This window comes from Bos indicus, chromosome 5, assembly GCF_029378745.1.
Source record: "Bos indicus isolate NIAB-ARS_2022 breed Sahiwal x Tharparkar chromosome 5, NIAB-ARS_B.indTharparkar_mat_pri_1.0, whole genome shotgun sequence".
Lineage (NCBI taxonomy): Eukaryota > Metazoa > Chordata > Mammalia > Artiodactyla > Bovidae > Bos > Bos indicus.
In genome coordinates, this window is record NC_091764.1 from 81,799,814 (window position 1) to 81,871,902 (window position 72,089).

The following is a 72,089-nucleotide window of genomic DNA, read 5'->3' on the forward strand; positions in this document are numbered from 1 at the left end:
TCCTGACTCAGAGATCGAACTCACATTTCCTACATTGACAAGTGGGTTCTTTACCACTGAGCCACCAGGGAAACCCACATAGTTAATAATACTGTACTGTATATTTGAAAGTTGCTGAGAGAGTAGATCAAAAAAGTTCTCATCACAAGAAAAGGTTTGTAATTCTATGAAGTGACAAGGATGTTAGCTAGACTAATAGTGGTAGTCAGTTCTCAATGTATACAAATAGCAAGGGCTTCCCAGGTGGCGCTAGTGGTAAAGAACCCGCATGCTAATGTAGGAGACATAAAAGACATGGGCTTAACCCCTGGATTGGGAAGGTCTCCTGGAGGAGGGCATGGCAACCTCTCTAGTATTCTTGCCTGGAGGAGCCCATGGACAGAGGTGCCTGATAGGCTACAGTCCATAGGATCGCATAGTCCATAGGTCAGACATGACTGAGGCGACTTAGCATGCACAAATGGCAAGTCATGATGCTGTACACCTGAAACTAATATAATATATATGTCAATTATATCTCAATTTTTTAAAGAGACTTTGGAAGTGAAAATCAGTCACTTGGTGAAAATTCTCTAGGCAAAGAAAAAGGTAACTCTAGGAGAGCATGGATTGAATGGAGCAGGAAAGGCTAGAAGTCTCCCTTTAGACATCATCTTGGGCTGAATTGTGTTTCCACAACAGGCATATGGGGCAAATGCTATTCCCTGGCTCCTTAAATACCATTCTCCATCCCCTTCTCACTGCTCACCTCCCTCCCACTATGGTTTGGAAAGCTTGCTACTCACATCCCCAGCCTTCTTTGCAGCTAGAGTAGAATGCAAAGTTCTGGCCAAGGAAAGATAAGATGCCTTCTGAGGGAGCTCCTGGGAGAGCCTTCTCTTTCTTTCTTGCCTTGAACATGAACGTGACTCCTGAAGCTGTTTGGGCTTTATGCAAAGTTACAAATATGAGGAAGAAGGCAAGCATATGAGGACGGTGGATGATAAAGATGGAAACAATCTGAATCCTTAAGCAGAATGACTGAACCAATGCCAGTGAACACCTAATTTCAGATTTCTTGTTATGAAAGAGGAAAAAAGCATCCATTGTTTAATCTACTGTTAATCAGATTTTTTGTCGTTGCTTGCCCCGAAAGCATTTCTATCAGATACAGCATGTTATTCAGAGGCTTTATGTATGTGCCTTTGGAGAATTAACATCAATGTTTGCTTCATGTCCAATCAGTTCTAATAATGAGTCCCTCACACTCCATGCATACGTGCATGCTAAGTCCCTTCAGTCGTGCCTGACTCTCTGTGACCCTATGGATTGTAGCCCACCAGGAGTTCGCCGGGCTCCTCTGTCCATAGGATTCTCCAGGGAAGAATACTGGAGTGGGTTGTCATGCCCTCCTCCAGGGGATCTTGTGCCTCTTATGTCTCCTGCGTTGACAGGAGGGTTCTTTACCACTAGTGCCAACTGGGAAGCCCTCACACTCCAGTGCTGCACAAAACTGAATACTTAGCAGAATCACCTGGAGATGTTTTAAGAAAAAAAATCACTAGAACCAATACCCAGAAATATAGCTTCAGTAGATCAGAAGTGTGGTCTGATGTAGTGCTTGTATAATATCTACACTAGCTCATAAGGCAAGAGAAATACATCCTATTTTTATGATACATTCCTTTTCTAAAAGAAGTCAGGAATTTGAATATCCACAGCTATTGTCCAAGAACATTCAGTCAATCAAGAAAGGAACACACTCTTTGGGACTTTGTTTCCCAACCTAGGGTGTTTGGAGCCCATTCAAGAGCTACTGAAACAGATATTCAGAGGCTGGGAACTACGGATTGGTACTATAGACAGACACACAACAGATGATGTCACAGACTATCATTCATTCCTTCAAAAACATTTATTGATCAATCACCAGATATCAAGCATTATTCCAGGCACTTGGCTAGTTGTGAACAAGGTAGACCAGACCTGAATTTTTGTGTGGCCTCCACTGAGGTGGGAATAGAAGAGGGAGATATACAAATTTAAAAGGAAAGGAATAAATTAACAGGAATTTCAGGTAGTAAGTTGTATAAAGAAAACAAAACATGAGCTGTAATAGCAAATATATATTTGGAGTGGGATGGAGGAAAACAGTCAGGGACATTCCCACTAAAGAAATGACATTGAAATTTAATCCTGAAAGGACAGATAGGGCCAGCCTTGCTATTAACTAGGAGAAGTGCTTGCCTGGAAATCACAAGACAAAGGCCTTGAGTAGGAATGAGCTGGTTTATGTGAGGAATATAAAGAAAGCCAGTTTAGAGGGAGAGGTGAGAAAAGAGGTCAAAAGTAGAGATGCAGGGTTTATTGGCCCATATATGAAGTCTGGAAGAAATACTATTTTTATGGGAAGCTGGAAAAACGATTCTTTGGAACAGAGATTTCACTGTGCCATAAATCAGTTTATATGGAATTAAGTTTGATCAAATATAATTCATGCAGAAGATTGTGCCAATGAAGAATGGGGCAATTAAACAATTAAATGTATTTTTCTCTAAGCCCTAGGTACTCCAATCAGGTCCATGTACCAGCAGCATCTACATCATCTGGGAACTTATTAGAAATGCAGAATTTAAGGCCTTTCTCCAGACTTTCTAAATCAGAGTCACATTTTAATAAAACCCCCAGGTGGCTCATGTACACATTAAAGCTTGAAAAGCACTGCTGTAAGCCAGTGGTCTTCAGTTGTGGCTGCACATTGGAACTGTCTCGAAGGTTTAAAAACGCTGATGCCTATGTCCCTGCATCAGAGATCTGATTTGATCGGGGTGTAGAGTTAGGAAGTGGACAGGACATTGGGATGTTTATATGTTCAATGAGCATTAAGGCATGACTGTTAAACATCGATGTGCAAAAGATCATCTGGAAAGCTCACACCAATGTGGATTCTTGGGTTCTCCCCAAAGATTCTGATTCAGTAGGCCTGGGTTTCAGAAACCTGAATTTTTAATTACCACGTCCAGTGGATTCTGGTGTAGGTGGCCCACAGACCACACTTTGAGAAGCAATGCATTATGGAACTGTTGAAAGAAAAAGAAAGAAACATATGAAATGAGAATACCAATTAATTTGCCTGCTGATTGATGTGTATCTCCGGAAGAATCTACTTAGTAACTGCACATCCTCTGAAAGCATAATAATACATGTAAATTTCTGATGATTATCATCAAGATCAGAGATATCCTCCTGTCAGAAATGATGCTAGCTGTGAAGATTCTACAAAAACTTTCTGTAATCTAAAAAGGGCCAAGGTCATACACAAGCCCGATCAAGAGAACCTGACATGCGAGCCAAAATTTCTTTCCAGGCTAGAGAAGGAGCTCTGCTTTTAAACCACATACTGTCTAATGATTGATGAGTGAATCAAGAAGGCCCTCATGGTTTTAGAGACTATAAAAAGCAAGATGGTGCCAAAAGAGCAGCCATAGCAATTGCAATTGTCTCTCTCCTAACTCTCTGAGGTCTAACATTTGGCCAGAAGATGCCGCAGAGCACTCATAACTCCAGGATCTTCCTCTTGTCTGAACTTCAACTGGGCTCAAGTAATCAATTATTACTTGATTCGGTACTATTTCATTCCTTGCTAACTGCCTTGTGATAGCATCATTTTCCTAACTGATCATTAAACTGCTTAAAAAACAAGAATGATGTCTGTCTTATTTCCCGAAGTGCCTACAATATTGCTAAATAATAATAGAAGCTTAGCAAATAGCTTTTTGGTTGGATAATGACAATCAACACTTTATACTGTCTTCCTGGATAGTTTCATTGATCATGATGAGTGATCCTCTAAATGGCAAAGGCACAGTTATCACTAGAAGATTCTAAAATATAAGTCATCCATCAATATTAAATGTTATTAAAATATAGATTTTAATTACTTAAAATATTGATGGGCTTTCCTTGTGGCTCAGATGGTAAAGAATCCACCTGCAATGCAGGAGACCTGGGTTCAATCCCTGGGTTGAAAAGATCCCTTGAAGAATGGAAAGGCTACCCGCTCCAGTATTCTGGCCTAGAGAATTCCATGAATTGTATAGTCCATGGGTTTGCAAAGAGTCAGACACAACTGAGCGACTTTTACTTTCAAAATATCCATAAGAATAGCAACCAACTACTTTTACTGCACTTTATAGTTTTTAGAGATTCCATAGGAATTATATCACTGAATTTCCAGAACAATCTTATGACAGTGGTTGAAGGAGTTTTGGTTTTTGTTTTTTATTAGAGTAAGAACACTTAATATGAGATCCACACTCTTGACAAATACTTAAGTGCACAACACAGTAGTATTAACTACAAGCATGAAGCTGAACGACAGACCTCTGGGTTATTCATCTTGCATCACTGAAACTATATACCTTTGACTGCAACTCCCCACCACCCCTGACCCCTGGCCCTGGCAACCGCCACTGTACTTTCTGCTTCTTTGAGTTTGACTGTTTTAGATACCTTGTATGAACAGAATCATGCAGTATTTGTCTTTCTATAACCGGCTTATTTCACTTAGCGTAATGTCCTCTAGGTTCATCCATATTGTTGCATGTGGCAGGATTTACTTCTTTTTTTAAGCCTGAATAATATTCCATTTTATGTACATACCATGTTTTCTTTACCCATTCTCCTGTAGATGGAAATTTAGGTTGTTTCCAAGTCTTGGCTATTATGAATAAGACTGCAATGAACATCAGAATGCAGTTATTTCTTCAAGATATTTATTTCAATTATTTTGGGTATATGTCCAGAAGTAGGATTGCTGCTTTATATGATAATTCTATTTTTTATCTTTTTAAGGGAACTCCATGCTGTTTTCCATACTGGCTGCACTCTATTTTACATTTTCATTAACAGTGTACAAAACTTTCAATTTCTCACATCTTCGCCAACACTTGTTATATATATATTTTTTATAATAACCATCCCAATAGGTGTGAGGTGATATCTCATTGTGGTTTTGCTTTCCATTTCCCTGATGATTAGTTATCTTTAACATCTTGTCATATATCTGTTGGCCATTTGTATATATTCTTTGGAGAAATGTCTACTCAAGTCCTTTACTCACTTTTAATGAATATTTATTAAACATTCATTTATTTATTTATATGTTGAATTTAGGTGTTCCTTGTGTATTTTGAATACTAACCCCTTATCAGATATTGCATTTGCTAATATTTCCTTTCATTCTATAGATTCCTTTTTTACTCCATTGTTTCCTGTTTTGCTGATATTTTTAATTTAATATAATCTCACTTGTCTATTTTTGCTTGTATTGCCTCTACTTTTGGTGTCATATCCCAAAATTTGCTAAAAAGACCTATAACATGAAGCTCTTTATGTTTTCATCTAGGAGCTTTATAGTTTCCAGTCTTTATTTAAATATTTAATATATTTTGAGTTAATTTTTTTGTATGCCTTAAGACAAGGATCCAGCTTCATTTTGTGCATGTGGATATCCAGTTTTCCATCACCATTTGTTGAAGAGATTACCCTTTCCCTACTGTGTAATCTTGGGATCTTTGTCAAAGATCAGTTGGCTATATTTGCTTGGCTTATTTCTAGGATCTCTGTTCTGTTTCATTGGTCTATTTGTCTATCTTTAAGCCAATGCCACACTGTTATAATTACTGAAGACGTGTAATAAAATTTAAAATCAGCAAGTGTTGTATCTCCAGCTTTGTACTTCTTTCTCAAGACTGCTTTGGCTACTCAGGATCTTTCATACTTCTATATGATTTATTTTTCATTTCTGTGGAAAATATAATTTGGATTTTAATAAAGGATTGAATCTATAGATCACTTTGGGTGGTGTGGACATTTTAACAATACTGTCTTTCAGTTGATGAGTACATAATATCTTTCTACTTATTTGTGTCTTCTTTATCAATGTTTTGTACTTTTCAGTATATAAGCCTTTCACCTCCTTGGTTTTTTTTATTCCTAAATATTTTATTCTTTTTGATGCTATGGGATTGTTTCCTTGATTTCCTCTTCAGATAGTTTGTTCTTAGTACAGAGAAATTATTTTTGCAGGTTTCTTTCCCGTCCAGCAATTTTACTGAATTCGTTTATTAGGTCTAATAATTTTGTTTGTGAAGTTTTTAGGGTTTTATACCTCTGAGATCATATCATCTTCAAGCAAAGATTATTTTACTTCTTCCTTTCCAATTTAGATGAGTTTTATTTCTTTTTCTTGCCTAATTGCTCTAGCCAGGACTTCTAGTACTATGTTTAAAAACAAAAGTGACAGCAGACACACTTGCCTCATTCCTGATCTTAGAGGAAAAGGTTTCAGCTTTTCACCATTGAGTATGATGTTATTAATGGCGGTGGACTATTCATATGTGGCCATTATTATATTGAGATAAATTCCTTCCACATCTAACTTATTGAAAGTTTTTGTCATAAAAGGGTATTGAATTGAAAGCCCCCCCTTGCTAAATTTTCAGTTGATGAAATTAGGACTCAGAAAGCTTTTAATTAGGATGCCACTGGCGTATAAGGTACCTTTGTATGAATTAGAGAAAGACAAGCCTTCCTCTGTGGGGAAAAACAGCTGGGATGCTGATCTGCTGATTTGAGTGCCCATTCCATCTCAACTAGGTAACCTTATGCAGAGTACAGTTTCTAAAATTGTACCAGAGACTTTACATGCATGATCTCTCCCACTGCCTGTTGATACATCAAAATGAAAGCAAAGATTTAGTGCTCTTTGCCCTACCTACACTGGTTGGGTCAGGGTATATTCACTTGAGTCTTTAAGGAGAAGGAAAGAGAGCAAAATTTCTGATCTATAACCAGAGATAAATAATAAGCAAAGTAAATAGAAGGAAAACAAGTTTTCATAGTGTAGGTTTTTGCAACCAGAATACTATAAAGGAAGATGTACCACCCAGTCACTCTATCTTGAAAGTGATTGTGATAGATTACAAAAATACCCACTATACTTTGTAGTTCTCCAGTCAAGCAATGAAGTGTATTTCCCCACCCCTTGAATGTGGGCTGGCCTTATGACTTATCATGATTGATAGAATGTGGAGGAAGTTAAAACCTAATAGTTGTACACCTAAGCCTTCACAAACCTAACAGCTTTCAGATTGCTAGACAGTGAGAGGTTTGTGATTGAATCACCCCATTTTTCTCACTAATAGTGAGACAACCACCAGATAGTTCAGTGAGGTCATTTTCACTCACACAGTTCCTAGCCAAGTCACCAGGGGAACACAGATTTTAGTGAGCTTAGCTGCTCACCTGTCTGCCTCAGATCTGCAGAAGCACCCAAATGACTTGTCGCTCACAAATAACAATAAATGGTTGTTGTTTTGAGCCACTAGATTTTAGGTGGTTTGTCTATAGCAAAAGCTAAGTGATACAATGAGCAAGCCTTGAAGCAGAAGAATTGGACAGATCATGAAGCTAAAGTTCCATTTGCAAATAGCAGCAGCTGTTGCAATCAGCAGCAAAACTAAAAAACAAAAAGATTCTGCATGGCATAGAGATTGCCTATCATGTCAGCTTTCCATGTGATAGTCTCAGAGTTGGTAGTTGCCATTAGCGGTATATTTCTAAAAAGAAGATAATGTACATAATAAATTTTATGCATAGTGGCTTGTTTTTGAAAGCATTAATAGAAAGATCACAAATAGCTATAGAGGCATCAACCACTTGATTTATTGATAACAAAACCCTTGTGATTCACTACCTCTTCCAGTGCACTCTTCATAGAGAGCTAAGCTGGTAATGAGAATAATTGAGGCAGTTATTCTTGTGATGGCTGGATTCAGTTCTTTCAAGTTTGAATATAGCCCTTTACTTATATTAATTTCCCATTTACAATGGAACCTCAAAGTTTTCATAACATGAAATAAGAACCATGCTTTGAAGTCCAAGAGGAGAAAAAAAAACAAAGTAAAAAGGAAGAAAATGTTACGTCAACGCTCATTCAATATTGAAGATTGGCTTGCTGGAGCTTGTGTCGTCCAACCTTTCTTCCCAACCTCAAACCATTTCAAAATCTCTTGCTAAAGGGAGGACAAAAAAATAGGAAAATACATAAAGGACACAACCCATATCCATACTGCATCCCACAATGACTGTTTTAGAAAATAATAATATAATCTGCACATTTCGTAAAGAAAGTTACCCAAATTAAATTTGAACACGGATCGCTTGTAATACCTAGAGGTATCCTTGAACCAATGGTTTTTCTGCTAGTCATGTACAGATGTGAGAGTTGGACCATAAAGAAGGCTGAGTGCCAAAGAATTGAAGCTTTTGAATTGTCATCTGGAGAAGACTCTTGAGAGTCTGTTGAACAGCAAGGAGGTCAAAGTAGTCAATCCTAAAGGAAATCAAGCCTGTTCAATGGAAAGACTGATGCTGAAGCTCCAATACTTTGCCTACCTGATGCACAGAGCCAACTCATGGAAAAGACCCTGATGCTGGGAAAAATTGAGGGCAGAAGGGGTGACAGAGGATAAGATGATCGAGTGGCATCACCACTCAATGGACATGAACTTAAGCAAACTCCAAGATAGTTTGGAGATAGTGGTGGACAGGAAAGCCTGGCATGCTGCTGTCCATAGGGTCACAGTGCGTCGGACATGACCTAGTGACCGAACAACAACAAATCCTTGAACAAATCTTGTCCTTCTGGGAGTACGCTGGAGTCCATGGGTTATTTAAGATCAAAGAAACACATCTTCCACTTCCCATGCTAACAGTTCCATAAGGCCCCTGAAATATACATAAACTCCTAAGCCTGAAACTCAAGATCTTCCACTATCTAGCTCTTGTGTACCTTTCCTATTATCTCTGCAAATGTGCAATACCTTTCCCCCAAACATAGGCAATACCTTCCTGCTTCCACACTAGTTGTTCTGCTAAGAACATCTTCCCTACTCTTCTCTACTCATTACAAACAGCACTTAACCATTGATGTCCACCTCAAATGCCATTTCTTTATTGAGGCATGACTACTTTTCTACAATCTGGGATATTCTCATGTCCTGAGTCTCATCTTCCCAATTGAGAAATTAGAATTCACATACCTAGATTCCTTTATAGTTAGGAAGAAGCCATGTGACTGAGTCTAACCAATCAAGAATACCCACTTGTTGCATTGATTCAAAAAAGAGCAACAAGAGAGGAGACTGTGCTCAGAGGAAGAAATCTTCAGACAAATGTAGTAAAAGAAGCATGTGGTTCTTCAGTGACAGTGCAATCTGACTGTCCAGTAACCATCTTTCACTGAATCTGAGATGTTATCCACTAAAAATTTATCATTATTTCACACGCTTCTAAAGCAATTTTTAATACTTCCAATAAAGCTGGGATACAATGTGTTCTTATAACTTATGGTTTTTATTTTGTATTTATTTAAAAATGTGTTAGACATGAAGATATATAGATATAGCTTTTCATAAAAAACATTAGTTAAGTTATTGGAAAGTCAGTAACTGAACCAATATATTTTAAGAATGACTTCCTGAATAACTTTCAGACTCACAGTCAACCATGTCCACTTCTTGGCACAAAATGTCATCCCTTCTGCCATCTGGACTGTTCATGATGTAGCATTTCTTAAGCGAGTGCTCCACTATTGTCTCTAGGAATTTCTTCTCATTCACTAAAGCCAACTGTAAGGGTGTTGATGTGTGTGAACAGGCAATGACAGGCTGCATCATGACTAACACTTGGTTAACAGCAATTGTGAAATTCAGTATAATTTCAGAGATATAAATATGCTAGGGGAAAAAAACTGTCTTAGAAAAAGTGAAGCATGTTCAGGCTCCACCGGTGATTCTAAGGTTGTTTGTCAGTGTCCAATCAAGGACACTGTTATAGTCCATCAAATAAAAAACTGGTTCATAGTACCAAAAAAAAAAAAAAAAACATAAAGCAAATACCTCTATCCCTGGCCACCTGTTCTACAGTTTCCACCAGCCTAACACATAAGACTATGACACACATTCAAATTAATTTACTGAGAGGTTGAAATAAGTAGTCTCAGAGAGAGGGAAAAAGATGTAATTTTAGCTGATTTGGACTTTCAAACAAAAAGTATGAAACTGAGGACTTTCTTTCCTAGTGATACACTAAGGAAGGCACCTTGAAACTTACGTTTTCATGTCTCTCATGCCTCTCAAGTTTCCCAGACCAAAAAACTCCTTCAGGAAAGTGTCAATATTTCCATAGGATAAAATCTGGTATTTGGTTGCTTTCTGAGTTCTCCATGTCAAGGCGTATACTGGGCTTCCAACTAGATGAACTCTGCTCAGTCTCATGATGTAAAAGATGGGCTTCGAGTATGGACAACGATGAAAATAATTCTTCCAGACTATATTTCTCTCAAACCACTTAGTGAAAGCTCTGATTCCCTCAAATGGTAACTATATTTGTTAGAAATTTCTCAGTTATTTTAACATTTATTATCTCTCCTACACAAAGTTCTCTCCTACACAAAGAACTCTAGGTGTCACATAAATGATCTTGACTGTGCTCCTCAAAGACCCTCCTGGGTCTGTCTTCCTAAGTGAGTTAGCTTCATCCTCAGACTGAAAATAAAAGCATTGACAGAGATCTAGGTACATATCCGGATGCAACTGTGTCTATAGAAAGTAGAGGTGATCTCCCTGCTTCTCTTAGAAGCAAAGAAAACTTTCCCCAGAATTCCCCAATGTTCTTCTACTCTAGTCTTTATTAAACAGAACTGGATCACATGCTTATAACTAAACAATTACTGGCAAAGGGATAGACCCACCATGACTGGTTTAGACCCACCAGGACATATCCTTAGGGCACGCCTACTCTAAAGAATGTGGTCACACAGAGAGGGTAAAAAGCCTGAACAAAATCAGGGCCCTAATAGGAAAGAGGAAGGGTGTGTGAGAAAAGACATTAGGTAACCAATGGTATCTACCAAATCAGTAGTCTCTCCAAGATATTAATTTTTCTTAGAAATGTGGCACTAGAGGTAAAGAACCCACCTGCCAATGCAAGAGACATAAGGGACATGAGTTTAATCCCTGTATTGGGAAGATCCCCTGGAGGAGGGCATGACAATCCACTCCAGTATTCTTGCTTGGACAATCCCATGGACAGAGGAGCCTGGTGGGCTGCAGTCCATAAGGTCATAAAGAATCTGACATGCCTGAAGTGACTTAGCACATTAGTGTAATCATTATTGATGAAAGAAGATTTGTGCACAGGACTCTGTGTTCCTCTTAAGCTTTATTGTGCTATAGTACACTGGGCTTTTTTTCTGGTCCATCAGAAACCTGGCACCCTCAGAAGGAGGTAGAGGTTTTTGTATGTCTTTTCTTTCTTACTGGAGAAATGATACTGCATATGATTGAATTGTTTTTATTCAAGTTATTCCTCTGATAGAAAAGAAGTAAAAATGGAGGGCTTAATGATTTCATGTAGGCCTAATCCCTACATATACAAGTCTGTAAACTCTTCAGTGGAATAGATGGTGTCTTTTTCATATTTATATCTCCTATGGAGTTAGCCTCATATGGTAAAAACTCAATTCAATAAATAAATGATGAATTGAATTGTTAATCTCATTAATTCTTTCCAAGATTAACATAAACCTTTATGAGAGCTTAGAGTTAAGGCTCTAAGATAGGTGTGGTCCACATTCATCCTGTGTGCATTAGCAGGATAATTTGGCTTTAAGATGCTTTCTTCCCCGTGACCACAAATATGACCCAGAAGCAGGGACTTTCAAGCTGGAATTCTAATGCTCTTCCTGATTATGGAATGGGCTTAGGTGGGGGAAAAAATTTATAGATCCTAAATAAAGGCAAAGAACTATCTGGAGAAATTTAGACTTTGATCAGATCTTTCCAATTCATTTCCTTTCAGCTTTGCCCATCAGCTGGATCTTCCTTACTAAAACTAGTGGTTGAAAATCCCTGAGGAGGGAATATCAAAACTTCAACAAGTTCAGACAGATTTAAGTTCAAACAAAATTCTCTACACCATTTGAGATTTTTCCCTTTTTCTCCTTACCATCCGGTTCCCTCATTTAAAATAAATAAATTTATATTAAAAAAATAAAATAAAAGGTTTGGGTTTTCCCCCTTTTCTTGTTCAGTTCAGTTTAGTCACTCAATCATATCTGACACTTTGCGACCCCATGAACCGCAGCATGCCAGGCTTCCTTGTCCATTACCAACTCCCAGAGCCTACTCAAACTCACGTCCATTGAGTTGGTGATGCCGTCCAACCATCTCATCCTCTGTCGTCCCCTTCTCCTCCCACCTTCAATCTTTCCCAGCATCAGGGTCTTTTCAAATGAGTCAGCTCTTCGCACTAGGTGGCCAAAGCGTTGGGAGTTTCAGCTTCAGCATCAGTCCTTCCAATGAATATTCAGGACTGATTTCCTTTAAGATGGACTGATAGGATCTTCTTGCAGTCGAAGAGACTCTCAAGAGTCTTCTCCAGCACCACAGTTCAAAAGCATCAATTCTTTGGCACTCAGTTTTTTTATAGTCCAACTTTCATATCCATACATGACCACTGGAAAAACCATAGCTTTGACTTGGTGACCTTTGTTGGCAAAGTCCTTTTCTTGTAGAACGGTGTATTTGCTGAATACACTGATTTCTGCCCTTTGGTTTCTATTCCTTGACTTCCAATTCTTATCTCTCTATTCTAACCCCAACCTCAAGGTTTGTTGTTATGTCTGAGCAGTCCTTAGATACCATGGTTACCCAAAGGGTCAAACTGACTCCCCAAAACTGAACATTGCTGATTCATGGGATGCCATGGGGATTACACTGCAGCTGAAATAGCTGTCCTAACAAAGATCCTCAGATAACAGCAACTGTTGAAAAAGACCAGCTCCTGTTACAAATCAATTAGCTACCCTTTATTTAAAAGATATTCAGTATGGTATTCATGCTGGGAATCAAGGAGACTGGTATTTCCTGAACTGATTTACACAATGCTAATATTTATCAGGTAAAGGAAGGAAAATATTGAAAGAGTAAAAAGCCAAACAAAAATTCTCAATCTTAAAGTCATTTTCACTGTCTAATTGTCCCAATGTATTATCAAATACTCATCTGAATGGCTGAGGAGGGAATAATTTAGATTAAGATCTATGTATTTCTATGTAGAATAATGGTCAAATGTAATATATGTATTTAATTAAATATCTCAATGAGGATTTAACTTTACCTGCATTATTTCATTTAATCATTATGACAGCTTTATGAAGTATGTGCCAAGGCTATCCACATTTCAGAGGTGAATAAACTAACTCTGAGAGGTTCTGTGCCTTTTTTAAGTTTACAAAACTAGCTGGTGAAAGGAAGAGCCAGGGCTAAATTCTAAGGCTTTGAGTCACTTTTTCCACCGCCCACGCTGCCAATATACAATCATGACAAAATATATATGAATATAGCCCTCATTGCCTAAACACAAGTAGCAAAAATTGAAAGCCAACAGATTGCAGTTGAGGAGCTCCTTCCTTCAAGTGGAGCCTGTGGCTTTGCCTTCCTGTCTATTTCCCTTAGATTTAATGTTAGATAGCAATGATGTTTCTTTGAGGAGCATTTAGGAGAACCTAATGAATGAGCAATATTCCCAGGGAGACTTGGAAAGTACAGCATGCTGAAGGCTGGCTGTGACACCAAGGAACTTTTGCCCCCTGAAATTGCCATAGCACTCAACTTTCCCCCTGATTTTCAAATATTTATATTTCAATGATGTTCAGATTATTTGAGCTTGATCCTTTAAATCAAGAATAGGACACCTTATTAAACATAGGGTGGTCTGATGTCTCTTAAAAGCAACACTTAAGGTCATGCTGCTCTATAATCTCCAGTTTGTAATATGAAAAATAGTTTCCACTACCCTTGGTTCTCTGCCGAAAATGTTGCCAACTTTTACTCTTTCTACAGCTTCTATTAGAGCTTGAGATAGGCCCCATTCAAACACTGTCCCTGCCAAGAACTCTAGCCCAAGATCTATGAAGACTGAGCAAGACAGCAACTATGATTTTCAAGTCCTATCCAATGAGGTATCTTTAACAGGCAATGTTGCTTGCATTTTAGGTTTTAACCGATCGGACTATGCAATAGCCTTTCTTGACGGGGCTGAAAAAGAACTCAACAATAAGGTTTCAGGCATTTACAGATGTCTGAAACTCCAGTGAGAGGTAGGGTTATAAGAGATAGGATTTGTAGATCAGATTTACTTTAGCTTTTTAACATAATTCTTCATTCTATTGAATTAACGTAGCAAATATATTAAGCCCAAAACTCCATGATAAAGTGGAAGGCTACTGCTCAGAGCTATTGTAAGGAAAATGTAGCACTTAAACCATAGCCACAACAGGTCATTTGAGGAGAAAATGTGGTTTTTTAAAACAACTGAAAAACGCATTCATAGACATTATGATACAATTGGATGCGGTAGCCCTTGAAAGGAGGTATGAAAGGAACTGACTCAGGTATGATTCTATTCTGCCCAGCTCAGCTGCCATGACAATAAAATGTATTTACTTGCTGTAGGAAAAAAAGACAAATTCAACATCCTTAAGGCTTTGGTTGGTTAATGATTCAGCTATGATGGAAGCACCTAAAGGAGAGTAGCGAGTCTTTTCCCATTAGCAGGAATCCTTACTGGGGTGTGGTGAAATAACATTCTCCATTTTGGCTGCATGATCTGATAATGGAGACTATTCTAATTGTATTATAGTTTGGAGGGCAAAATGAATGTACACAGGAATGAAAATAGGACCACCTTTGGTGATAAAACTAATTCATTTCTGGGCAAGTCTAACTTATTATTACATAGGATATTTTAAAAGATTATTTAAATGTGTGTTTAAACTGACATTACTACCAAAGGATTATCAGTAATCCTTTAGTTTATTGATGTAAGATACTAAGAAGTGTGTGGCAATTGTGAAGAAAATTTCCAACTCAGGGTAGAAATCTGTCTTATCAAAGAAATATGCCTACATGTTGTATACCAGGATGTGTATTTAAAGGGAAAGTATTTTCACCATTGAATCTCCATTTATCCTTTCATTCTTTGACATATTTATTGACTGCCTACCATGTGCAAGCCCTGGTCTAGGTTCTGGAGGTACAACAGAAACAGACAAAGATCCTGGATTTCACAGAGTTTGCATTTATTACAGCGGAAGCAGACAGACAATAAACAATGGGAGTAAAACATTTCCTTTGTCAAAATTCAAAGATTTATAATAAAAATATCAAATATTTAGCAAACAAGAAGGAAGAGATTCACAGTTCTGACGAGACTGCAAATTCCATGTTATCAGTGTAACCCCAGGACCTACAGGTGCCTGGCCTAGTAGACATTCAAGAAATATTTGTTGAATGGCTGAATGAACAAGTGAACAGACTTCATGTTCTCTGAAAATAGCCCTGACACTACATCTCAACCTTGTACAAGATTACTAGATTTTGTTTTCTACTACTTTTCCAAAAAAAAAAAAAGATTTAAAGTAACTTTCAACAAAAAGAGAGAAAATTTAAGCAATAAAGGAAGAAATGTAGTCATAGTGTGTGGCTTCCAAAAAAAATACACAGCTCAGACATAATAGGTGATAAATAGCTTAAATTAAAGTATATTTCATAGCAATTTCCAAAAAAAAATACATACATATTTTTCACATGACTTTAAAATATATGTATATTATGTCCCTCAACAGAAGTTGAAATGGACAGGTCCCAACATGAGGCTGAAAAGAAAGGGAAAGAAATTATCTTGAATAAGGCACTTCTATGGACATCAGAGCAACAATGCTGTGCGTGTGGCTTTTTTAACATTCTAAGAATAGAACTTAGCATAAAGCAGAACCTCAATACATGTTGATATGAGACCATCAGATAAGACTGATTCTTGAGCTATTTCTATAGTGTATAATAAGATCATGTAATCAGGGGAGAAAGAATGCTCATCTTTTCATTTTGGCCTGTTGAGTTACAGCATCCTACAGTTTGCTTTCAAGTGAAGATGCTCAGAGTCTCAAAGCCCTTGATGGAAAAATGGTCCTTCTCAACCTCTTCAATTAAGTGCATAGCTTTCAGGAACCCACATAAATGGGTGAGAGAAGGTAACAGTTGCCTTAGTCAGCCACATCAGCCAAATCAACCTTTATAGATCAGGGGATATAAGATATGCAAGTCAGATCCTGTATCATACTAGAGAGTCCCATAGAATTTGGTCCCATAGAATTTGGTCAGACAAAACCAAATTCAAATCTCAGTTCTAGTAATTATTTACCCCAGTCAGGAAAGACAATGCGGCAGTCCGTTGTGAATGAAATGATGCTGTTTGAAGTCTTCACAGTCATAGGGTATAGGAGTTCAACAATATTTGTAATTACTATTATTGAACATAGATAGCATCTAGGATATTTTGGAGACCTATGTTCTGAGATATCAGCAGGAAAGAAACTTAGGATAATCCTATGGTGAGGTGAAAAGAATAGGCTTCATTAAACTTTGGAATATAAACTAGACAGGATTTTTAGATAAACCAGCCATCTCAAAAAGGAGGTGCTTTTTACTTACACAGAGGAGAAACACTGGGAAGTTTTAGATGGTGAAAAAAGATATTGGATAGGATAGCTTATAAACTAAAGTCAAAGCAGTCTACCCAAGTTCAGATCAGCAGGGAATAAAGTCCCTATGGTATCTTGCTATTCCCACCCTAAGTGTGTCCAAGAGATTGGACACACTAAGGAGTCCAAGAGATTGTTTTTAACCAGCACACAATACACCTCATTCTGTTCTTTGAAAAAGTCCTGAAAGTTAACATGGAAAGAAAGACAAAGGTATTACCATATCTTATGGGCAATGGGAATTTAATGGGCCAGGCATGGGTGTTCTTATTGACAAAGAAGCCTTTCCTTTCCTTTAACTTCATTCTTTCTCCCCTCTCCTTCCATCTTCTCTTTTCTTTCCTTCTATTTTCTCTTTTCTTCTCTACCTGATTCTGCAAGGGTCTAAAAGGGAATGATTTCCTCATTGTTATTTGCCACTGGATTCAGGATAAGTCAGGTGTTAAAATATGCTGTCCAGATTTTAGTTTGCTTAAATTAGACCTGATGCCTTTTTCATTCTTCTTTTCCATGTTTCCTAATATAAAGAAGTGTAGCATTCAGATGAAAAATAGATGGGTCATCAAGACAAGTTCTCCCATTGGAGAATAGGAAACTAAACCCGTGATGACTGTGAATGAACTCTCTGAGAACCAAATGAAACTCACAGAAATAGAAACCAGATGTAAGCAATCATGAATCCAGGGCACTACACTGCCTCTAGTTTATTTTTAGCTGAAATGTTATTAGAGTATTTTTCAGTACCATAATTAATTTTCAAGGATTGCCATTAATTAACCTCACAGTACAAAATGGAGCAAGAAAATTTTTACATATAAGGCTTAGTAGAAAATGTTGATTTTTAAAGTAGTTTGCTGTGTGTTTGGTGGTACTGGTGGGTTGTTCTATGGTTTTTAGTTTTCCCACTTTGACCTAGAAATAATGAATCTCTAACCAGAATGTAATTCATCTTTAGATAATAGTGACTGTTTATATATTTAGGATATGTCAACCTCCTCAAGGCTAGGAAGTATCATAGCCTAATATAATATTTGGCTTTCGAGTTCTGGGTATGTAACAAGAGGACCAACAGTCTTGTTAGCTAAAATCAACCCAAAATATTAGAGTTTGGACATGAACTTGGCCTGCTCATGCCAGAGGGAATACAAGTACCTTCTTTCAGGCTCTGAATGAAATCATTAATTATGTCAGCAGCTCCAGCGATAGACCTGGAGACACTTTGCCCTACTTAGCAAACAAGCTACCTTCTCAACTGTTTAAAAGTCTGGGGAAGATCTTAAAGATTCATACTCACTGTACTTACACAGCCCTTTCCCCACAAATCCTCAGACTCTCCTTGATCTGGAATCTCTTTGGTTTCACCACACCGGGGTTGGAATGAGATGAGGGAACTCTGTGGTCGTGGTGCCCAGACTGTGTATTATAGACCTAAAAGTACATCCTGGCGTACCTCGACAATGAATCCCTTTTAACATGAGGGGTTTTGGGAATCATATCAACTACACTTGAGTTGCTGCTTCATTTAAGGACATGCTAGACCTTTTAAAGGGCAATTTTAGCTGCTAAAGACATGTACATTTTTGCCATTTAAAATACAGCTTTACAAAGAATGTGACCTGTGTTTACAGGACAAAAGAAAAAAAAATTATCCTTGCCACAAAGAACAGCTTCCTTTTTTAACCATTAAAAGTGCCTTGGCAGTTCTATATACAATTAACGACTTAGCAGAATTAGCAGAATAAGAAGTAAAGGAGCAAAGCGCAACAAAATTCTGCTAAGGTCAGTAAATTTTCTTAACAAGTACTTCCACACAATAATTGATCTCAATGTATTTTGGTGAATTATGAATCCGCATTTCCCCCACATTTACCAGTCTTTGGGAAGTGAAGCACAGATGAAATGAAGAGAGAAATATCTTCAGGAAAGCAATACCATGCACCAAGCATTAAGGAAAGACAGACTTTTAAGACTGTCCAACAGACAGGATGGGCTTCCCTGATGGCTCAAACTATAAAGAATTCACCTGTAATGTGGGAGACCTGGGTTCAATCCCCAGGTTGGGAAGATCCCCTGGAGAAGGGCATGGCAACCTACTCTAGTATTCTTGCCTGGAGAATCCCATGGACATGGGAGCCTGGCAGGTTGCAGTCCATATGGTTACAAAGAGCTGGACATGACTGGGCGACTAAGCACAGCACAACAGATGGGATGCCCTCATCCCTGATCCACTATGAGTTTTAAAAGAATATGCCTTACATAAGGTTTTCAGCTGCTGAGAAATGAGCTTCATATATGAATTTGAGGAAGTAGATCTAAAATAATTAAAAACATACTTTCATTTCTCAAAAGTGCAGGTAGAGAGAAATGCAATCCAATTCGATTCCACAGATACCTTCTGAAGACCTTCTCTGGGCTCACAGCAGTGCTAAGCACATTGGGAAGATAAGCAGAACACAAACAAGAGATCGATAGACTTTATTTTCCTTTTTTAGCTGATAGACAATTATACTAATTAAATGCTTTCCTCTTGGGAGCGGAAAAAATGTCTGGCAGTTTTAACAGAGCTGCTGATGGGAAGGATTAATACCCTCTCTAATAAACAGATAAAAGAATGAAATCTTTAAAATCTAATAAGCTGTTGGAGAAAGCTAATTTTTTAAAAATTCAGGAAACTGAAGGAAATTGGCTGAACTTTAAAGGGGAAATTCTCCATTGGTATCAACACTGGACAAAGGAAAATGCTAAATTACCAGTGTGTGTTGGGGAGGTGGGGGCGGGAACTTTCTAAATTATAAGAGCAGGTAAAGAATAGAACGAAGTCTATTTATATCAATCTATTTTTTTCTTCTTTCATAGAAAGAAGAGTAAAGAGATATATGGAAGAAGACTAGCTAGCAAAGGATTCATAGAACAAAGCTGAACTTCTAAATTGCAAAACAACAATAATAAAATATTATTAGTCCAGTTTATTTCACACTTTTCAAAGAATAGGGTACACATTCAAGCCTTATTTTGTTAATTTTTATAAATAGAAAAAAAGAAAGTAAAATGTTAATATCCATTTTATTGATATGTGGAAATATTCCATTTTCCTTCACTAATTATTATACAAATGCAGAAACTGAGAGAAGAAAAGCTATGAAAAATTATTGACTCATAATACTTTCTGTTTTGCACGAGGCATTCTCAGAGTTATTAATAAGTACACACATTCTTTTTTTTTTTTTTTTTTTTAAGCATCACACCACAATAAGAAAGAAGGGTAAAAGCAGCAAGCAATGATGTGTTCCTATCTGATGTCTTGTTCAGAGACATAAAAGATTCTGTTACGTTCTGCTTGTTAGTTAAATGTCCTCATAAATAAAGGCACAACTCTCAAATAAGAGTTATAAATGTTTACAATAATATTTTTAGTTTCTTTGGTAGTATTTAAAGAAGTCTGTTACTCAATGGAGATGAGATCGCTAATAGAGATAAGTAGTGCCGAAATTGCCAAGAGACATTAAAAGACAAAAAGGTAAAATGTGATAATTAAAAAGGCAAAACATGCTCTGTCTTAATATGTATAAGGGTTTAACTTCATAAACATTTCTTCTTAAGATCATGTCATAAGAACCAGGCAGAATTGTACTTCACAGAGAAGAGACCTACAATATGGCAAAAAAAAAAAAAAAAAAATTTGTTTCCTCCTTCCCTACGAGTGGCCATCAGACACTACTCGGCACTGATAAATAATAAAGAAGTCGCTCCTCTGAGCAACAGTATTTTACAAAGGACCCCAACCAACCCTTGGAAAGGAATTAACCAAAATCTCTGAGACGCCTGACAACCCCAGAACTTTCCCTACTCAATAGAAGCGTCGTGCGTCACCCTAGAGATACCACACGGATCCAAAAGCGATGGCCAGTTCCTAGATTCTTTTAACAAATATGAGAAGCATCATAAGAGCAGTGACTGCTTCTCGCTCTTTTGAGAACAGAACCTTAGTGTAGGGAAGGGAGGTAAACTGCTGGCTGCACCGACATTTCTTTAAGCCCAAGAAGTGTCGGCTGAGGGGGAAAGACATCTTCAGGAAGGAGCTAAAAGGAAACCCACAATTTGGACTCGAGAGTTTATTTTCCGCCTATATCTGGAATTCTGCCCCGTTTGCGTCCCAGAGCGGTGCAAAGGAACACGTGCAGCCGGTGCCCGGCTCACACCTGCTGGGTGGCCGGCAGGCTGGGGCCGGAGAAGTGGCGGCCCCCGGCGCGGGGGTCTGCGCCTCGCCGGGACCGCCCAGGACGCACGTCAAGGCGCCTTAACCACCATGGACAGCTCACTGGCTTCCCTCGGCCTGCGCGGAGCCGCTTGCGAGCTCCGCGGGAGCCACTGGAGAGGTTGCTTTCTACATGCTGGAGAGATGCCATGTGTTTCACGGTCTACACTCCCCGCGATCGCCAAATGCGACCACCGATCAACTATATATTGACAGAGTGGGCTTCAAGAATCAATAACCTGTCTCTTTGCCCTCACATCAGGCCTTTTAAGGTGCCACCGGATACTAAGAATCCGACGGAAAATTGGCAGAGAACTTTGTTCCACGTCCCTTCGTTTCCTCCCCGGAGCCCGCGCCATCCCTCTCCCCGCCTTGGCTTTGCCGATCATGTTAAATGAAATAAAGCAGACGGGCTCCCCGGCTCCGGGAGCGCGGAGCCGGACGGACGCTCGGGAGGCGGGCCCGAGGACAGCGAGTCCCGGGGGCTCCAGAAGGAGGGATCGAGCCTGCACACCCCTCTGGGGACCGGCCCTGGACGCGGACGGGCCGGAGGTGGAGTATAGCCGCCCCACCCTCTGTCCCCCACCCCCACTGGGAATTTACTGCCACTGTCCGCCAGGGTCTGATGTCAAGTTTGAGTCATCGATTGCCCAGGAGGGAGAAGGGAGGGGACAGCCTGCTAGGGGGCGTTTCGCTGGTGCCTCCGACCCTGTGCTCGGGACACACTGTTCCCGACGCTTTCTTTTTTCCCCGGCAGCAGGAAGCAGGGCCCTTCTGGGAGGAGGGACCGTCTCTATAACGCGTGCGAAGCCACGCAGTCAACCCAGAGGGATGGGAGCGCGAAGGCCTGGGTGCTACAGCCGCGGACAGAAGGATTCTGTGCGGCCATCGAAGTCCAGATGCTGAGGGAGAGACGCCTGAAAACCCAACGAACGTAGCTACACCCGCCGGGGGGCTCCCAGGCCTCTAAACTTTCCATCAGGTCTACGGTCCCCGGGTACCGTATACGCAAGGGTGACCTAAGTCTGCAGTGGCAGGTGGGGACTGATAAAAATCGTCCTGTCGTGTCACGCTTCTTCCAAGACCCGGGACTCCAACCACAAGGCGACATAGGCTTCCCCTTCCTGCACCCAGAGCACAACAATCAGGCCTGAAAACCCGGGAGAGGACGCGCAGGTTTCAAGTCTGCCTTATTTCTGACAGGAATCCCAGAAAGAGGAGGGAGTGTCCAAAGACGTAATCACAAGCTCAAGCGAAATACGCACAGCACCCCCTCGAAGGGTGGGAGGCCAAATACCATTTCTGCCCGTGCGGATGGGCTCCCGTTCGGTGCTGCCTTGGGGAGAGCCTGAGAGCTGGCCCAGTATGCAGGGGTGAGGGGTGGTGTTAGGAATGTGAACTGCTTCCGAAGTCCCGGCGACTCCAGACAGCAGGGCTCAGATGGTAAGAAAAGATGACTTTGCTCACAGAGGAGCTGGGTCCGGGCCAGGAAGACTGTGTGGCAGGCCCGAGATCAGTTTCAGATGGAGAGGTTGTCACCTGAGCCATGTGGGACTCGGAACTCTCCTTGTGGTGTCCAAGTCCAGAACTGCCTGCTTCTGGGAGCCGGAACTGGGCCCAGCCACGGGCATTTAGCGAGCATCAGTCCAAGAGAGCAGGACTCTCACTACACAACCATTTTCTCTCTCCCCGTGTCTCTCTCTTTCTCTCTCCCACACAGTCTCCATCCCTAGCTGGAAGACTCTTTCTCATTCATGTTTTGATGGTCGTGGGTTTGGGAGGTTGCACCAGTACTTGATCTTGGAGAACTTGTCAGAGAACCCCTTTCTTACAGACCTGCTCATCTCACATTGGCTTGCGCCCTCTGGGAAAACTGCCTTACCCATGAGCTTTCTGGTCCTGTCTGGGGAAAGCTGAACATTGCCCAAAAAGTAGGGAAAGACCAGGAAGGTGTGAGACCCACTTTGCCAATAAGAGAAACCCATCAGCTTGATGGTGTCTAGGCACTTCTCTCTGAGGCAGCCCTCTCCCTGCCATCAGCCAGTCCTGTTCTTATAAAGACAGCCTAGTTTGAGTCCTATCCTCATCTATAAAGAGATTTAGTAACAAAACACACCCTTTCCTGCCCCTCTTGGGGATTTAAAGGCATTACTTTAAACTTTCCTCTAGGTTCTTGCTACCTAGAGGTCAGATCTCAAATCCTAATCCAGGCCATAGTTCAAAGTGATTTGAACCATGTTCTAGTGTGATCAAATGATAATTTTACTTGAGCTAATTATGCAAACTTCTTTATGCAAACAAAGAGAGAAAAGAAAGGATGCATTGTGTTGTTCAGTTTCATAGGATTTGAGAGCTATAACTTGGAAATTGGCAAATGTTAAATTTGCATGTTTATTGGTAATAAGAAGGGAATTTCTGAGCCCAGGTGCACTTTTAAAGAGTTTAAGCTACCTTTTTTTCATTTGAATGTTTATTTGTTTGCTTGTTTGAACCTGGGAGGAAAAATGGAAGAAAGATAAGGAAGCTAAACATAAATGCTAGAGGTTTTTTCCCCTAAATTGCAAGAGAAGATATCTCTAGAGATAGACATCAACTGGTTATGTAAACACGAATTTAAGAGTAAAAGAGCACTTAGAAATTTAGAACATCTCCTTTTAAAATTGGGATATTATGTTGCCATTGGAGATGGGAAGATGGAAGTCTGGGGCTTGCTCATGGGCTAGGCATTCATGTAGGTGTAGGTCTCACAAGCTAAACTGTCTTCACATGGCAAGGCTTCAGATTAAAGTCTGGACTTCAAATCCTCCTTTGCTAAGGTGCATTTATGTGATACAAGGCCTAAGCAAACATTCAGGCTCTGTTGGCACATCTTCTATTCCTAAGCCTTAAAAAAAAAAAAAAAAAAAAGCCAGTAGTGTGGAGTCATCTCATTTACAGTCATGTGTCTTCAGCATTACCATAAAGGTTATTCAATTATATTGGGAACTAGATTATGATGTCAGAAAAATATCCTTCTCAGAAAGGTATATATTGAGGGTATATTTGAAGAGAATCTCAACTCTGAGTGATACACAGGGCTGCTTTAGAAGACGGACCTGCTTTCTAATAATTGCCTTGAGTGAGAACAGAAGTCTCCTTACAGGAAATTTTTAATTCATTTAAGACTTAATTTTACTTTTTTGAAGAACAAAACAAAAAAATTATTTCTGGAAGAGACTGCTGCAAAGATCTCCCTCCTTTGGCCAGAGAAGCAGAGAAGACTGTAAATCAAGGAAAAGGTAAAGTAATAAATTATGAGGAAAGCTTTGGTATTCCAAGTATATAAAGACTATTTATTTTTCCTGTGTCTATATTTTCTTTTTTTGTAGAGGAGAGGAAATTCTAAAAATATTTGATAGATGTTTTGCCATTAACACCAGAAAAGTGTTGGGGGTGGGGGGAGAGGGAGAGAGGTCAGTTTTGTTTAATTAGTAGAAAAAGCAACATAAATCAAAGCAGTCTATTGAGGCCAGTCTTTAATTTATAATGTTATGAGAATATAATGAATTTATTTACAGCATAAGTGATTTAATATTTTCAATCTGATTTTTGTTTTAACCTTTTATTGGGAGAGGGTTGACTTTTTAAAGCCTGGATAGTTTGAAACTTGGCTAAGCACCTCTGGGTTTTTTATTGTGGAAGCAAATATTATCATTTTAATGTTAAACAACTTGCAAGTATTAAATAGCTCATTTGTGATTTACTTTTTTACAGATTTCCCCCCCTTCAGATCTAACGATTACATTAAGGCTTCTGCGTCCTTTTGGAAAGAATTTATTATAAATCAGAAAGTGTTAGATGTTCAAAGATTAACATTTCTGAGTGCTGATACTTCATCTTTTCATGCCTTGCAAACAGGTCTAACATTTAGAAATTCTTAAACGTTCAAGGGAAGTTGTGGAAATTCCCAGTTTTTTTTTTTTTAAGCTGGAGGAAGCCAAGTTGTTTTTTGTTTTTTTTAAGTGTGAAGTTTAAAGCAATCAAATGAGGGAGATAGCAGCTTCTGAGAAGGGGTGACACCCACCCAACTTAAGTAGCAAATGTTTGATAAAGCTAGTTAGCTGGCAGCTGATGGTGGGGAAACGGAGCAGAGATTAAAGAGGGTCAGTGAGAGGGCGCTATTTCACCCAAACTTGGTGAAATTTGTGGAGCATCAGCCAGAAAGCCAGGCTTGATAAAGGTCAGGCTCAAATCATCTCACATCTCTAAGTCACACTAGCCTTCTACAGAGTATTGAAACCTACCAGTGGGATTGTCTGTCTCGAAGACAAACATCTCTTGAATGGTTCCCAACCACTCGGGTTCATTTCCGAAAGATAGAACTGAGTCCGTTGGGCGGGCGTTCACATCCGCTGCAAGCCCTCCCTAGACGATACTGCCCGGTAATTCAGAGCAGTCCTTCTTCCCCGCCCAACCGTTTAAGGAAGAACCCCCTGCTTTCCCTTCGCTTCTCCGAGGCATAGCGGCTTAGAGCAATAGTCCCGCTGCTTCTGCGGGCTGAAGCGACATGGATAGACATACTAGAATATGTAACAGGGGATGCGGGAGCGGGGTGCGGGGAACATTAGGTTATCGGCGGGGAAAGGGTGGGTTCGACTCCTGACGCTCGTGTGCGCTCCGCAGGAGTGTCGGTCCCCCTCCGCAATTCAAAACGGGGTCTCCATCCTGTGAGCGGGCTTGCTTGGACGGGCTCCAGAAGTCCTCAGCTGTACTGAGACACTTAGAAATGCCATCTCGACCTGAAGTCTGAAACCATTTTTACCATTCTAAGCGAAGGATTCCCCCATCCTTAGCCAAGGCTCCCCACTCAGCTTCTTCCAGGAAAGGACCGGGGAAGAGGGTTCCCACCGCTCTTCCCGAGCCCCCCAGGCGGCCTTAGGGCTCCTGTAAGGCACTGGCCCGAGGCCCGCGACCTCCCCGCCGAGGATGCCGGGCGCCCGGGCTCTCCGCCCCGGCTCCTCGGCCTCTTCCTTGCCGACCGCCCCCGGCGGCCCGGGCGCCCGCGCGTCCCGCGGGACTCGGCTGCAGCTGCGCGCCGGGGGTCGTGGCTGCCCCCGGGAGGTCCGCACGCCCTCAGGACTTGCGCTGGCTGATCCGCCGAGGAGTCCCGGGCCGGAGGGACCGGGCGGGAACGTGCGGATCCGCCCCCGGTCCCGGGACAGCGCGGCGGGGCCAGCGCTCCGGGGTGGGGCTCGGCCGAGCTCGGGGCCGCGCCGGGGGCCGCGGGGCTGGGGTGGGAGAGGGGCGCCCGGCCGCCGGCGGGACGTTCCCAGCTCTGGGCTCCCCTCGGCTCGCTCGGGCCCAGCTGGGCCCGCTCGGGTCGCCGCCCCCGCCCCCCGCGCGCCCGCGCCCTCTCTCGGCCCGCGCGCGTTCCTAGGGCGCCACCTCTTTGCGACTTGCTCTCTTCTCCGGCAGGTTTCCCTGAGAGCGTGTGAACATTGCCCAGCTCGGCTTTCAACTCGCTTCCAACCTGCACCGCCCGGCCAGCATGCCTCCCCGGCCGTGAAGCGGGGCCGCCGCCGCCCCTCTGCGCCGCTGGTAACCCGCCCTCGCCGCCACCTGGCCCTCCTGATAGACGACACACGCACTTAAAACTTGTTCTCAGGGTGTGTGGAGTCAACTTTCCGGAAGCAACCAGCCCACCAGAGGAGGTAGACAGACAGCTAGGTATATATATGCGGGTCTCGCTACAAGTGGCTCTGGAACAAGCCGGCCTAGTTCGCAAAGAAGCTGACTTCGGAGCGGGAAACTTCCTTCTGTTTTTTAGAAAGGAGTTAGCCCTGCTCCCCGAACCCCGGATACTGCCGGCCAGATTAATTAGACATTGCTATGGGAGACGTGTAAACACGTTGCTCATCATTGATACGTATATAAAACCATTTCATTTCGGTTATTATTTCGGAGGAGGCGCCTCTGATTTTTTCTTTTCTTCCCCTTTTTTCGGTCCCTTTTTTGCCTGTGTGGTGTGGAAAAAACACGGTTGGAGTAGCTGATTCCTAAATAAGTAAGTGCCGGGAGACTCCAGTGAAAGTTTTTTTTTTTTTTTCTTTGCAACTTGGGAGATGCCCTTGAAGTGGAAGAAGCTCTCTAAGAGCAGGCTGAAGGGGGGCAGCGGGGTTGTGCGGGGAGATGGAGGTGCCAGACTGACACTTTGGGCCCCTTTCCTCTCCGTTGCAGGTCCCCAGAGCGAGAGGATACGATGCTGTGGAGGCTAGTTCAGCAATGGAGCGTCGCAGTGTTCCTGCTGAGCTACTCGGTGCCCTCCTGCGGGCGCTCGGTGGAGGAGCTCGGCCGCCGACTGTAAGTGCCCGATCCTCCCCAGGGCGCCGGGTGAGGGCTGGGGAGGCCAAAGGGAGAGGTCACCAGGCTGGGGCGCTGCCGGGGGCCCTCCGCGGTCATGATGCTCTTCGCCCGGCTTGTAGAGCGGCAAGATCCGCTACCTGCCCGGACCTGAGCCCGGGTCCTCAAAGCCGGCGGGAGAACAGGGTAAAACCTCAGCGGGAGACAGGCAAAAGACAACTTTCATGTGTTTCCATGAGCGGGTGCGATTTACTGATTCTCCTCTAGCAAAATCTCTTCTACTGAGAGAAAAGGGTTATTTTCAGAACCTGGGAAGATTCTGAAACCCTGAGGACTGCAAAAAGCTTAAGAACTCGCAGGAAGCTGAGGTATCCAGGCGGCATACGTCTGTGTGTGTGCACTTGTATACGTACACACTGAATGTGGGTGGCAGGTTTTGTGTGAAAAGCAAAAACTTTACATCTAATTTTATTATGAATGACATAATTTTAAGCATATAAAACGGACCACATTACATAATGTAGGCATATTATATAATGAAGTAGTAACAACTTTGCAATGGCACAACTCCAACATCGGTATTGATACGGTTTAAGAACGCTAGAGTGCTCGGTTCCAAAATGAGTATTAGGCGTGGAAGCTTTTTCTCCCCCTTGGAATTATTGCTAACAGCTCTTTAATCTGCAGTCAAATATTTGCATTGTAGACGGAAAATCTGTTATCTTGGCATTCTCCTTTGGTGATTCTTTAAGGATAATTTTGACTTTAATCATACATCAAAGCTCACCAGAGAAATAGCACCATGTTGTGTGACTGAAAAGTTGGAAAAGTGGGAAAGTAACACTAGCTTCATAATCCGTTGGGCCCAGCAGTTTATGAATGTATGTAATACCATCTTTGGGTGATCTTTAAGCTGTACTCTCAGTGTCCAGGATGGGAAAACCAGAAAGTTTGAGAACTGAGACGAGTTTGCCTCTGGTGAAGGAATTAAGGGGAACTTTTACAATAACAATAAAAATAGCAATATCTAATATTTACAATCAGGTTCCCGGTGCTTCCTTGTAAATTCCCAAGGGTGTACCAAAAGGCAACTTTTTATATGTGCCCTTGGTCTATTATTATTAAAGCAGAAAATCCTTAAATGAAATTATCTTAGACATGTCTGAACCTTGGCACCGAAATGAAAATCTATTATGAATCTCCTAAGGCAAATTGTGTAGAACGTTGTACTGAAGATAAAGCTGCATTGTATTCTTCAAATTAAGATATTGCTGATGTATTTCTGGAAATTGTCTTCAGATTATTTGCTCATTTTGAGACTCATATTTAATTCAGTTATGTAAAATCCATATATAAATATAAACGAAGCCTAAAATTTTAAAAGCACTCTTAAATACTGTATTTATTTGGCCAAGAAATACTGTCTTGGAACAGAGCCAATTTTTTTTTCTTTACAGTTGCTTAAGAAATACCTGTTTTCTCTTTTGAGAAACAGTAAATCGACCATGATTAAATCTACAGTTATGGCATTAAAATGGTGCTAAGTTAGTTCTAGAGGCTATTTTTAACTCTTTCCTTGTTGCACCTTGCAAAATACACATCAGAAACCACTTAGCAGCCAGAGTCTCTGTTATAGTTTTGTTTGTGGGTGAAATATAATATTGCAGTTAAACACTCACACTCAGCACATGGTTATAAAACTACCACAAAACATTCTTATAGTTAATGGCTAATAGATCATCACATTACAGCCATGGTTTTTCATGGAGGCTGAAATCATCAGCAGATAAACATGTTTCATCAAATTATTACAGCCAAATGGAGTTCTTTTAAAAAAAAAAACAAGTCATTTATTTTTGCATTATTGCCAAGTAACAGTACATTTTTGTGTGCTAGACAAAACATTAGTCTGCTATTACAATAAATCAGCATAGTATCTTAAAAGAAATTTTAACATATAATCAAATCATATTACCCCCCCCAATTACTTTTCACACCAAGTATTAGGAAAACTGCTTTAGACGTTTGCTAAAAAAGGGCTAACTTTTAAAGGAGAGGAAACTACTACAACAGTAACAAGTCCCAGGCCATGGCAATATAAGTTGTGAATCTTCTGGACCTGTGAGTCTAAAAGGACTTTACTCAGTGAGGCTGTGTTAGTTTCTCAGTCGTGTCCGACTCTTTGCGATCCCATGGACTATAGTCCACCAGGCTCCTCTGTCCATGGGATTTCCTAGGCATGAATACTGGAGTAGGTTGCCAGGTTGAAGATCTCCAGGGGATCTTCCCAACCCAGTGATCAAACCTGGTTCTGCTGGATTGCAGGCGGATTCTTTACCATCTGAGCCACTAGTTGGAGACCTATGGACATTCTCGTCCAGATGAACAGGGCTTTTGGCAGGTGACAGTCTCTGTGTTTTAGTTAGAGAGAGAACCCCAGCAGATTCAGAAACCTAAAACATCACTGACTGATGTGCTTAGGAGCCAGACTGGGTCTCTTCCACTTAATGAAAAGCATAACTTCTGACTGAGTCATTTGGGTTGGAAGGGACTTCTGATGAGTCATCTTAACTCTAACACCCTGACCCATGGACCACAGAACTTTTCTTCTCAAACCCAGACTCCTTCCTCTTAGGAGCCTAGCATCAGCATGAGCATGCTGCCTCTTCCTATGCTGAAAAAAGGAATTCCCGTCACTTCAGCTACTCCCTGTGTTCCTTGAGAGCTCCTTAGAAATTTAATCTTCTTCCCCAAAAACTCCCTAGAGAGTGATTTTTAAAGACAGAAAAGCTATATTTTGACTGAATTTAGAGGTTAAGCATTTCCTTCACATTTTTTCATTTTTAAAAATAATAATCAAAGGAAACTGTGAACGCAGGCATGTTTTTCCATGTTGGGGATGTAATAAATACCATGTGGACCACTGTGCTATATAATGTGTACAGATATTCAAAGTAACAGACTATTATTGACGCCATATTTACAACTTAAGGACTTCAGAATTATCTAAAGTGAAAGCCTCCTTCTTGGAAGGAATTGCCCACCACCTGTGTACATCTAGTTTGTACATGCTAGTCATTTACTTTTGGCTCAGTTAATGTCTTATTTGGAAAATAAATAGAACACTCCAAGGACCTGATTCCTTGTTGACAGTATAGATACTATGCTATTCCTGATCCTCTAATGCAGTTGCTCAACCAGAAAGTTATTCTTCACCATATTTTGAATGTAGAAGTCTTTGAACTAGTAAGTAAATTATGCTACAGCATTTCAGATTTGGCATTTAAGAAAATCTGTATTTTCTACTATATTAATAATTACCCACCAGAGGCAGAATGAAGCTTTGTACCTCAGCAAGAGATGTACTATTTTAAACTAGACAAAGTTGTACCATATTGTAGGCTTTTTGTAAAACAGAAGGATAGAATGCTCACTCCATTTCCCATGAGAACCATCCTGGGAAAGTGAAGTGCCCGAGCTAGGAAGGCACTGTGACTCACACGACAGGCTAGCCAGGATGACAGGCATATGTGCCAGTCAGAGGAGGCATGAGCAATGGAGAATTGATTAGAACAGACCAACTATTAAAAGTCTGGCTTCAAGGTAAGCTAGAATGGGCTGTGTTATACATTTGGAGAGCAATACAGAAGAGTGGCTATCTGCCAGGAATTGAGAATGTAATAAAAGCTCCAAATAGTAAAAATGATCACGTGTAAGAACTTCTTTTTAACTTGACATTTTGCTAAGAGATACTTATGAAAGTGTAATACTTATGAAACATGTAAGTGTATTGGTCCTGTTCTTTAAAACCATTATTAGACTATATAAATCTATTGTAGCAAAGCCTCCATGTAGGTCACTAAAAGTTTCCAGGATACTAACTATTGCCACAAAGTAAGTGAATTTTAATCTGGTCACATGTGGCACCTTCCAAAAGGAAGAGAGACTCCTTCATGCCTCATTTAAACCAGGCTCCTGTTAAATTCCTTTCCATTAAGTCATGTCTTTTTTGCACAAGCTACATGGCTTAAAGTCAGTGCACACAACTAAAATGCTGAAAGAGCTGGTATTCTGGCTATAACGTCTGAGAAATAATGACAGTTTCCGTGGTTTCCTCTTCTTGGACTGACAATATAACTAGACAGTCTGTTGTTCCCTCAGTGATAATCCAGACTCTAGAAATCCTGGTTCTTTATTTTGGTGATGAAAATGTACTTGGGACAACAAGCTCAGTCTTCTAGGAAATGGATAAATTGCTATTTGCCCATTGCCATGGTTCCTAACACAGACTCTTTATTCTATGCCCTTCCCTTCTAGTTTCCTCAATATACACGTCAGTAAGAGAAAGGGTTGGGGAAGTTGGAAAACAATCTTGGTTTTAGAATCAGAAGACATCATCTTTGGAGTGCCCTGGTTCTGCCTGTTATCATGTGAAGTGAAGTGAAGTCGCTCAGTCGTGTCTGATTCTTTGCAACCCCATGGACACCAGGCTCCGTCCATGGAATTTTCTAGGCAAGAGTACTGGAGTGGGTTGCCATTTCCCTTCTCCAGGGAATCTTCCTGACCCAGGGATCGAACCCAGGTCTCCCGCATTGTAGACAGATGCTTTACCATCTGAGCTACCAGGGAAGTAGCAAGTGTGAAGCCTTTAATCTCTGAACTTCACTTTCCCCATCTGTAAAATGAAAAGTTTAGTTTATTCTCATATTTCTCTGAAGAGTTAAATAAGTTGTATCAGTGAAAGTAATAAGAGACCAGATAAATCTATCATTGTGTTGGGGAGGGAAAATACACAGGATCCAGCCCTGTGAAATGCCTTCAGAAACTTTTGAAAATGAGCCACTTTGGAGGGTTATTTCAATGGTAGAAATTCAAGTTATGTGAAGTGTGGTTGTAGCAGATATAATATGACTGCTTCATGTATGTAATCCTTAAATTTGGTTAATACATACAGAATAATAAAAGAATACATGAATGGACGTTTAAGCAAGAGTCAGGGTGTGATCTAAAAAGACTGATAGAAAATTATTCTTTTCACTCTATTTTCATTAGAGTGTTGTTTAATAGAAAAACCACTTCATATTTTTGCCCAGAGATATTTCTAGGACAAAGAACAAATAGAAAATGGAATTTCTTAATTAAGCCCTAAGGATAATACATTTGAAATTCTAAATTAAAAAGAAAAATGATGCACAGAGGAAATAGAATGATCTCACTTAAACACACAAAGACAGCCATTTTAAAGAGACCACCCACTACTTTACAGAAAAATATGCATGCTCTGACAGTTGGCCTTCATATATAGGTTCTTGGTAGCCTATAGTCTACTATCAATCATGTCCAAATTCAGTGTGTTAGTCAGGTGGTTTCCTAGACAGACTTCACAGCTCACTTCATCCTTCAGACTTTGTTTGCTTTTACTAGTAGAGCTTGCTGTTCTTTGAAATTCAATATTATTATTATTTTCTTAAGTGGGGATCAGTGTATGTGCATGTACGCCTGCTCGTGCACATGTATGCATACTCGCTCATGCACATGTATGCCTGGAGTGAGTACTTCGGGGAAATCAGCCACCTTTTTGTTTCCCAGACTAGGATGCTTTATTTCCCCAGTTCAGTTCAGTCGCTCAGTCGTGTCCGACTCTTTGCGACCCCATGAATCGAGCACGCCAGGCCTCCCTGTCCATCACCAACTCCCGGAGTTCACTCAGACTCACGTCCATCGAGTCAGTGATGCCATCCAGCCATCTCATCCTCTGTCGTCCCCTTCTCCTCCTGCCCCCAATCCCTCCCAGCATCAGAGTCTTTTCCAATGAGTCAACTCTTTGCATGAGGCCAAAGTACTGGAGTTTCAGCTTTAGCATCATTCCTTCCAAAGAAATCCCAGGGCTCATCTCCTTCAGAATGGACGAGTTGGATCTCCTTGCAGTCCAAGGGACTCTCAAGAGTCTTCTCCAACACCACATTTCAAAAGCATCAATTCTTTGGCGCTCAGCTTTCTTCACAGTTCAACTCTCATATCCATACCTGACCACTGGAAAAACCATAGCATAGCAACACAACTCCAAAAACCATGAAAATAAGCTCAGTGGTTTCTGTCCATATTTTTGAAACAATGATGCTTAATATTTTAAATTGAGAAGAGAGTATAGACATTGTAGAATCTGATCTTTTTAAAAAGATGGGGCCTCAGGGGCCCAAGAATGTTCATGTTCTCAGCAAGGTCACTGACCTGGGGAGCAGCACAGCTGGGACTTAAGCTGAAGCCTCCTAAAGGCGGGCTCTTCCCTTCCCATCTCTCCCTTCCCTGCGCAGCCAGCTTGGCTTGTGGGACCAACTAGACCATTCAAAGGCTTTCCCCAGGTCTTTGTGGTCTTGGTCAGATTTTAAACTGTCACTGTCTTCTTCCTCTCCTGCTCTTTTCTCTCTACAGCAAAAGGGCTGTGTCTGAGCACCAGCTCCTCCATGACAAGGGGAAGTCCATCCAAGACTTACGGCGTCGGTTCTTCCTCCACCATCTGATCGCGGAAATCCACACAGCCGAAATCAGAGCTACCTCGGAGGTGTCCCCTAACTCCAAGCCTGCTCCCAACACCAAGAACCACCCCGTCCGATTTGGGTCTGATGATGAGGGCAAATACCTGACTCAGGAAACTAACAAGGTGGAGACATACAAAGAGCAGCCACTGAAGACGCCCGGCAAGAAAAAGAAAAGCAAGCCTGGAAAACGCAAGGAGCAGGAAAAGAAGAAACGGCGAACTCGGTCGGCCTGGCTGACCTCGTACGTGGCTGGGACTGGGCTGGAAGAGGACTACCTATCTGACATCTCCGCAACATCGCTGGAGCTCAACTCACGGTAACCAGCTTCCCGGCCCCTAGCCCCTCCTCGGTGTCCCAAGTACAGTGTGGAGACTCCATTCTACCCTGGCTTGCACAGACCTAGAATCTCCTATCTGTGCCTCGGTCCATCACGCCACGCTTTAAAAAGCTTACAAAACCAAGATGGCTCAGAATATTGCCTGCCTTAAGGCAATGTCCTCCAAGCCCCTCAACACACAAGGGGTTTAATCACTCGCTTCTTTCTCCACCAGCAAACCCCAAAACCAATCCTTTAATACTCTACTAACAACTTTTATCTTTTTCCTCAAGCTTTAGAAGCTTGTGCACTTTAACCATTTGTTAGAGAACTGTATTTATTTACCCCACTCTTATACCAAGTCGAACTTTATAATTATTTTTCTTTTTTTCTTTTTTTTTTCCCTTCAAGGGGGGGGAAAAAAAGAAGGCTTTGATATGATCTACAAACACTACAGAAAAATATCCTACCATGAACAAATAAACTTATTTAATTAAAAATTAAATTTATTTTCATGTGATTAAATTTAAATTTTTACACACAGACTTTGAATTTACTTAATTGAATTTAACTCTGTTTTCTACCAGTTCATGAAACAAAAATCATGATTTCTGAAAATTTCTAAGTAAAGATTGGGAAGGATGTAAGTTTTTCTCAGGTACCTATTTGTCCACTGACAAGTTGAGATACTTTCTATAGGGTTTTGTAGTAGGAATAATAAAACCACATCTATGTGGCTTGTTTATCCTTAGCTCGCAGCTGTTCACATTCACAAACTTTGGAGTCAGAAACCCTTAGGTTCAAGTCTTGGGTCTGAATTTATTGACATTCACAACCTTAGTCTTTGAAGACAGATTTCCTCTTCTGTAAAATGAAGATGGTACTTGTGCCAACCTCAGTGGGTCAGGTGAAGATTAAATGAGATTACATGGGTTAAAGGCCTGTCATAGAGTAAATACCCAGTAAATTGCAGCTCATTATTGTTTACGTGCTTTGAGATTTCATTCTGGCTCTATCATCCATTCATCCATCTCTCTATCTAAGTATGCATGTTTCTGTGAGGCAAAAAGGGGGTAAGTATTCATCTCAGTTTAGAATACGATTTGAAAACCAAATCTTCCACAGGTAAAGCAACTGAGCAGACCTGGCAACGGGGAGTGGTGGTGCTCAGAACTGGCTTCACTTCCTGTCTTGACACTTAGGCCAGCACTGTGCTGGTGCTGCTCTTTACCTCTGCATTTCCGTTGATGGGATCTTTTCGTTTTTTACTTTCCAGTACAGCCCTCTGTAGGGTTTAAAAGAAAGGGGGAAACAACACAAGGATGCATTCTATGCAGCTAACGATCTTGCTATTTAAGGAGTCCCCTGTCACTTCTCCAGTCCTTTCCTCTGACTGGTAAAGACTGGATAACAGCCTGATGTTTCAAAGGGGATATTTGAGTTTAAATTGACAAAACCCATCATTCAAAAGCATATAAAATGATAATGACATCGGCTAAGTAGTGCAGCTTTAGTAATCAATGGACAGTGGCACTAGAAGAGTCTTTAGCCCAGTGAGTGATCTATTCTGCAAATACCTAATGGATATATAAGGGATAACAAACTATAAATCTTGGCTTAATGCACACATTCAATGTATTTTTAGATATGATCGTAATTGTACATATTTATAACTAATTCAAGGGCTTTATTGCCAAAATCTACTTTTATCCATTTTGTATATATACATAAACAGAAGTAGAAATATGTTTTAATTAATTCTATTCATTTAAAATTTGCAATGCGCTTAAGTATCTGGAGAATTGAAAGTCAGCCCTTGTCAGTTCATATCCCCAAACTGTCTCTAAGTTAAAGTAGATTTACTAAAAACTAGGCAGTGCCCAATCAAATCCACACCTATGACTGAAAGAAATAGAATGCTTCTGCCTCTCCTTTCTGTTCCCTGGTTCTGAGAGATGTTCGTGGAAGGCACTTTATGTTTGGCAGCCAATGTTGGCATTCTCTCACTGCAGTCCAACAGAGGCGTAGGCAAGAGTGGGGAAATTCAGGAGTGTACTGATGAGAACATGTGGGACCATGCAAATGTTGTCATCCAGATAGAATCTTTTCAGAATAACCATTTTAAAGTTTTATAAGTAACTCACCTTTTATTAACATCCTCTCTTCAGTCTCCTTGCATTAATGCGATGAGCTCAGAGATCTAATGATATGGCAACCATGAACTTTATTACAATAGGTAATAGTGGTGGTATTTCTTAAGAGAAACTATTGAGCCTACACTGTATGGATCCTCTTACATGAACCATTCAGTGGAAAATATACAGGTTTAAATTTTGGAGATTATATTTTAGAATTTTTGACGTTGCACGTGAGATGTCCAGATAGAGTGGGACTCATATAATTTACCTTGGTAAACACTGATGTAAAAAAAAATGAAAGCTTTTAAGCACTCAGAAGAGCTCTCAAGTGTTGTCATACTCATATGAGTAATACGCTTATACATATACTTTTAGGTCATGGTATATATTTTACCTGACTATCCCACTACATGCCTTTGTCAAAGGGAAATCAGAGAAGGAAGGATAACAAACAAACTGGCCGGGCAGGGTGAAATATAATTAAAAGATCTTTTCCTTGGTCCTTTAATGTATTTCCTTTTTCTTTCCTTCTGAGGAATAAATTGTTCAAGAGGCTATTCATTCCCTCCTTGCTTGTGTTACTCTTAAATACAATTCACTAGATGCCATTTAGTACCAAAACATTTTATAATCAGTACAATACCCAAATGATTGAGTTTGACAGTTGCCTTTCAGACTTTATTCATAACATCCATCCATATCTGCCCACCATTTAAAAACTTTAATAGTAAACTATTTTTTTCCTCTGTTACTAGGAGCTGTTTTCTCATTCCAAACAAAATTCTTGAAGAGGTTGATTCCTTAAGACGTTAAAACACTCTAAATGCTAAACTTGCTTTTCATTCTTCAAGCTGCACATACAATTCCTAAATTGTCAAGAGTTTGCTTTTGGGTAGGTCACACAGTCATGCAGGTCTGACATGTAAAATTCTGGCTGTTAATGCAGTGATGCAGCCAACTGCTTCCATTCCGTAGCTTTTGTTCCTAGTTGTTCCATAGTTGGTTCCTTTGACACCAGTAGGTATTCCCTAAAATAGACCACACACAGAGAAGAAAAAAGCAGAGAGAGAAGCAGAGAAAAATCCGCCAGCAATGTAGGAGACCCGGGTTCAATCCCTGGGTCAGGAAGATCCCCTGGAGAAGGAGATGGCTTCTCCACTCCAGTGTTCTTGCCTGGAGAATTCCATGGACAGAGGCGCCTGGCAAGCTACAGTCCATGGGGTCACAAAGAAGTGCACACAACCGAACAACTAAGCACACACATCTGAAAATACTGTCATTATAGTGCTTAGAAGGGTTAGAAAACATGTCAGTCCCAAGTGGAAACTTATTCTGGGTAGTAAAACAAACACAGTGATGTGAAATATTGCTATTTTGTACTTTTGAATTAATAGATTCCTATTCTCTAATTTAAAATAGGCTTTCCCAATTTCGAACGTAAGATCCAGTCAAAAAACTAGCAGCAATTCTATCTTAGTTTTGGCTTCAAAAACAAAAATCCAAAAATAATTTTATTCATTAGTATTTAAGAACAGCTAAAGAAGGACAGATATCCTCATCCTCAAATCATCAGCCAAACATACTTTAATTACTCATCCTTCTAACATTTACCCCAAATCACACACTCAACCCTCACAACAGCCCATTAATCTGAGTAAGAGATTGGCCAAATGAGAACCTGAAAAGAATAAGCAACCTTTGCATCACCTCTGTCGGGCATCCGTGGGGAATAAACTTCTAAGCAAGGTGTATTTAATGATGGATAACACAACCTGGCCTTATTCTGAATTCTCAGATGTGTCCCTCCTCTTCCCAAACTTGCCAGTTAGCAGCTTTGGAAAATTCTCAAAGGGTCTCCTTTTCCTGACAGTATAATTAGAAATGCAGACCCATTTTCCTTTCTGTATTACATTGATCATTAGATCAGATTAAAGAGCCTGCCTCTAGCAGAGGGTTCTGGAGAGTTGGGTAGATCCCACAGGCACCTTTTGGAAAGATATTTACAAGAAGTCCCCTAAATCAGTTTTCATTGTGTTTCTATGTTCATTAATTTACATCTTTGTTTTATGTCTCTTCATTTATAAGGAAAATTAACCTGTTTTCTCCTCTTCTTTTTTTGCTTCTTTCTCTTTGCAGGAGGCATTGAATTTTTCAGCAGAGACCTTCAGAAGACGTATTGCAGGATTCTGTAATAATGAACATGTGGAAAGTATTAGAAATATTTATTGTCTGTAAATATTGTAAATGCATTGGAATAAAACTGTCTCCCCCATTGCTCTATGAAACTGCACATTGGTTATTGTGAATATTTTTTTTTTTTTTTGCCAAGGCTAATCCAATTATTATTATCACATTTACCATAATTTATTTTGTCAACTGATGTATTTATTTTGTAAATGTATCTTGGTGCTGCTGAATTTCTATATTTTTTGTAACATAATGCACTTTAGATATACATATCAAGTATGTTGATAAATGACACAATAAAGTGTCTTTATTTTGTGGTTGATCTTAATGAATGCCTAAATATAATTATCCAAACTGATTTTCCTCTGTGCATGTAAAAATAGCAGTATTTTAAATTTGTAAAGAATGTCTAATAAAATATAATCTAAATTACATCATGACTCAGAAGGTGAATTATATATATATATATATATATCCTTTAAGATTTCTAGTAGAAGGAACATGATGTAATTTTTAACTGTATTTGAATATGGTCTTAAGTTTAATATGTCTATATTGGTACAAATTCCAACATTTTCACATTAGCTTTTAGTTTAAAACCACTTAAAATGTGGTTTTAATTATTTTGTCCAATATTTAAGTTCAATTCAGTGGAATGGCTGAGTTATCTAGACATCATTTTATGAAGTACATCCAATTTAAAGTGAAGAGTGGAGAGGGCAGAGAAAAGTCAGGAGAAAAAAATTAAAGAAACTTAGTCCAAAGAGTTAGCCAGAGCTGAAAAACAGGGAGAGAGGAAGTCAGGAACTTTAAGGCCAGGGGTAATTTTACCCAGTGTAAGGTTTAATTTGAGAGAGCTTGCCCCTATTGGTCAATAGTAAGAGCTGCTTGAGAATTCTACCTGGGTTAACCTTTCCACCAGTAAATGAAGAGAGACTCAGGTTTGGGAGATAGATATGTGGCAATTCAAAGAGCCTTCACTGGTGAAGATGTCTTTCCTGGGACATCCCTCTTCCAGGGACCATGGTTGCAAACAGCACATATGTAATACCACATGCAATCCCCTTTCCATTTTGCATATCATCTTGGTTGTTCCTACTTCTGTTTTCAAATGAAAACACAAATACATTCTTTCCATAGAATCTTTTTCTTTGCATCTGAGAACTAATCAGTGAAGAAACAACACAGCGAAACAAAAGGCCTACAGGAAGTCATTTGCTTAGGCTCAGTATCACATTAAGAATCTGTTAGATGTTTGGGGGATACCCAGAAAGTTCTAAATGCCCCAAAGACACTCTCTCCAGTGGGTAGAGAATACATACATGTACATGAAATAACTAAAATGCTGTATTCAAGAAACTGAGATAATCCAAAATTCTAAGAACTTTTAAAAACAGGGGGGAACCACATAGGGAGAGATTAGTCTGAGCTGGATATGAGTAGGATAATGTTTCTGGGAGGAATATTCTAACACTGAACTTATTCATAATTTCACTTGAGGCTCACAGCCTTCAAAACAGGACCCATCTTACTATTTTGGGTAAGAATGTTGAACCAAGGACTTCCCTGGTGGTCCAGTGGTTAAGACTTTGCCTTCCAATGCAAGGGGTGCATGTTCGATACCTGATTGATGAGCTAAAGTCCCACATTCCTCGTGGCCAAAATACCAAAACATAAAACAGAAGCAGTATTGTAACAAATTCAACAAAGACTTTAAAAATGGTCTACATCCAAAATAAATTTTTAAAAATTATTTGAAAATTTAAAAAAGAATGTTGAACACATGTTAGTAAGCAAACAAGAGAGTTTGTGCTTATCTTCAATCATGAATTTGTTGGATATTTGTAAGGAATATGCAGATGTTAAGACCAATACACTAAACCTGTCTAAAGCAACTAGCTTGGAAAGTCTTAAAACCAGATATAATTAAACTTTTTCAAAATTCTGTCTGAAACTCTAAATTGTTTTTTCATGGTAAAGACTGCTTTATTGGTGGCAGCTAATACAAGTCAATAAATATTGATCCCCAAAGAACTTGGTTATGTATCAGATTACTGGTCCACAGAGAGCTGAGTGGAATTGAACCAACTGATTGCTGGGAGGATAAACTCAAGTCAATCCTGCTTCTTGGGAAATGAAGCCACAGCCAGTTCATACATGGCACATGCCGTTCCACCAACTGTAAGAATCATGGTGGCTCTATACAGGAGGGCATCAGCTATCCCACCCTTCAGAGGCACTGGAATTCCATTATCCTCCTGAAACAGCTTTTGTTTCTCTGGAACCTTATTATCAAACTGCCTGCGTGAAGCAGTACTTATGGTCCTCTTAGCAATCTGACGGAGAGCCAGAAGATTCCGTAGCATCTTGGCTCAGTTACTGCTCACCAACCGCGACAACTGACCACCAGCTGAAACTCTAAATCTTAAGACTGCACCAAATCCTTATGTTATTCACATGAAAAGTGTTTTTTAAACACTAATTTGGTAAATACCTGGACATTATGGCAGGGAAACATCAGATTGAAATCATATTTAAGCTTTTCTTCACAAATAGTCTATTCCTGAAAAATACAGGCAGAATCGATAGTTATCAGTTCTGACCAAAATATTATTAATGCATTTATTACCTTCAGTCATATCTTCGGTCTTCAGGCAGTGATAAGGAGTAAAATCACAGCATAAGTGATGGAATGGGATTATGAAAGAAGCAAAAAAATTCCTTTAGTGGAAAAAAGTCATTTTTTGATATTGCTATTTCCCACGAAAGAAAAACTAAAATATATAATTTATGATAATAAGTGTTTGAATGTAAATAAAGTCTTAGCAAATTATAGTCTAAGTGAACATGGTTCACGCTTGACCTAAGTAATGTTTTAAATAAAGGCTAGTTGGACTAAGTATTCAGAAATTAAAAAATGAAACCGAATTTACTAACTTGCTACTGCCTTCCTCAAATTTTATTCAGACAGAAATTTGATATTTAATTAGACTCCTAATACACATTTATGGACATTGGGGAGTCCAATTACAAAAGACAAGAGTGGAACTTATGTGTGAAGACCTTATTCCTTTCCTCTCTGTTTTCTTAGTCGTTTTTGTAAAACAGGTGCAGAACTATATTAAGGGATGAACCCAAATCAGTGTGGACATTATTGGTTCTGAAAACATTATAAAATCATTATTGGTATCTCCCTTTCTTGTGACAAAAATTAGTTGGGAATGGAGGCAGCATCAATCTGTAAAATATAGAGAAACTGAAGCTTTTCTTAGGAGAAAGCATAATCACATACCTTGATCGTTAAGAGTTTAATTTTAACTTCCCATTACCTAACCTTAGTACCTATTGAGCAAAGTAGCTATTTAACTTTATATAACTACCATACAAGGACAAAGGGAAGGAATCTTTTTAAAATTCAAAAAGTTCTTTAATATACCATGTATAGTGGACCCAACCAGAAGCACAAAGTTAACTATTACTTTAGTTTTATCTCATAGTCAAGTCATTTAAGAAAGTTATGAAATATGGTTTAAAAAGATGCCCAATGTGCTTAAATAACAAAGCTAATGCCTTTTGTAAGAAATTCTGAAATACTTAGACCACCACAGGGCATTAACTTTAGGATAATTTAGAGCTTGATTCTAGAGTACCTTACAGTTTAACTGCTATTTTTCCCATTGGCCACAAAGTCCATGGGAAAACAGAACCAGCTGTGGACAGAGAAATATGTCGAAATTCAGAGGGTTCATCTTCTGTGGCATGCACTTTTATTGAGAGATCTAAGTGTTCCCAGGAAGTATTCCCAGTAGAGCCATCATTTCTTCCTTAAACAAAGGTTAAAAGACATTCCAAGCACAAATGTTGGCCACTTCCTTTTATTTAATAACCCAGAAGGTGTTAAGAGTAAGACTACTATCAAAGATTCTATTATACAGTTAGCAAAACATGACCACGTGCTAAATTCCTTGTAAGGACTCAACTGAACAACTCAGAGGAGGTATTAAACATCAGTAGCTATGAAGATTCCAAAGGCTGAAAATATTACTTCTGTGAATTATATTATTATGTGTCCTGAGTCAATCCTTTAAGAGAAGCACTATTCCTTCAAAGTTGCCAGTGTTACTTCACTAATCATTTTGTGAACTTCTTGAGGACAGGAACCTTGTCTTAGTCAGTATACAATGATATAGTACATTAGTACACTGCCTTAGCACACAGCAGGTGCTAAAGAAACATTCCTTGAACAGAATTTAAAAGTTCTTTCAGTTTCAGGATAAATAGACTAAAAAGCAGAGCTAAGCAAAAAAGTCTGCTGGAGGCAGGAGACAAATCAAAGTTTTGAGTATTTCAGGTTCCTGTGCCACGCCATTCTCTCATTTCAATAGCAAGAAGCTCAGAGAATGACTAACTGCTCCAAGTTATCAACTATTCACCAGAGTGTGCTTTGTTTTTCAGCTTCTGCCTTAATAGGAAAATTTCCAGCCTTGAAAGTACAAGAAGCAAGGGTTTGTGTTGAGTATGCAGCAAACTCCCAGAGGAAGGGAGGAGAATTGAAAATATCAGGTATTTGTCCCATGAATACACTGCACAGAAGTTACCCACAGGGCCCAGTCGTGCACAAAGAGGCCCACTGCTGTGCTGTCAGAAGATTAATGGACACAGTTCCCAACTAGAGCTACACAGCGTCAGGATGAAAACATTCACATCTCTGTGTAAGTTCTGATACACGCACGTTTACCAGGGCAAAGCACAAGGGACATGTTTTCAAACTGCTTTCTAATTAAGCTTCAAAACATCTTCCAGAGAATTTCTTTACATTTTCCTCCAAACTGGAAGACACTAACAAATGACACAATGCGTCATCTCTGAAAAAATGGATTGTTTTAATGGTGACTCCTACTCTTTGCCAAGTCCACCTTGCTTTGGGGTCTGAAAAGCAAACTAACCCATCCATCTTCCATTTGAGCTCACTGGCTTGTCGCCAGACACCTGCAAAACACCTCTGTTGGACTGCCCCATATTCTACAAAATAAAAACAAAATAATAACAAACTGCACCATGTTGGATTTAGTAATACTGTATTCACAATACTCTTTCTTTTATTCCCTATGAGCTTTAGTATAACTCTTGAGTCAATGTAGAATATAAACAGTACATTGAAATGTTGTATCATGGCTGTCTATAGGTGAAAGAAACTAGAAAACAGGCATATTGTCTTAAGGAGAACTTCTTCCTTCGGATGACAGAGTGAGATATTCTTAATTCCTCAAGAATTAGAAATCCTATTCCATAGCATTATTTCATGACATTATAACAACTGGTATGCTGTAAAGAATACGTTAACCTAACACATTATCTAATATGAGAGCTAATACTTGTTTTCAACGAGCTCACTAAGCCTAGGTTGCATTCCTAATTTACACTCTAATCCTTCCAAGAATCTCATGAGGTAGAGATTCGGTGTCTCCATGTCACAGGTGATGCAGTTTTCCCTGAAACTGATTAGATAATTTACCCAAGAGCACACAGAGGTCACAGGGCAAAGCCAGGGGCATCTGACTCCTGGGTCCAGATTCTGTGTGCAATTGCTACAGTGTTGCAGTAAAGCTTGAGGATCTTGCAGACAAACCTATTTTAGTCTTGCTTTCAGTGAGTTCAGTGAAATCATGGGTTTGAGACAATCCTTTTTTGCTCCACTCTCTACTGCCAAGAAGGCACTATTGACCAGGTTCTCTCCTCCTTTCCTCCTGGCACCTTCTAAGGCTGACTACAACCCTCTATTCCACAAAGCTTATAATCTGCTCTCTCTTCCTCTCTCTCTCTCTCTCTCTCTCTCTCTCTCTCTCTCACTCTCACACACACACACACACACAAGCAGAGCCAAGGAGCCCAGGTGTTTGCATAGTCCCATGAATGAGCAGCTGTTGCTTTAAAAGGAGGGTGGCAGAGGAGGCCAGGGAGCCCTGGCTGGCAGGCGGGTGTGTAAACGTATACAGAGAGCCACTTTCTGTAAGAAGGCTAAAACATATTTAAAATGGGACCACCTCAGAGATGAAATCTTCCCCCTCCTGTTACCTCTCAACCTGCTCCAAAAACTCCAATATTCAATTTTTCCAAGTCTCCCTCCCCCTCCCCGGCTCCCTGGAGTTTGCTGATTTTCTATGTGAACACTTGGCACACTGCAGAGCAGTTGCATTTAGGAGTCAAAAACATCACCACAGTTAATTCTTTCCCCATTTAACAGATGCGTGGGCCCAGGTTGCAGCATCCGTCCGTCTACTGCCCACACAGGGCGACAATGAATGAGCCAGCATCCTTTCTTTCCAACAGGTTTTCCTCTCTGGGTTGGCTTTTGGCTACTTATTTATTTCTTTTTAAATTACTTGGAAAAGAGGAAAGAAAGGTTTCCATTGAGGTCACTTGGTTTGGGGAAGAAGAACGCTCTTGGTCACGGGAGGGCGCTGTGGAGGGTCAGAGCAAGGCATGATCTGGGTTTCAGCTTCTTTCCCTTGGAAATCAGCCTGAGCATGAAGATGAAGGTCACATACCAGCTCCTAGAGGTGTCAGCATGACTTGGGTTCAAAAGCACCAGCCTTTGAAATCTCCCTGTATTTCCCCCTGAAGAAAGAAATGGCAACTCACTCCAGTATTCTTGACTGAAGAATTTCATGGACAGAGGAACCTGGCAGGCTTGGTGTGACAAAGAGTCAGACATGACTGAGCAATTTTCGCTCACTCACTCACATTTCCTTCTGAGAGTCTGAAATTTCCTTGCTTTTTTAGTCAAATTTACCCTTCCTTCTACATTTATAGCTCTGCATCTTACTGTGAAGAGCCCTAGCTTAATCAGAGCTGTCTTTTTATTTTATACTAAGTGAATCTTCTAAAGAGATACAACTAAATACATATGTTATCCCCAGAAGGACATGCAAGTGTTTAGGGTAATAACTACACATACTTTATTACTTCACTGATGGAGAGAAATAACACTGTTTTACTTTTGACTGTGCTAGGCTATTAGACCATGTCCCTCCAACTGGCTCTAGCTTTCATGACAGAGCTCCTGATCCCACATTTTCTAAGAGTCATGTTGATTCATACACCTGAGTGATGAGAATGAAGCTACTCTGTGAACCTAAAGGCAGAGTCAATTCTATCCTCTCCTATGGATAACTAGTATATTGGTTGACTGTCTTAAAATCCCTTGTTCCTATGGGGCCACAATCAAGAGGTGATTAGCTTGAAAAGTCAATGTCAAAACAAACTATGTGAAACTGATTTGACTGTAGGGCCTACAGTTCATATACTGAAGTATGAACTTCAGTATATGGTCTTTCAGGCTGCCATGCTGACTCTGCAATTGTTTATCTTCCCTTGTACTGAATGTGTTTTTAACTATTATCTCCTATTGAGTTTATGCTTTTCTTTGAGGGTGAGCCTCAGTTCAGTTCAGTCACTCAGTCGTGTCCGACTCTTTGCAACCCCATGAATCGCAGCATGTCAGGCCTCCCTGTCCATCACCAACTCCCGGAGTTCACTCAAACTCATGTCCATTGAGTCGGTGATGCCATCCAGCCATCTCATCCTCTGTCGTCCCCTTCTCCTCCTGCCCCCAATCCCTCCCAGCATCAGAGTCTTTTCCAATGAGTCAACTCTTCGCATGAGGTGGCCAAAGTACTGGAGATTCAGCGTTAGCATCATTCCTTCCAAAGAAATCCCAGGGCTCATCTCCTTCAGAATGGACTGGTTGAATCTCCTTGCAGTCCAAGGGACTCTCAAGAGTCTTTTCCAACACCACAGTTCAAAAGCATCAATTCTTCAGCGCTCAGCTTTCTTCATAGTCCAACTCTCACATCCATACATGACCACAGGAAAAACCATAGCCTTGACTAGATGGACAAAGTAATGTCTCTGCTTTTCAATATGCTATCTAGGTTGGTCATAACTTTCCTTCCAAGGAGTAAGCGTCTTTTAATTTCATGGCTGCAATCACCATCTGCAGTGATTTCAGAGCCCCCAAAAATAAAGTCTGACATTGTTTCCACTGTTTCCCCATCTATTTCCCATGAAGTGATGGGACCGGATGCCATGATCTTCATTTTCTGAGGGTGAGCCTAGCAGCAGCCTTATTGCCTAGTGAAAACATATCTTATTAGTTGGCAGGGGATGGGATCCCCTGGAAACATCTTCATCAGGATTGGAAGTTACATTTCCTTGTATTCAACACAGTCTTAATACAAATCCCAAACAGTTGTAATCATCTTTTAATGTAGTTATTAATATTATTATTAATATAATGGCACAATAATAATAATCCAAAGGCGATGACAGAGGATGAGAAGGTTGGATGGCATCGCTGATTCAGTGGACATGAGTTTGAGCAAACTCTGGGAGATTGTGATAGACAGGGAAGCCCAACCTGCTTCAGTTCATGGAGTCACAAAGAGCAACTGAAGAACAACCATTGTTCTACATCTCTGTAGGCAACCATCACCATACGTGATCTATTTTATAGCAGTACAGTTACAAGGCTTTTCTGATAGCTGAAAAGTAAGAGTTTTAGGATGGCTCTAGGGGCCTTTCCTATTGTTCCAGAGGAAGTCCACACAGCAGGTGCCCTTTTCAATATTCATTCCACCCACTTAACAGGCATTTCTCATGAGTTAGGTCCAGAGGACAGAGACAACTGAGGCACAGACCTGTTTCAAGGACCCAATAGATCACCTACTACAACTGAGCTCTGGTAAGCTCTCTGCTGGTACCACCTGGAATTAAGAGAAGAAATATTTCTGCCTCAAATACTGCATCCCTTGTTTAGTGAACTCATGTTGTTTGTCTTTCCAGTGAAGGAAAATATTTGTGCTTCCATTTGAAAACTACGCAAATTGATTCTAGACAAAGCTCTGGGTTATCAGATTCTGATTCTGTGGGAGTTATTTTATAATTCTGTGAATTGTAGGTAACTGGTAGTAAGACAAAATAATGCTTGTCTCTAATCTTGTCCTGTAGAGATTCAATTAACTTCTTCCCAACTCTCCCAACCTTGGGGGGAAAAAAAGTTTTAACTCCATATGCACATTCATTTCCATCTTTTTTGAATGTGTTATAACTTCTACCTTAGCTCATCACTGATTAGTGTGTTGTTCAGTTGCTAAGTCATGTCTGGCTCTTCTGCAATCCGATGGACAGTAGCCCACCAAGCTCCTTTGCCCATGGGATTTTCCAGCCAAGAATATTGGAATGGGTTGCCATTTCCTTCTCTAGAGGATCTTTCCCACTAAGGGATTGAACCGGGGTGCCCTGCATTGGGAGGCGGGCTCTTTACCACTGAGCCACCAGGGAAGCCCTGATTAGTGTGTAGAATAAATCTTTACACATAACTATTTACATATCTACACCAGACTTTTAACTTTTTAAAACTATATTGTAACACCAGTATCTTCCACTTGAGGAATCCACCCTGTTTCCATTCCATGTGTTTTGGGGAATTGGAGGTTTAACACAACCTCCTAGTCCATAGAGTGGGCAAAGGACCCAAACTTGGTCAGAGAACTCCATCATCCCTGATTGACTTAGGGATTGGCACATGATCAAAAATAGCCAATCAGAGTTTTCCTTGGAATTTTCTGCTGATCACTATGGGAATTATGTTCTTGCTTCCCTTGCACTCTTGGGTTAAAAGAAAAATATCTACATTTTTATTGTGTTCGTTACCTTCCCCCAGATGCATAATGAAAACTGTTCAGTACATGAGGTAAAGAAGCCAAATTATAAAGAAAATCAGAGATACAAAGTGAAAAAAGGTAATGCTGACTCCATGGCTTGTGCCTTGAATACATCTATTCCTAAAAATTTTAATTATGTGTCAAGGGCCAGGGGGAGGAGGAGAAATATCTTTTTACTTAAACTGGCTAGGTTCTGTCACTTAGATACAAAGGATTCTGAAAAACAAGCCTGACTTGTGACTTTTCCTGATTTTTCTCTTTTCCAGCAGCCTCCTGTCTACTGCAGAGAATGTCTTTGAGCATCTAAGCTACAGTAACAGATCACTGTAGGACCACAGAGATAACTGGGATAAAGAAAGAGTAGCACACAACTCACTATATACATTATGGCAGGTTTAGAGCAGTAGGCAGTCTTTTCTGGAGTTTCTTATTACCAAATACCTTTCAAGGCTACAGTAACTTCCTCTGGTACCTGAGCCCTGAGTTCATAGTTTTTTTTGTTTTTTATCATTCCAGACTACCTATGTCTTTAAGCACTGACCACCACTTTCCCCAACAATATGGGGTACCTGTAACAGTCTGGCTTCTCCAGAGAAATAGAACCAATAGGAGAGAGGGGGAGAGGAAGAGATTGATTTACTATAAGGAGCAGGCTCATTAAATTATGGAGGTTAAGTCCAAGATCTGTAGTAAGCTGTCTAGGGACCCAAGTTAACTGATGGTATAGTTCCAGTCTGAGATCAAAGACTTAAGAAGCAGAAGAGCCAATGGGATAAGTTCCACTCCAAAGGGAAAGACCAATATCCCAGGTGGAAGATAGTTAGGCAGAGAGAAAGAATTCTTATTAGTCTTTTTATTCCATTCAGTCCTTTAACAGGTTGAATAATGCCCACCCAAATAAGGAGAGTAATCTGCTTTACCCAGTCTACTGATTTAAATGTTTATCTCATCTATACCCTCACAGACATACTCAGAAATCATGTTCAACCATGGACATCCCAGAGCTCAGTCATGCTGATACAGAAAATTAACCACCAGAGTGGCCCACTCTCCTGCTCCTATAGCACACTGCAGAATAGAATAAATACTGAGAAAATGAGCCAACAGGGGATATCTCTTCAAATCGATAAATATTTAAAGTATTTATATGAAGAAGAAGCCACATGCTACATGAAGCAAGAGTAGGGAGGGGAAAACTCTTCAGGTAGCCAGCCATTAGCCTTTCTTACATTGCCTGTGAACAACTCCCCTGTAACATCAGATTTGTAATTTACAGTTTAGGAAAATGAAAGCCCTGAAGACAACCAGGCTCAACCTCCTCAGAAAGCAGTTTAGTGATTCTTTATTGTTATTTAAGCATACTCCTTGGTTGTATCACTGACCCCACTACAAGATGTTTTTCAACATCGTCCTTCAGTCACAATCATGGTCTCCCAAGTTTTGAAAACACAGCTTGCTCCGTTCTGTACACATTCGGTGATGTTTTAACACCCTGCACAGCTATCTACCCCTTCAGTCTAGCACTGCTGTCCTGTATTTTTCCAACAGATATTCTTTTTACCCTGTATTTTAATTGCCTGGCTACTTCTCTACATCCTGGTAGACTGTAAATTCCATGATGACTGTATCTCTTGTTCCATAACTAGCATATAACATAGCTTGACCAATATTAGGTATTTAGTAAGAATGTGTTGAATGGGTATGAATGTGTTACCTCTAGATTTTAAGCTCCCAAAAGGCGAGAATCATATCTACCTCACCTCTTTTATGGCACATTTGTCACAGCAGTGCCTGAAACACAGAAATACATGTGTGTGTTATATTTTATTATATTATCATTATTGTTACTGTTATTACTATTCCTCCTGACTTTCTCCCAGGAATTCTGTGACAACCCACCCTCCTGATTATGAGCACTTATCTTATTGCTTGGGTTCTGTAAACTGAATTGCCCACCCACATCAGCATAATCATTTGTTTAATCACCATTCAACAAGTATGGTTCACTTGCTTATAGAGTGTATAATAAATATTTACTGGTACATAAATTATGTTCATAGGGCAGCAATTTCTAAAGTCATTTCTCTTCTCTTTATGTTTCCCTTATTCATCATTTGATCATATCCTCTAATGAACTGCAGTCTTACATTGATTTCCTATTACGCTTTAAGTCAAACACAAATTTCTATTTCTTTCAAAGGCTTCTCCTGGCTTGACCCACCCTCTGGCTGTTTTCATCTCCTGCTCTAACCTCGTCTTCACCTTCCAGACTAACTAAATTTATTGTCATGTGGTTCCTTCCACTGGTTCTTCCTCTCCTGGCTGTGAGCCTTTGTTCAACTTTTTCCATATCTATGGAACAACAACCAAACCACAAATTTCTCCTCTTTAAATCACAGCTCAAGGACCAGCTGCTCCAAGGAGTTTTTTCCCACCCATCTTCCAATCCATCAGCTCATCACTGACCCTGACTTCCACCACAGCTTAACCTTGAAGTAACTGAATTTATAAGTATGGTGTGGCTGTAGTTCAACTTCTGGCTTACGTCAATACTAATGGCTTAATCTCAGGATTAATCAACGTTAAATTTGGAAAGAACCAAAAGAAATGTTCAATAGTCATTAAATCAACTTTGTAAAATTTAGCCTTTTGTGGTGAAGACAATTAAATGTTTCATTTGAGTTTAATAAATCTGTTCCCTGCCTTGCTCTAAAGGATTTGAGGATACAACACATGTCAAACAATGACAGTTAAAATTAAATAAACATTAAGATCGGGGAAATGTGAATAGAATAAAATAGCAAGATTACAGAGAAAACTGTACATAAATAATCAGGCTGTAGAGTTCTCCATGGTTATTAAAGCTGAACTCCTATTCAGCTCTGATCTTGGCATTCTGATTATTCATCATTAAGTCCGAGTTTTTTTTTAATATTTAAAATTAATCTATCTTCTGAATGATGTGAAAATGATCCATTTGCTAGTACTTTTTGGAATTGATGCTATAGTGTTTTCAGAAATGTTTCTTGTGGAACATAGTCCCCAAAGGCATGGCATAAAAGGTTGCGGGGGGGGGGGGGGTCTGTGTTCAATTTGGGAAGCTTTGAGAAATCTTACAGAAAATAACCCTATTTAATTTTGTAAAAATCCACTGCTTCCCAAACGAATTAGAACCTGATTTTTCAACTTTCTCTCCACATCATGCTCCACCGAAACAGCTTGTAAGTGGCTCCCTTGGGAAAAGCTAGTGTAACAATAAGAAAGAAATCAGGACTAAATCACCTTAAGATACTTCAATTCTAATTCTAACGTTATAGTCCTTAAGCCGGGTGGTGGGTATACAGGTATCTGTGGTACAATTCTATATACTTTTTGATGTGCTTGATACATTTCCTATTACAAAAGGAAAAATAAAAAACTACCCCTTCATGGAAATCTAGCTTCCAGCAGCTTTACCAAAGCAGTGAGCAGAGTGCAAGAGATTCTCAGATGCTCAGTCGTGTCCTATTCTTTGCAATCCCACTGACAGTAGCCTCACAGGCTCCTCTGTCCTTGGGGCTTCTCCAGGCAGCAATACTGGAATAGGTTACCATTTCCTCCTTCAGGGGATCTTCCCCATCCAGGGATCAAAATTTTGTCTCCTGCATTGGCAGGCAAGTATTTACCACTGGCACCAGGGTACTGACTTTAACTATGGAATGCCCTCTACTGCACAGCTCAATTATTATTTGGAACAATAATTATGACAGTAACAATAACAGCAGCATATCCTTATAGAGTACTTATTGTGTGTCATCTATAAAGAAAGCTGAATGCCAAAGAATTGATGCTTTTGAAGTGTGGTGTTGGAGAAGACTCTTGAGAGTCCCTTGGACTGCAAAGAGATCAAATCAGTCCATCCTAAAGGAAATCAGTCCTGATTATTCACTGGAAGGACTGATGCTGAAGCTGAAACTCCAATACTTTGGCCACCTGATGCAAAGAACTGACTCATTTGAAAAGACCCTGATGCTGGGAAAGATTGAGGGCAGGAGGAGAAGGGGACGACAGAGAATGTGATGGTTGGATGGCATCACCAACTCAATAGACATGAGTTTGAGTAGGTTCCGGGAGTTGGTGATGGACAGGGAAGCCTGGCGTGCTGCAGTCCATGGGGTCGCAAAGAGTCAGACACGACTGAGCGACTGAAATGAACTGATTGATTGTGTGTCGATCATTCTTTGCAGGGCTCTACTTCTATCACCCCTCTGCATCAGAACTATTATTATTCACATCTTATAAGTAAGGAAACAGAAGAATGCCCGAGGGAAGAGACAGAGCTGGGATGCTGATCACAGAACCTACTCCTGAATCCATGCCCTGTTTTCACCATTTTCACCATTGCCCTGTTGCATAAGCCCCAGTTTACCCATGATAGTCAAGGAAGACCTCCTCACTATGGAGATGTTTGAGCAAAGGCCTGAAGGTAAGAGAGAGAGACCTGATGATGTCTGGAAGAAGAGCACCCCAGTCAGTTCAGTTCATAAGCTCAGGCATGTCCGACTCTTTGCAACCCCATGGACTGAAGCACAACAGGCCTCCCTGTCCATCACCAACTCCCAGAACCTACTCAAACTCATGTCCATTGAGTCGGTGATGCCTTCCAACCATCTCATCCTCTGTCGACCCCTTCTCCTCCCATCTTCAATCTTTCCCAGCATCAGGGTGTTTTCAAATGAGTCAGTTCTTCGCATCAGGTTCCCAAAGTATTGAAGTTTCAGCTTCAACATGTTGAACCCTCAGGACCCATCTCCTTTAGGATAGACTGGTTGGATCTCCTTGCATTCCAAGGGACTCTCAAGAGTCTTCTCCAACACCACACTTCAAAAGCATCCATTCTTCGGCACTCAGCTTTCTTTATAGTCCAACTCTCACATCCATACAGGACTACTGGAAAAACCATAGCCTTGGCTAGATGGACTTTTGTTGGCAAAGTAATGTCTCTGCTTTTTAATATGCTGTCTAGGTTGGTCATAACTTTCCTTCCAAGGAGTAAGCATCTTTCAATTTCATGGCTGCAGTCACCATCTGCAGTGATTTTGGAGCCTCAAAAAATAAAGTCTGTTACTGTTTCCACTGTTTCCCCATCTATTTGCTATGAAGTGATGGGACCAGGTACCATGATCGTAGTTTTCTGAATGTTGAGTTTTAAGCCAACTTTCACTTTCATCAAGAGGCTCTTTAGTTCTTTACTTTATGTCTATGGTGGTATCATCTGCATATCTGAGGTTATTGATATTTCTCCTGGCAATCTGGATTCCAACTTGTGCTTCATCCAGCCCAGTGTTTCTCATGATGTACTCTGCTGCTGCTGCTACTGCTGCTGCTTAGTCGCTTCAGTCGTGTCCAGCTCTGTGCGACCCCAGAGACGGCAGCCCACCAGGCTTCCCCGTCCCTGGGATTCTTCAGGCAAGAACACTGGAGTGGGTTGCCATTTCCTTCTCCAATGCATGAAAGTGAAAAGTGAAAGTGAAGTCGCTCAGTCGTGTCCGACTCTAGCAACCCCATGGACTGTAGCCCACCAGGCTCCTCCGTCCATGGGATTTTTCCAGGCAAAAGTACTGGAGTGGGATGCCATTGCCTTCTCCTGATGTACTCTGTATATAAGTTAAATAAGCAGGGTGACAATATACAGCCTTGACATATTTGGAACCAGTCTGTTGTTTCATGTCCAGTTCTAATTATTGTTTCCTGCCCTGCATACAGATTTCTCAAGAGGCAGGTCAGGTGGTCTGGTATTCCCATTTCTTCCAGAATTTTCCACAATTTGCCGTGATCCACACAGTCAAAGGCTTTGGCATAGTCAATAAAGCCGAAATAGATATTTTTCTGGAACTGTCTTGCTGTTTTGATGATCCAATGGATGTTGGCAATTTGATCTCTGGTTCCTCTGTCTTTGCTAAAACCAGTTTGAACATCTGGAAGTTCACGGTTCATGTACTGTTGAAGCCTGGCTTGGAGAATTTTGAGCATTACTTTACTAGCGTGTGAGATGAGTGCAATTGTGCAGTAGTTTGAGCATTCTTTGGCATTGCCTTTCTTTGGGACTGGAATAAAAATTGACCTTTTCCAGTCATGTGGCCACTGCTGAATTTCCAGATTAGCTGGCATACTGAGTGCAGCACTTTCACAGCATCATATTTAAGGATTTGAAATAGCTCAAATGGTATTCCATCACCTCCACTAACTTTGTTCGTAGTAATGCTTCCAAGGCCCACTTGACTTCACATTCCAGGATGTCTGGCTCTAGGTGAGTGATCACACCATCGTGATTATCTGGGTTGTGAAGACCTTTTTTGTATAGATCTTCTGTGTTTTCTTGCCACCTCTTCTTAACATCTTCTGCTTCTGTTAGGTCCATACCATTTCTGTCCTTTATTGAGCCCATCTTTACATGAAATGTTCCCTTGGTATCTCTAATTTTCTTGAGGAGATCTCTAGTCTTTCCCATTCTATTGTTTTCCTCTATTTCTTTGCACTAATCACTGAGGAAGGCTTTCTTATCTCTCCTTGGTATTCTTTGGAACTCTGCATTCAAATGGGTATATCTTTCCTTTTCTCCTTTGCTTTTTACATCCCTTCTTTTCACAGCTATTTGTAAGGCCTCCTCAGACAGCCATTTTGCTTTTTTTCATTTATCTTTTGCATTTCTTTTTCTTGAGGATGGTCTTGATCCCTGTCTCCTGTACAATGTCATGAACCTCCATCCATAGTTCATCAGGTACTCTATCAGATCTAATCCATTGAATCTATTTGCCACTCCTACTGTATAATTGTAAGGGATTTGATTTAGGTTATACCTGAATAATCTAGTGGTTTTCCCTATTTTCTTCATTATAAGTCTGAATTTGGCAATAAGGAGTTCATGATCTGAGCCACAGTCAGCTCCTGGTCTTCTTTTTGCTGACTATATAGAGCCAAAGAATATAATCAATCTGATCTTGCTATTTACTATCTGGTGATGTCCATGTGTAGAGGCCACTCTTGTGTTGTTGGAAGAGGGTGTTTGCTATCACCAGTGCGTTGTCTCGGCAAAACTCTGTTAGCCTTTGCTCTGCTTCATTTTGTACTCCAAAGCCAAATTTGCCTGTTACTCCAGGTATCGCTTGACTTCCTACATTTGCACTCCAGTTCCCTATAATGAAAAGGACATTTTTTGGGGTATTAGTTCTAGAAGGTCTTGTAGGTCTTCATAGAACCGTTCAACTTCAGCTTTTTCAGCATTACTGGTGAATAGCACCCCAGCCAGAAGGAATGTCATTGTCAGGTCATTGCCCCTAAGGCAGGTGTGCTTGGTGAGTTTGAAGAACTGACCCCACACAATCAAAGCCCTGCCGTCTCCCCAGACTCCACTTTACCTTCATTTATCCATTATTTTTAGTTCCTTCCGCATGCCTTTCATTCTCTCAACTCTAGAGCTCTTCTCTAGAATTCCTCTTTCTCTACACATCCCAAGTCCTAGTCTTTATCTGACTAACTTCTTTGGGTCTTGCCTTATGTTGCCTCTTCTATTACTTCTTTGGTTTCTCATAATTATTGGTTCCATAAATATGGGACTGTTTTCTATACATCCCATACCTCTGTATCTTTTCTCTCAAGAGCTAACATTTACTCTCCATGGGTCGTGATTATGCTAAGATCTTGGCCTGCATCATATCATGTAAATCCTGTTAACAACCAAAATGCAGTGGTTGTGGTCATGCCTCCATTCTATGGATGAGGAACCCAAGGCTTAGAAAGATCAAGGAACTCACCTGAGGTTACACAGCAGGAACCTGGGTCCAGGTAATGCCTTGCTCTAAATCTTCTGCTACACTGCCAATCTAGCACTTACCATACTGTGATGTAATTGCAAGTTCCCATAGCTGTCATGCACCAAGCAAGGACTATGTCATGTTCCTTAGTGTGTGGAATGATTTCTGCTACATAAAAGCTACATAACATGGGTCGACTCAATGAGTGGAACACGGGAGCCTTCTCCATGTGTAAGACATGCCTGACTTCAGGAGCACTGAGGCTAGGTCAGAGCATTTGGATGAGACAGTTTTGATGTTTAGCAGAGTCACCATCCAGGTACTCTTTCTTCAGCCAAACCACACTGTGTATATTTCAGGGTCTACATTTCTGCCCACTCCATCTCCCCTGCATGGGTACCTTGACGTCCCTTCTCTCTTTTTCAGGGTCCAGCATAAACAGCTTTTCTTTCCATCAAGCCTACACTGGCCAGCCTGGGGCTCAGTCACAGTCTCACACAGTTCCCGACAGTCTGTAACTGTCAACAATGCAGAACTTCACCAACATACTGCCTTCCAGAATATTCCATAGATATTCTTATATCTTTTACATTAAAATTTTAGAACATGTCTTACTCTGGGTCAAGTTCATTTTCTCATTTCTATTCTGAATGCTTTGTATTCAGAGTACTTTGTATTCAGATCACTATCTAAGGAAGAACAGACCCTGATGTCTATACATGATCACTGTTTCTTCAAAATAACGATTCCTAAATGCAAGTTACTGGAGGCAGGTGTCAATCAGTCAATACACACACACACACGTACACACACAAATTTTTTTAAAAAATCACACCACTGATCTGGTGGGAGATACTTGAGTAATGATGTTTTGATAGTCATAGACTTGTTTCATTAGCATAGATTATTTTCATTTGTAATAATGGTAGTTAAGATCTTGGAGCATTTCCTGTGAACGATAAGTGTCTACACTGTAAGGACCTTGTATGCATTATTTCATTTAATCCTTCAAAACCTCTATGAGTGGGTAGGGGTTTTTAATCTCATTCTTCAGATGAGGATTGTTAGAGTCATTGGTCCAAGAAACAGGTGCCTAGAAAAATCATTGAATTGGGAGCAGGCAATCTAAATCCAAAGCCCCTTTCTGTTTTTCACACAAAAAAAGAGACACCAACTTAAATAGCAGAGAAGTTTGCTACCTAGTCTTTACACCTGATAAACAGGAACAAGAAAGAAGAAAAACCCAGACACATAAGGTAAGATTTTAAAATAGCTTACATTGATTTGCTGTCTATTAATATTGTTTTCTTCTGAAAAAATTAATATTTCCCATTAATTTAAAAAATAGCTTTAAATTATGGGTTATAATACTTTAACCATTTTTATTTAAAGTGTATAAATTAAGAAACACCATGTATTTTCTTACATTAAACTATTATGTTTTCTGAATCTCAGTGTATACCATTTTTGGTCCCTGAGAATTATCTGATCATCTTCTTTAGGAAGTTTCTTATTGCAAAATAACAAACTGGCAAAGAAAATATTAAATTTGCCAACTTAAAAGTACCTATATCTAAAGATCATCTGCCATTTATAAAACTTCTAGTGTCATCTTTATTAAATATTGACATTTTAAAAAACCCAGATCTACAGAATTTTTCATCACGAATTTTTCCGTGTTAATATAAAATTTCAAACATGCCCCGCCCCATTTAAACCACCTAAAAGAGATCTAGAAGAGATTTAAAGAAGTCACAAAAATGTTCACTCTCTAACTACTTGCAATAAAGACTAGTATCAAAGAGACATATTTTAAGGTTACTAGAATACTTTCAATTCTGTTCCTAGATTGTGCTGTGATTATTTGACATGAAACAAAATGTTATTGGTGTAATCTTGAATTCTGTTGTTAGCCTGGGAGTTGCCACTAGGTGGCAGCACAGGAGACACTCAGCCTTTGAACTGAACTTCAGTTGACATAACCTGAGAGGTGGGCCAGGCAAGAAAAGGAGATTAAATAAGCCTCTCCCTCTGTTATACATTTCAAAATTGTGTGGCTTTTCTGTTCACCAACTTTAAGAATTATGGAAGACAAGAATTTTCTATTATTGGAAGAAAAACAGCCATTAGCTTATTCCCTTTAGTTTTCTCCTTCATATGCATGTTTTTGCATACAGTTTTATATTCATCTACACATGCTAATAAAGTAATGCTCAAAATTCTCCAAGCCAGGCTTCAGCAATACATGAACCGTGAACTTCCAGATGTTCAAGCTGGTTTTAGAAAAGGCAGAGGAACCAGAGATCAAATTGCCAGCATCCGCTAGATCATGGAAAAAGCAAGAGAGTTCCAGAAAAACATCTATTTCTGCTTTATTGACTATGCCAAAGCCTTTCTGTGGATCACAATAAACTGTGGAAAATTCTGAAAGAGATGGGAATACCAGACCACCTGACCTGCCTCTTGAGAAACCTATATGCAGGTCAGGAAGCAACAGTTAGAACTGGACATGGAACAACAGACGGGTTCCAAATAGGAAAAGGAGTACATCAAGGCTGTATATTGTCACCCTGCTTATCGAACTTATATGCAGAGTACATCATGAGAAACACTGGGCTGGAAGAAGTACAAGCTGGAATCAAGATTGCCGGGAGAAATATCAATAACCTCAGATATGCAGATGACACCACCGTTATAGCAGAAAGTGAAGAGGAACTAAAAAGCCTCTTGATGAAAGTGAAAGTGGAGAGTGAAAAAGTTGGCTTAAAGCTCAACATTCAGAAAACGAAGATCATGGCATCTGGTCCCATCACTTCATGGGAAATAGATGGGGAAACAGTGGAAACAGTGTCAGACTTTATTTTTGGGGGCTCCAAAATCACTGCAGATGGTGACTGCAGCCATGAAATTAAAAGATGCTTACTCCTTGGAAGGAAAGTTATGACCAACCTAGATAGCATATTCAAAAGCAGAGACATTACTTTGCCAACAAAGGTTCGTCTAGTCAAGGCTATGGTTTTTCCAGTAGTCATGTATGGATATGAGAGTTGGACTGTGAAGAAAGCTGAGCACGGAAGAATTAGTGCTTTTGAACTGTGATGTTGGAGAAGACTCTTGAGAGTCCCTTGGACTGAGAGTCACTTGGACTGGATCCAACCAGTCCATCCTAAAGGAGATCAGCCCTGGGATTTCTTTGGAAGGACTGATGCTAAGGCTGAAACTCCAATACTTTGGCCACCTCATGCGAAGAGTTGACTCATTGGAAAAGACTCTGATGCTGGGAGGGATTGGGGGCAGGAGGAGAAGGGGACGACAGAGGATGAGATGGCTGGATGGCATCACTGACTCGATGGACGTGAGTCTGAGTGAACTCTGGGAGTTGGTGATGGACAGGGAGGCCTGGCGTGCTGCGATTATTGGGGTCACAGAGAGTCAGACACGACTGAGCAACTGAACTGAACTGAATCCATTTTCCACACTGCAGTCAGATCAATATTTTCAAAATGTAAACGGAATAGATGTATGTGCTCATGCTCAGTAGCTTCAGTCATGTCTGACTCTGTGCTACCCCATCGACTATAACCCCACCAGGCTTCTCTGTCCATGGAATTCTCCAGGCAAGAATACTGGAGTGGGTTGCCATTTCCTTCTCCAGGGAATCTTCCTGACCCAGGAATTGAACCCAGGTCTCCTGTGTCTCCTGCATTGCAGGTTGTTTCTTTACTGCTGAGCCACCAGGGAAGCCCAAAGGGTGTTTTGCCTCCCTGTCGGGGAATCAAACTCTGGTCTCCTGTGTGACAGGCAGAGATACTTACCAATATGCTAATGAAGACAGCCGTAGATATATATCTTTGCTTTAAAATTTTCAACAATGATCCTTTCAGATGGCCCTGGAAGGTCCATCTGGCCTTTACTTCTTTGAGTCTTCTCCCCTCAGACTGCAGCACCAGCACAATGAAAAGCTCTCGATTCATATTTATTATTCACAAAAGTGATCTTTTAAAATTGTGGTAAAAATAATATAGCGTAAAACTTACCATCTCAACTAATTTTTAGTGTACAGTTCAGTATGTTCACTTTGTTGTGCCACAGAGCTCCAGAACTTTGTAATCTTGCAAAACTGAAAACTGCACCCACTAAACAGGTTTCCCAGGTGGCTCAGTGGTAAAGAATCTGTCTGCTCATGCAGGAGATGCACGAGACGTGGATTGGATCCATGGGTCTGGAAGATCCTCTGGAGGAGGAAAAGGTAACCCACTCCAGTATTCTTGCCTGGAACATTCCATGGATGGAGGAGGTTGGAGGGCTACAGTCCATGGAGTCACAAAGAACGGAACACAACTGAACACGCACACATCACCAATGGGTGACCATTAAACAAGCCTCCATTTATCCCTTCCCTCAGCTCCTGTGACCATTTTCCTCTCTATGTCTGTGAATTTGACTACTTTAGATACTTTATATAAGTAGAACCATACAGTATTTGCCTTTTTGTGACTGGCTTTTTTTCACTTACCATAATGTCCTTACATTTCATCCACATTATAGAATGTGACAGGATTTTCTTCCTTTTTAAAGCTGAGTAATATTTCACTCTGTGTGTGTGTACAATATTTTCTTTATCCATTCATCAACTGATGAACATTTAGTTGTTTCCATGTCTTGGTTATTGTGAATAATGCTGCAACAAATATGGAGGGACAAATATCTCTTTAAGCTCCTGCTTCCTGTTCTTTTGGATATACACCCAGAAGTAGAATTGCTGAATTGCATGTTAGTTCTTTTTTTAATTTTCTGAGGAAGCTTCATACTGTTTTCCATAGCAGCTGTACCATTTTACATTTCCTGTATGCAACAGTGCGTGAAGTTTCCAATTTCTCCACATTCTTGCCAACACTTTGTATCTCTTGTCTTTTTGATGATAGTTATTCTGACAGGTATAAACAGATACATCATTGTAGTTTTTATTTGCATTTTCCTCATGATTAGCAATGTAGAGCATCTTTTCACATGTTTGTTGACCATCTGTATATCACCTTTGGATAAATGGCTATTCCAGTCTTTGCCTATTTTTTAAATCAGATTATTTGTCTTTCTGTTATTGAGTTGTAGGAGCTCTTGATATATTATGGATATTAATCTTTTATCAGATATATGATTTTAAATATTTTTCCCAGTTCATAGGTTGCTTTTTCATTGTTGATTGTGTCCTTTTATGCACAGAAGTATCATTTTTTCAAAAAGAAGAAAGCTATGTAATCTATCATTCCTCATGACAGCCACATCACCCTTTAACCTGTGACTGGTAGCACCATAATTGACTTATTCTTCTATTATGGAACATCATTTCCTGTTCTAGATAATGCCATAAAAATAGTTTTGTGCATATTGTTTCCCCCTTCTTCATATTTATTTCCCTAGAATTTATGTTGTCAGAAGTAAAATTAATGGATAAATTAATATAAACATGTTATGAATCTTGATACTTGTTACTAAATTTCTTTCTTATTAATTTACATGATTAACGGTGGTTATTGTTATTATATGCCAAGCACTAAGCTAGATTTTTTCCATGTATCATTAGTCTGCTACAAGGTGAAGATTATCACCATTTTATAGTTAAAATATAGATTCAGAGATCGTATTAGTTAGTCAAGATCACACAGCTTGTAGGTTAATTCTGCCTTACTCCAAAACCAGAAGCAATATTTTTCATGACACTGTATTGTCCATGCTTGAGAATATACTACTTTTGCTTTTCCTTCATACTATCTTTAAAATTTTTAATATTTGCTAATTTGATAGAAGGAGAAAGGGTAATTATTAATTTAAAGTACACATCTTTGATTACATGCATGAATGAGTATTCTTCCAAATTTTAATCCTTTGTCCATGGGATTCTCCAGGCAAGAATACTGGAATGAGTTGCCATGCCCTCCTCCAGGGATCAAACCTGCATTTCTTACATCTCCTGCATTGGCAGGTGGGTTCTTTACCACTAGCGCCACCTGGGAAGCCCTTTAATTACATTCGGTTTCACTTCAGTTCAGTGGCTCAGTCGTGTCTGACTCTTTGTGACCCCATGGACTGCAGCACGCCAGGCCTCCCTGTCCATCACCAACTCCCAGAGTTTACTTAAACCCATGTCCATTGAGTCAGTGGACTCATCCAACCAGCTCATCCTCTGTCATCCCCTTCTCCTCCTGCTCTCAATCTTTCCCAGCATCAGGGTCTTTTCAAATGAGTCAGTTCTTCACATCAGGTGGCCAAATATTGGAGTTTCAGCTGCAACATCAGTCCTTCCAATGAACCCCTTACTATTTTTCTCCTCCAAACTGAATGGATATTTCCTTTCTCTACAGATACATAATCATTTTACAACAAACATTATTCCATAACTTTTATCCTGCCTTAAATTGAATGACTTTTTCCTTTGTGAGTTATCTGTTTGTTTCCTCAGCCCTATTTTTATTTTATATCTTATAAAACTACTTAATTTTTTCTAGAATAAAAGTATTAACCTTTGTCAGTCATATCTTTGCAGTATGTTCTTTGCCAATTCACTTTCCTTTTTATTAGTGTTTTTAAAATTTATATTATATAGTTATTAATTTTTACTTATTTATTTTTAATATGGCCACTTGTGTTGAGCATTTGATTTGTTGTTTCTTCTGAAAACAACTGATTTGGTTTCTTCTGTAGTTTCTAAGTGTAGAAATTATTTTACCTCCATATATAATATCTGATAAATATTTAGTTCTACCTTCTTGTTTTGTCTTCTCTATGATTGTCTTAATATTTAAATCCTTAATTCCTCTAAAATTCACTTTGAAGCACAGTATAGATGTAAATTTAGTACTTTTTCAAAATTGTAAATAGTCTCAATCAGTTCAGTTCAGTCGCTCAGTCGTGTCCGGCTCTTTGCAACCCCATGAATCGCAGCATGCCAGGCCTCCCTGTCTATCACACTATTTATTAAATCATCTTTCCTTTCTTTACTGTTCTATAATGTCTCAATTATATGGTAGTCATTTATATAAACTAGTTAATTTTTAATAATGAGTTTGTTGAAACATAATTCACACTAAAATTCACAATTCAGTAGTTTTCTTGTATTCCCAATCGCCACCTAATTCCAGAATATTTTCATCACCCAAAAAGAAGCACCTACTTGTTAGCAAGACTGCTCATCCTCCCTCCCCTAGCCTTGGGTAACCACTAATTTACTTTTTGTCTCTATGAGTTTTTTTATTCTGGACATTTCATATAAATAGACCACAATATGTGGTCTTTTATGATTGATTTCTTTCATTTATATTCAGTGGTCATTTATGTTGTCACATGCACTAGTATTACATTCTATTTTATGATCAACTAATATTCTAATATATGGACATACCACATTTTCATTAACCATTTATTATGTTATGAATATTTGGGTTTGGGGCTACTTTTGGGCTACTGTGAATAATTCAGCTATGAACATGAATGTGCAAGTTTTTGTGTGGACGTATTTTTTTTTTTCTCTTGGATATATATCTAGGAGTGGAATGTCTGGGTCATGTGGTAACTCTATGTTTAACTCTTCAAGGAACTGCTGAACTGCAAACCAGAGCAACTGCACCATTCTGCATTTCCACCAGCGATGTATAACAGTTCCAGTTTCTCCACAGCTTCCTCAACATTTGTTATTGTCTGTCTTTTTTATCATGTCCATGCAAGTGGGTATGAAGTAGTATTTTGTTGTGCTTTTGATTTGTACTTCTATAATGACTAATGATGGTAAGCATCTTTTCATATGCTTATTGGCTATTTGTATATCTTCTTTGAGGAAATGTCTGTGCAAATCTTCTACTTATTTTTCAGTTCAGTTATTTTTTTGTATTTAAGTCAGAAGATTTACTTACATATTCTGGCTACAAGTCCTTATTAGGGAAATGCTTTACCAATTCACCTTCTTAATGGTGTCCTTTGAGGCACAAAAGTTATTTTGCTTTGTTTTGTTTTGTTTTAATGAAGACTGATTTATCTATCTTTCCTTTGTTTATGCTATTGGTGACATTTTAAAGAAACTATTGCCTAATCCAAGGTAACAAAAATTATGTCAGGTTTTCTTCCAAGAGTTCTATAGTTTTCATTCTTTCATTTAAGTTCTATTTTGAGTTAATTTTAATATATGGTGTCTGGTACAGGTCCTACTTCATTCTTTTGCATGTTGATACCCAGTTGTGTCAGAACCATTGGCTAAAAAGATCATTTTTCCCCTACTGAACTGTTTGCCTAATTTCTGGGCCATTTATTTGTTCCAGTGATGTCTATGTTCTTGAAGGTCCACAATGTCTTAATTACTATGTTTTAAAATCTATTTAACACTTGTATGCTTAGTTGCTCAGTCATGTCTGACTCTTGTAACCCCATAGACTGTAGCCTGCCAGGCTCCTCTGTCCATAGGATTCACCAGGCAAGAATACTGGAGTGGGTTGCCGTTTCCTTCTCCAGGGGATCTTTCTGACCCAGAAATTGAACCCAGGTCTTCTACATTGCAGGCAGACTCTTTACCGACTGAGCTACAAGGGAAACCCGTCTTCCCTTATTAACCACCTCATTACCTTTTCTCCCCCTCCAATATATACTCTGAGAATATTTCTTTTGATTCTCACTCACTTATTCGAGATCAGTAGTTTGCAAACTTGCTTCTCAGAGAACAAATTCAAAAGTTATGGTTCATAGCTTCCATTTATACCTAGCAACCATGTCCTTCCTCCTTGAATTGCTGTTATTAATGGTTTGCTTATTTTGCTCAATACATTGTTCTTTCTGAATAAAACAGATATTACCCCCAGTTAAAGAAGTAAATGAAGCTTTAAAGCAGATAATAAAACATAAAGGAGTTAAATTCTGTGATGACATAGTTCACCCAACTAGGTGGTAGCAAAGATATTTGAAAACCTCAATCTCTATGAAGTTTATTTATGAGAATCTTTCCATTTAAATCTCAACAGTTTTGATAAAGCAATCTGGATTTTTAAGAAAAATTGAAATTTGTGTCAACCAATTTAATTGTACTTTTTTCTCCATACTAGCTTATCACCCCACAGATTTAAACTTTGATACTCTTTGACCTGTCAAAGTAGCTGTAGCTTACAAAAAGCTGTAAACTGTTGACTGCATCTAGTCACTGTTTTAGTTTTACCTCAGGAGCAGTATTCCCAAAGAATGGACAACATGATGACTCAAGGTGGTGAGAAGACATATGCTGTTTCAGATAAGTAGTATTTTTACTGTTCTCCTAATACATAATACAGTTAGCAAAGATCAACAAAATCTTTGGCGAGGGAGAACACACCAAAGATAGAATAAAAAGAATATTCATTTTTTGAATGTAGACATATATTTACCCCCTCTCAGAAAATAATAGTGAAGACCACATTTTAATGAATAATATTGCATCTTTTTCAGGTCTAGGTCTATATAAGCCAAAAACAAAATGTGTAAATTTATGACATTTGCCAGTGGCTGGGCAACACATTACAACCTTTTGCCTTCTACGTATGTAATCTTTCTCCTAGTACAAAAAAGACTACTTATACACTGTCTAAATCAGCACTTCATAGTAGAAATGAAATGTTAGACACATATAGAAATTTTTTAAACGGGAAGCATGCTAAGTTGCTTCAGTCGCGTCTGACTCTTTGCAACCCCATGTACTGTATGTAGCCTGTCAGGCTCCTCCATCCATGGGATTCTCCAGGCAAAAATACTGGAATGGGTTGCTGTGCCTTCCTGCAGGGGATCTTCCCGACCCAGGGATCGAACCCACCTCTCTTATGTCTCCTGAACTGGCAGGTAAATTCTTTACCACTAGCACCAACTGGGAAGCCCAAACAGTAAGCAGAAATAGACAAAATTAATTTTAATATGTATTATTTAATCCAACACATCTCAAATATTATCATTTCAATGCATAATCAATATAAAAACTATTAGTTAGATAGTTACCACTCTTTTTCCACTAAATCTTTGAAATCTAGTGCACATTTCACACTGACAGCTTATCTCAAAGCGAACTCACCATGTGTCCACTGCTTGTAGTTACATGGTGCCTGTGGCTGCCATTCTGAACAGCACAGGTCTGTATAGAAGTAATCTCTTCAAGCCAGAGAGACACCAGAGGAAGGAGGGGCATGGGAAAGAAAGGAGAAAAGATGAAAACTTCTGCAAATAAAAATAACAATAATATAATTGTTATTATAAGACCGTATATCTTTTCCAGGCAGCAAAAGAAATGAGAAAATAAGAAAAACATAAATGGAAGACACGAAAGGGGAGGTCAACATTTTTTGAACACTTGCAGGGTGCCCTCCATTGACTATGACAAAAAGTGCTAAGTGCTCAGAAGCTAGTTGGCAACGATCCTCAGCATCTCTGTGTCCTTAAGTAAGAACATCACATATGAAATTACCAATGATGACTCAGTATGTTACAAAAGTACTTCAACACTCAGTCGTGGGAAGATGTTATTCTGGTTCACATGCTCATACCTGGAGAGGAATCTGCCTTTGGTGTGGAAAGTAAACCACAAGAGGGCTACATTTGAGAGAAGCTGTTTCTCATACTTCTTTTTCTACTTCTCAAAACCAAGACACAATACCAGACATCTCCTCAGAGGGGATCCAGGTTAATGAAATTGCAATGCAATGGGAATAAAAAGGGGAGATGAAGGACAAGAAAGAACTCTGATTTCAGGGAGTAAGGGGATTCTTGCACCACCACCACCCCAAATTTGTAGGCGAAAAAGATGAAAACTGGGCAAATAACAGCACACAGAAGTTTCATACAAACTGCCTATTTTAAGCAATGTGTAGTGATGCATTGTCTTCCCCTGTTTGAGTGGCCAAGTTTCTGCTTTAAATCTGGATCTGTGGGATTTTGACTGATCTTAGGACAAAACTGACCTTTAGCTGCAAGGAGCAGAGAAAATGGTAACTGAAATGTTTTCTCTAAGTGAAGATGGTACAGAAGGCAAGAGAAAATCCATAGCATCAACACCAAAGTGGAGAGTAAGACAAGGATCTGAAACAAGTTGGCAAAAGCACTATGCAGGTGAGAAGGAGCAGATTCATACAGTGGAGCCTGGAGGCCTTTGTAACATATGCAGAGACCTCTGGCTGAGCCTCTAAGGAGAGAAAACTTATAAAGGATACAATATCATGTCTCCACTCCAGTTTAGTGGATGATATGTGAATTACTGGCAAAAATATTAAGTTTAGTATTTTATAAATAGATTTTATATATTCACCAAATAACTTAATAATAGTCCCAACACATCTGCCAGACATATACTTTAAATGCCCCACACAGATGAGTCGCAGTGAACGGAGCAGACCAAATATTTCCATCCTAATTTAATTCAGGCATGGCATCTGGGTAGGGTCTATATGTAGGATTAGCGCATTGTAAATCCATGTTGTTTTTGCTTGTTCCCTCAACTGGAGCCATGCTCCTTACACCCCTCCAGCTTTGAAATGTGGAGGCCCTTCCCTTTCTTGGACCACCCCAATCCCAATGAAACAAGCTGAAGCACTCCAACCAAATGGAACCACTGCTTTAAAAAGTACTATTCATAATCAGTGCAGAGGGTTTTCTCTAGGGTACTTTATTCCTTTCTTTCAGAGTTATTTGTATTTGTCCCTTTTATTTTTGTAAACCTTTCTAAAAGTATCACTCACCTCTTTGTTTTCTACTTCATTTAATCAAGTTTGAATTTTTTTTCACAGAAGTCTTCAGATACTGGCTGCCTTCTTTCTTGGGGGCAAAGGGAACCCTGTCACATTGATTGCCGCAGACCACCGATGGCCTGTAGTTGTCTGAGTGCTATTCTTGGCAAGGGCAAAGCCTTTAAAAGCCAGTCATCTAACAAAATGCGAGTTCTCTGCCATGACCAAAATCTGCTTTGAAGATGCCCAAGAAATGCTATCATGTAGACCACCCTAAGACTTGGTGCAGACTACCTGAAGGAAAAGACTGCCTCTGCTTCCAAGCCATCAGGAAACCAGCATGTGTTTCCAAGGAAGAACAAGATGGCAGAGGAGTAGGTGGACATGGAATACATTTCTCTCCATGGATACACCAAGGATACACCTTCAGACACAGAAGTGAGTGCAGGACACCAGCTGAGAGTGGATAGGAGTACCTGACCAGCAGAAAAGAATATAAAGACCCACACAAAACTCGCTAGGATGAAGGAACTAGGGGGGGGGAAACAGGAGTGTTAGTAGAACTGGACCTGCCCCGGGGGAGAGAACTGAAGCGGGGGTCCCAACCCCACACTGGGGCAATTATCTGAGTCAGAGGAGAAATGCTGAGAGGGAAACAGCTGATCTGTGGCAGCCTAGATAGGATGAGAATCAGACAGTCCTTGCCACAGCCATGCATACCCTAGACGGTGCAGTGGCTGGGAGCTAGAGTTTAGGGATTGTGGAGCAATCCCAGGGCAAGGGCTGCTGTTGACTGTGGAGAGACAGATCAAGGAGATGTGAGGGAGGAGATTGTGGTGGGAAATGCCTGTGGAGGAAAGCCAGTCAGCCATGGAAGCAAGGCGATAGTGCTGAGTCATATGTGGAGCCATCACCATAGCCTCTCTCACCCTGTATGCCATGATTGGCAGCTGAACAACAGAGAGGCTGGCCCATCAAAAGCCTGATGCACTGAACTGCAGAGTAGGACCCCACCGAGGGTGCCCCTTCAAGTGCCTGACAAGCAGGAAGGTGACCTCTCTATGTGCCTGATGCACTGAACAACAGAGAAGGACCCCAGCCAAGGAAACCCTCTAAGCACGTGAATGGGTGGAACTACAGTGAAAGGCTGGTGGAAGAGCCTTTTGATAGCCAGCTACAAGAGGCTGAACAAAAGACTCTGATAGGGCTATAACTCCTGTGGTGGAGGCAGTCCATGTCCCTGCACACCTGGTGCTGCCAGGGCCCCCTGAAGCCAAGCAGCTGCGCTACCTTCACGCTCAACTCTCACTGGAGCAGAGCTGCCTCAGGCAAAAAAAAGTCTTGCGCCTATGCGCACAGGGTCCCTTTGATAGTGTCCGACTTGAGACTTTGTGGCCTGTGGCCTGCTAGGCTTCTCTGTCAGGAAGGGCGGTTCTCCACGCAAAAATACTGGAGCATACTGGCCAATACTGGTTGCCATACCCTTCTAGAGTACTATAGTTCCTGATGCCCTAGCTGCCAACTCCCCTGAGTACCTGGTGCTACCAGTACCCCTGTGACTCAAGCAACTGCACCCCCTCCACAACTGGCCCTCACAGGGGCAAACCTAAGTCCTCCAGGCCAGCCTCAGGAGCAAACCCCAGTATACGACCCCTATCCAGAGGTGGAAATAAAACCACAGTTGAAACCCAGGGGCAGTGTAACCAAGGAAGAAGACCCAAAGCCCTCCCACCGGCTGTATAAGCTGCAGATTAAATCCACACAATCAACTAGGCAGACCCTGTGGAATATATAAATGGTCATTGAGAGCTCCCACAAAAGAAAATGCACTAGTTCTGATAGTTGTGGACATTGGAGGCAAGAACACAGAGGAATAGGAGCAGATTAGCATCTGAACCGCCTTCACAGTAGGTCCAGAGATCAGCACAGTGTTAGAGGGCATCCTAGGAAAGTGAAGTGGACTGTGACTCCCAGCTAGGAAAAGGACTCTGACAGCAGTGATTCAAGAAAAACATTTATTATTCTTATGTTTTGACATGTTCTGTAGATTCTTTTGGATTTTTTCCTTTTTTTTTTTCCCTCCCCCTCCCCCCCCCCCCCGGTTGTAGTTGTTGATTTTATTGGCACTATGAAATCTAACTAAACTTATTGACCTTTTTTTCTTTTTTTTCTGTCACATTTTTTATTGTTGTTAAAAACCTCTGCCTCTATATCAGGCTTTTGCAGTTCTGGAGAGTTTTTTTTTTTTTTTTTTCCCCTCTTTTTCTTTAATTTTAATTTTTAAACATATTATTATTATTTCTACATTTATTCTTTTTTTGCATTTCCTACTGTTCTTTTCCCCTTGCAGTTCAGATCAGATCAGATCAGTCGCTCAGTCGTGTCCGGCTCTTTGCGACCCCATGAATTGCAGCACGCCAGGCCTCCCTGTCCATCACCAACTCCCGGAGTTCACTCAGACTCACGTCCATCGGGTCAGTGGTGCCATCCAGCCATCTCATCCTCTGTAGTCCCCTTCTCCTCCTGCCCCCAATCCCTCCCAGCATCAGAGTCTTTTCCAATGAGTCAACAAATCATATATATATATGCTGCTGCTGCTGCTGCTGCTAAGTCGCTTCAGTCGTGGCCGTCTCTGTGCGACCCCATGGACTGCAGCCTACCAGGCTTCTCCATCCATGGGATTCTCCAGGCAAGAACATTGGAGTGGGTTGCCCTTTCCTTCATATATATATATATATATTCTTCATCTACTTCTTTTTAACTTTGCATATCTATTCTTTCTTTCTTTTCTTTCCTCTCAACATATTTGTTAGTTTTATTTTCATTGCTTTATACCCCAATTGACACCTTGCTTTAGTTTTGTTTTCCAGTTTGTGCTTTAGTTAGTTTTGTTCTGGTAGACATAATTTTTGGTTTTGATTTTGCTTATGGGTGTATATGCATATGTGTATATTCAGTCACACTTTTTATTGTTGTTATAAATCTGCCTCTATGTTGGGCCTTTGCAGTTCTGTGGAGTTTTTCTTTTTTTCCTTTTCTTTCTTCTTCCATTTTTCTTTTCTCTATTTTATAATTTTAATTTTTAATTTTAATTGCTTTATTCCCCACTTGGCACCTTGCTTTAGTTTTGTTTTCCAGTTTGTGCATTAGTTAGTTTTGTTCTCGGAGGTATAATTTTAGGTTTCCTTTGTTTGCCGGGTCAAGTTATTGTACTTTATTTTGTTGGACTGTTTTGATTTTGCTTACAGGTGCATATATGTGTGTGAGTGTGTATGCAGTCACAATTTTTATTGTTGTTATAAACCTCTGCATCTATGTTGGGCTTTTGCAGTTTTTGCAGTTTGGAGTTTTTCTTGTTTCCTCCTTTTTTTCCTTCTTCTTTTTTAAAAATCTTTTCTCTCTTTTTATAATTTTAACTTTTAATTTTTTAAATCCTATTATATTTTTTCTACATGTATTCTTTTGTTTGCCTTTCCTACTGCTCTTTTCCACTTGCAGTTAATCTTTAATATATATAAATCTTCTTCATCTACCTTTATATAAATTTGTATATCTATATTTTCTTTCTTTCCTCTCTTCTCAACATATTTGTTAGCTTTGTTTTCATTGTTTTATTCCCCATTAGGCACTTTGCTTTAGTTTTGTTTCCCAGTTTGTGCTTTAGTTAGTTTTGTTCTTAACTGGTAAACATAATTTTTTATTTCCTTTGTAAACCAAGTCAATCTATTGTACTTTATTTTTATTGGACTGTTTTGACTTTGCTCATGGGTGTATATGTACATGTGTATATTCCATTATTTTAATTATTATTTGCTGAATTTGTAACTGCTGCTTGTCTGAGATTCATCTTTGGTTTCTCATTTTTGGATATTTGATTTAATCTCACTTAATGCCAGAACAAACCACTTGTGGAATCTTTGTTCCTGACCAGAGATCAAGCATTGAGCTTTTTGGGTGGAAGCACTGACTCCAAGACCCTAGAATACCAGAGAATTAACCTTCAGTCCAGTTCAGTTCAGTTCAGTTGCTCAGTCGTGTCCGACTCTTTGCTACCCCATGGACTGCAGCACGCCAGGCCTCCCTGTCCATCACCAACTCCCGGAGTTCATTCAGACTCACGTCCATCAAGTCAGTGATGCCATCCAGCCATCTCATCCTCTGTCGTCCCTTTCTCCTCCGGCCCCCAATCCCTCCCAGCATCAGAGTCTTTTCCAATGAGTCAACTCTTCGCATGAGGTGGCCAAAGTACTGGAGATTCAGCTTCAGCATCAGTCCTTCCAAAGAAATCCCAGGGCTGATCTCCTTCAGAATGGACTGGTTGGATCTCCTTGCAGTCCAAGGGACTCTCAAGAGTCTTCTCCAACACCACACTTTAAAAGCATCAATTCTTCGGCGCTCAGCCTTCTTCACAGTCCAACTCTCACATCCA

At 40.1% G+C, this 72,089-nt stretch overlaps 1 protein-coding gene and 1 pseudogene across 6 annotated transcripts; one reads left to right on the forward strand and one right to left on the reverse strand.

Moving 5' to 3' along the window:
• The first annotated feature begins 25,541 nt into the window (after positions 1-25,541).
• On the forward strand, positions 25,542-38,523 carry PTHLH (parathyroid hormone like hormone). Of its 6 annotated transcripts, none has more exons than XM_019961403.2 (5): positions 26,254-26,612; positions 26,935-26,949; positions 27,123-27,245; positions 33,678-34,100; positions 38,375-38,523. In XM_019961403.2, the coding sequence occupies exons 3-5, from the start codon at positions 27,145-27,147 to the stop codon at positions 38,382-38,384; spliced, it is 534 nt and encodes a 177-aa protein (XP_019816962.1). In that variant the 5' UTR covers positions 26,254-26,612; positions 26,935-26,949; positions 27,123-27,144; the 3' UTR covers positions 38,385-38,523. The 6 variants fall into 6 exon arrangements, 4 of the variants coding, with proteins under 4 accessions (XP_019816962.1, XP_019816964.1, XP_019816963.1 ...); XM_019961405.2 differs by having other exon boundaries at positions 26,254-26,596; XM_019961404.2 differs by lacking the exon at positions 26,935-26,949.
• Positions 38,524-40,386: 1,863 nt separating this feature from the next.
• LOC139183008 (cytochrome c oxidase subunit 7A2, mitochondrial pseudogene) lies at positions 40,387-40,830 on the reverse strand (annotated as a pseudogene).
• Between the last annotated feature and the right edge of the window lie 31,259 nt (positions 40,831-72,089).

Coding starts and splice junctions, on each gene's coding strand:
- PTHLH (XM_019961403.2), top strand. CDS start 27,145: ATGCTGTGGAGGCTAGTTCAGCAATGGAGCGTCGCAGTGTTCCTGCTG. Junction 27,246..33,677: donor GAGGAGCTCGGCCGCCGACT/GTAAGTGCCCGA, acceptor TTCTCTCTACAG/CAAAAGGGCTGTGTCTGAGC.